At 44.8% G+C, this 72,089-nt stretch overlaps 1 pseudogene across 1 annotated transcript; it reads right to left on the bottom strand.

Moving 5' to 3' along the window:
* Positions 1 to 54,908: 54,908 nt before the first annotated feature.
* On the bottom strand, positions 54,909 to 56,408 carry LOC122449748 (annotated as a pseudogene). Its single transcript, XR_006272014.1, has one exon. The product of XR_006272014.1 is annotated as a lupus La protein homolog (transcript).
* Between the last annotated feature and the right edge of the window lie 15,681 nt (positions 56,409 to 72,089).

Here is a 72,089-nt window from a genome sequence, read left to right as displayed (position 1 = left end):
CCAGGACATCATGCCAGATGAAAAGGTTATGAGACCTCAGTTTCTCAGACTCTCCCAATATTAAGTTTCTATCTCCTTGCAGGCAGACAAACAAGGCATAGGCTGTGGGCGAGTAGGCACCGGTTGGTTGGTTGGTGCATCGATCGCCAGGCTTGTATGTGATGTCCGGGACACTTTACCCTTCCTTCCTGCCATTCACTTGGGTAAACAGGGAAGTAAATGGTGACATTAATCACCTGTTACCCTCCTTCCCCCCTCCTGTCTGAAGGGAGCTGCTCACAGGTTTGGGAGCTCAGCTGTGAGTCGCGTGGGGAGGATGTTGGTCCTCAGGGCTGAATCAATATCTGCCTTGGAGCCAGCTCTTAGGGGCTATTAGTATGTCATTTACAAAATGACTGTATTGACCACAGGAGAAGGTAATTGCCAGAGACAAATGCCCACTTTGACACGTAGCTCTCTCTGAGGCCCTGGAAGGGCTACTGAGCCTCCTGTGTGGGTGTGGAGGTGATGTGTCTGGCTGTGGGGAGGGGCTGGTATACAGCAGTCCGGAACTGGATGGGGGAATGCCAAAAGGTGCCTCTGTGTGTGTGTGTGTGTGTGTGTGTGTGTGTGTGTGTGTGTGAAAGAGAGAGAGATAGATTGGGCTCTGAGCTACTAGGCCACCCCATCTCCAAGTCTTGTGTGGGCATCATATGAGGCTATTAAATATGGACAAGGTCAGGGCTGCTTTGGGATGCTGGCTTTTTGCCTTTGCCTCTTTTTCCTGGGTCCTGGGGATGATGGAGAGGCTTCCTTCCCAGTTCCTTTCTTTATCCATCTCCTCCAGGACCTAAGTAAGATGAAAATGAATGGTCAGTGCCAACCACAAACACCAGGGAATGTGAAACAGGAAGATAACTGATGTCACCGGTGCCAGAGTAGAATCTGGGAGACAATTAGGTCACCAGTTAGGTTGTGGCTGCGTAGTTCATTTTCAACATAAAGTACAAACGGGAGCATATCACAGTGCTGTTCTGCCCCACTTTTTTTTTTTTTCCATTTTACATTAAGTCTTGTGGATTGTTCTCTGTTGGCACATGCAGAGGTCCCTTATTTTTTAATGAGCATATATAACATTTTATTTTATAGATACATTATCATTGATTCAATTAGCTTCTTACTGATGGATATTTAGACCAGCACTTCTCACACTTTAAAGTGCATGTGAACCAATCATCTGGTGGATCATGTGGAAATGCAGATTCTGAATCCACAGGTCTAAGATGGAACCCTAGAGTCTACATATTTGACAAGCTCCTGGGTGGTGCCGATGCTTCTGTTCCATTGACCACCCTTTGCATAGAGAGGACTCAGACAGTATTCAATATTTTGTCATTATAAACAAGAAGCAATAAATATTTTTTTAAAAATTTGTTTATTTAATTATTTATTTTGGACTGCACTGGGTCTTCGTCGCTGTGCGTGGGCTTTCTCTCGTGGCAAGCAGGGGCTACTCTTCACTGAGGTGTGTGGGCTTCTCATTGCAGTGGCTTCTCTTGTTGTGAGAACAGGCTCTAGGGCATGCTGGCTTCAGTAGTTGCAGCTCATGGGGTTGGTTGCCCCATGGCATGTGGGATCATTCCGGACCAGGGATCAAACCCATGCCCCCTTGCATTGGCAGGTGGGTTCTTAACCGCTGGACCACCAGGGAAGTCCTGCAATAAATATTTTCCTAGGTGCCTTTCATAATGTGCAATTCTATCTGTAGGATAAATGGATAGAAATAGAATTTCTGGACCAAACATATGGATGTGGCCTGGTGATTTGTTAGGTTTTGCAAATTGCCCTTCATAGGATGTCAGCTCTGACAGCCTGCAGGAGTTGCCCCTACACCTTTGCCAATAGGAAGTATTATTACACAAATGTGCTTCCATTTCTCTTTCATGTCTTTAGTTTGTATTTTTATCAATTTAGATATTATATTATTAGTGTGTAGATGGTGACTCAGTGGCAAAGAATCTGCCTGCAATGCAGCAGACGCGGGTTCGATCTCTGGGTCAGATGTCCTGGAGGAGGAAATGGCAACCCACTCCAGTATCCTTGCCTGGGACACTCCACGGACAGAGGAGCCTCGTGGGCTACAGTCCCGGGTGTCGCAGAGAGTTCGACATGACCAAGCATGCATGCACCGGCATTCAGGACTGGTAGAACTTTATGGTGAATTGTGCCCTTTTTTGTTTTAGCACTCCGTCCTTCATCCCAACTTCAAATCTGCTTGTGTCTGCTGTGTCTCTGCTCTTGCTCTCCTGTACATTCCTGTGTATTTTTAAGATTTTTCAAGCTTAATTTATCAATTAGTTCATTTGCATATGTGTATTAAAATGTTATATATTATGTATAATCTTCATTTAGAAGCACCGTTTCCTCCACCCTCATTACTTCATGAAATCATTTTGTCAGACTCTTCACATGCATTTTAAAGATTATGGTTCTCTTCTCCATCATTAGAGATAATGTTCTCAGTCATTTATCCCAATTTTCCAGAGCACATCATTTTCTCCTCCTTCTGAAAGTTGACATGCCACAATTTTTGTATCTATGTATGCCAATGTCCCTGACATAGTTATTCTGAGCTATTTGCCCTTTAATAGTCATTTGTTTTATCTGTTTGGCCGTGGGTGTCTATTTATGAATTCTGCAGTGGAGCTATTTACTGTTTTCTTTTCCCCTTTCATTTATGTTTTTTATAAAATCACATTGAAATAGATGCAAATGCATAGATATAGATGTCAAATGTTCTATGAAGCTTACATTTTAAAATATTGAGAGAAAAATTTCTCAGTCCTTTGCATCCACAGCTTCTGCACTCAGACAAGGCAACTGCTTTAAATTCTTTTGACTTTCTTGTCATTTTCTCTATATTTCTAAGTAACACACTTATTACTATTTTTTTAATGTTGTAAAGTTTTAGATTCTATTGACTTCTTATGACAGAAGAGGTGGCTGTAACCCTTTCACTCTGATCATCCCCATTTCCCCCTCAATTCTTTGAATACAGCTACAACACAATTTTTTAACTAAATAAATACAATGTACATAGTATTGTGGTTATATGACTATTATTTAGAGTTGAGGCCTGTGGTGAATCACGTTAAGTTTCCTTTTTGCACAACATTCTATTTCTTTTGCAGTTCCTATTCAGCTTTTTCTCTGTGGTCATTCCTCTGTATGGATCATTAATTTACTCTCAGCTCTCTGAACAGAAGTATAATTCTCATCTTAGCATTCACAACTCCAGTAAGAGACCCTCCTGGAGGCCCTGGCCTCTTGCTTCTCATCCCGACTGGCCCCTCGCTTGGCCCCCTTCACCACCCCTGGGGATTCCCTCTGTGCTCTCTTGTGTTGGGTCCCCTACCTTATGCTTTTCTCCTTTTGGTGGAACCATCTTTTAATAATTTGCAGAGAAAAGATGTGTGGGGGATCAACTTTTGGAGGATTTTCATCTCTGAGAATGTTATTACTCTACCTTATATCTATCCATGGCTGAATGATAGTTTCACTAGAGGCAGAATCCTGGAGTTGATGTAATTTTCCCTTAGAATCTGCAGGGCCTTTGTCTCCTAGCTTCCAGTATTGATGAGAACTGTTTTGATACTGGATCCTTTGGAGGTGACCCCAACTTGCCTGCTTCCCTTCCCACCAGCACATTACCTCTCTGGATGCCTCCCGATCACCTCTTTACTCTGGTGTTCTCAGGTTTCCCCATACTGTGCTTGGAAATCTATTTTGCATTATGTTGGGCTCTTGATTATAGGGCTCTTCAATATGGAAACACCACCTTCAAATCTAGGAAATTAACTTGCACAATGTTACATTTAAAAAATTCCTTCCTTTTGTTGTCTCTTTTCCCTTTCCAAAACTTGTTTCATGATTATTGGACATTTGACCTCCAGGGGGGAAAAAAAAATCCTTAAATATTTTTTCTTTCCTGTTTTTAATCTCTATAACTATTTTTTTCTTCTTTCTTCTAAGGCTTCTATTGATTTTTTTAGTTCATGCTATTTTATGTTTTCTTGTTTCCTCAATTCTTCCCCCACCCCAATATACATTTTTGTGGGGGAGGGCATCCTGTTCTAATTTCCATGGATGCAATATCTTCTTCTTCTTCTTCTTTTTTAATCTCTTTGAGGATATTAACTGTAATATTTGCTCCCTACCTTAATTCATTTTTTGTTTAAAGTTGTTTTTCTATTTGTTTCATGTCTGCATTTCATATTTGGAGACTGTCTGATATGTGTTGACCTTTGACTAACTCTTAATGTTTAAAAGTGAAGCATTACAACGTGACTTGAAAGTTCTGGTACGTGGGCCCGATTGCCTAGAGGTGGGTTTCACTGGGGGCTTACTGAGCAGGGACCATTTGAGCCCCTGAGGACTCTCATCTTCCTGCCGTGACATCCTTTTTTCTCTTGACCAGTTTCCACAGCAGGGAATCTGCCTGTCTCCTGGGAGCTAAGTGGGGAAGAGGATCAGGGAAGCAGGGGTGGGGGGGCGGGGCAGGGGGGTGTCTCATCACTTGTAGATCTTCAGCTGGGCTGTACACAGCGTGGCATCCCCACTTTCAGGGTGCCTGTTCAGAACCTAGACCTCCTTCCTATCTGCCTGTCATGGTGAGGGAAGCTACTGCTGCCTACGCAGACTCGGGGATAGCCCCACTCTTTTCAGCCACAGCCACACGCTGCCGTGAGGGTCCTCCGCACCTCTCCAGTCTGAGCCTCCTGAACTCCATGCCCTAAAGCAATTGCTTTTGTGTCTCCACCTCACTGCCCTCCATGCTGATGGTCTGGACCTGGCTCTTTTTAGTCTGCTAAGTTTCTTCATGCCTCTGCCCAAGAATTCTAAACTTCTCTTTACATCTGCTCTGATCTCCGCCCTTGTTATCTTTGCTGTGGTTTTATGCTCTGTTCTCCTTTATGTGGTTTTCATCTTGCGGCTGTCATTTTTAGCCATTTTAGCCACAACAGAAAAGAAATAGATAAATGTTGGACTGACCCATCCGTTCTTTTGGGTTTTTCCATAAGCTCTTATGGGCCAGCCCAATAGGCTTGTAACTCCATGTTTAGCTGGAACCAGCCTGTCCTCTAATTTCCACTTTTTCTGAATCCTTTTGTTTTAGGTGTGTCTTAGAATAATCACTCCAAATGACAAATCTGCTCTTGTGTGTGTATGTGTTAAATCACTTCAGTCATGTCCAACTCTTTGCAACCCTATGGACTATAGCCCATCCACAGGGCTCTTCTGTCCGTGGGATTCTCCAGGCAAGAATCCTGGAGTGGGTTGCCATGCCTCGCTCCAGGGGATCTTCCCATTCCAGGGATCAAACCTGCATCTCTTACGTCTCCTGCATTGGCCGAGAGTTCTTTACCACTAGCGCCACATGTGAAGCCCTAAACCTGCTCTTACCTCTCTTTAATTTAGAATCAAGGTACCCGATGTTTTCTAGGAGGACAACCCAAGGTCTTTGACATGGCTCGAAGGCCTACCTGCCCTGTCTCCAGCCTTACCTCCCCAGGACCTCACTTTACTAATGTGCTGTTCCCTCTGCCTGCATGCTTGTCCCTCAACTGCCCTTCCCTGGTTAGTGTCCATGGCCCTTCAGTGCCCATCTCAAATCTCCCTTCTTCACAGAAGCCTCTCTTGCTTCTAGCTAGGTCAGGTTCCCTGTTATACCCCCTAGAAGCCCTCTGCACCTAAGTTTAAATGCCCAAGGACTTGCTGGATTTCTGTGCTCTTCACTAAGCTGTAAGCTTATAGCTTTAGTGGTGAGTTTAGCTGTGAGGTGGGGGGTGAGGGTGGGGGAGCAGGTAGCCCTGGGTTCTGTGAGGCCAGGACTTGCCTGTGTCTTTTTCAATATTGTATCCCCTCGGCCAAGCACAGTATTTGCACAGAAAGGCTGCTCAAAGTCCAGCTGTTAATGGATGGATGAATGAATGAGAAGGTACCTGGGCCTTAGAGGTGGCCTGACTCAGATTCTGCTTGTCACAGCTTGAGCACAGGTGCTTGCGTTTTCATGTGTAATGCTAACCACAGGCCTCTGAGGGGGTTACTGTCAGTATCATCTTATAGAGGAAGAAGCTGGGGTTCAGAGAGTGAAAGTAACTTGCCTAATGTCACGCAGCCAAGTGATAGAGCTGAGATGAGCACTCATGTCTATCTGTCCCCAAAGCTGATCAGTTTCTTCACTTTGTGTGCCCCGGATGAGAACATTTGACTCACATTGCCAGGAATCAGAGGAGTGAGTGGGTGAGTCAGCCTGTACTATTGTAACAGCCTCTAAACCTCACAGCTTACAACAGGTAGTGGTGATCCTTATGGATCTGCAGGGTGGCTATGTTTCTTTTAGGCCTGGCTGTGCTTGGCTCTTGCCTGGAAAATCCCATGGACGGAGGAGCCTGGTAGGCTGCAGTCCATGGGGTCGCGAAGAGTCAGACATGACTGAGCGACTTCACTTTCACTTTTCACTTTTATGCATTGGAGAAGGAAATGGCAACCCACTCCAGTGTTCTTGCCTGGAGAATCCCAGGGATGGGGTCGCACAGAGTCGGACACGACTGAAGTGACTTAGCAGCAGCAGCAGTGCTTGGCTCTGGGTGGACGGTCAAGTTTAGGTTGGTTTCCTGCTTCTCCTTCTAGGATTATGCACAAGAAGCCTCCATGCTCTGTGGCATTTTGTTCTCATGGTAGAGAGAAGAAGCTCAAGAGGGCTGCCATAAACGTACAGACCTTCTAGAAACTTTGGACCCGTGTGCCACATCCACTCACACTCCACTGGTCAAAGCAAGTTGGCAAAGCCCAACATCCAAGGTGTGGGAGGTGTCTCCTTCCATGAGGGTGGGGGCTCTAGAGAATGAACATTTGCTGAACAATAGTACAACCTTGCATAGTGATAGATGAAGTGACCTCCACGGACAATGACAACTTTGGAACCTATCTCCTAGGGGCTTCCAGCCCGACAGTGATGCCCTTTGAGAAGATCTTTCACAGCAGCCCACAGGTTAAACATCCACCATATCTAAATGCATCTTGTCCTTGCAGGCACCCAGACCTCACTGGCGAGAAGGGAGGGAATGTTAAAGAGGTAATCTGTTTTGGTTGGTTGGTGCTCATGCAGTTATGAAATATACATGTAAATGTAAGTGACATATTTAAGCCTTTTTCTGACCTGGCCCCTTACCCTCTTCTCCAGGACTGGATGCTTCTGTAAACAGGATCTGGTTTGTCCACTGAGAACTCCAAAGGGGAAAAAGCACGAAATAAAAGCAGTAGAGTTCGGTTAAACACAGGGAAGAACTTCCTGTCTGCCTAGGTCTCAGATTAAAAAGGGAAGTTCCTTTATTAATTTCATAAACATTTTTTAGATACCTTACAATGCTGGACAATTGAAATGCTGGAGGGAAAGGTGGGGGGGCGGGTGATGTAATACTGCACAACCCCTGGTTGGGTTTTCGAGAAGCCTGCTTTCTGTCTGAGCAAATGTTGCAGTTGATGAAGCCCCTACGGGCCTTGCAGGTCAACCCTTCAGACAGCCCCTCTGCCACTTCTGGACAGCCACTCCTGCAGGACATAGGGCTCAGTATCCCTGCTTTCCTCCAGTCCATCCCCAGGACCCCACCATCATGGGCTTAGTGGAGGGGCAGAGCTGGGGATGAGTTCCTGAGCAAGTGCTCATTACTACCTTCACAGGACAGAAAATCAGTTTTGAGAGTAAACCCCTGGGTGGTGAGCAGACAGATAGATGGTCGGTGGCCGCTCTGGAGTTGACATTGTCGGTCCCTGGTTAAGCATCTGTGGGTGGGCCTCCCTAGGGCCCGGAGGAGGCCTGGTCTCCGAGCCCCAGTGCAGAGGCTGGACTCACCGCTCACCCCACTGACGCCCAGCCTGGGGGCTGAGGGGGGGGGGCAGGGGAGAGGGGCTGGCCGACTGTGTGGCTGGCTTAATCACACCAGGGTGTATGGGGGAGCCCGTGTTCCTTCTCGCTGCTTAATCCAAACCATATTAAACATAAGCCTCTCTCGGGGCCTCTGTTAATAATATGTGGCTGATGCTGCTGCATCCAGTGGGGGGATTTGCTCGCCTTTCATTCATTCCTCCTCTGCCTTATCCCTCCTCCCCTGCTCCCGCGCCTGTGGATGGCAGGAGGAGGAAATAGAAAGCTGGTGAATGTGCTTTAAAATGGATGCTTAAAATCAGGATCTGGCTTATGGGGAGCTCTTTCCTGGGTGTCTCTATGACCCTGAACCTGGTGCCTGGGCTTCCCCGGGAGGAAGAGGGGTTTGCGGGCCTGGTGAGAGGTTCTCGGTGTGAGACTGGGAGAATCCAGCGTGCCAGGGCCCCAGGTCTGAGTACAGACATGGCTCTGGAGACGGCGGCCCCGCTCTGCTCTGTCAGTTGTGCTGGTTGAGCTTAGATAGGTCCCATCACCTCTGGACGTGGATTTTCTTTGCTGCACACCGGGTCTGTTCTCAAAGGCAGTAATGAGGATGAGGAGAGAGAAGCGCTGGGAAAGCACTTGGAGAACCGCTAAGCAGGGACTCGGTGTTGGGTGTGCTCATGATCACTATTATGCCAGCCCTGCTCCGCTGGAGATGAAGAGGGTGGGCACTGGGAGGGGAGCCCCCTCCTCCTTTCCACATGGTGCTGGGCTAATGTGGGGCCCTGGGGACAGACTGGAGGTGAGCAGGACACACTGGGCCCCGTGTCCTGCAAGAGCGGCTGTTCAGTGATGACTCCCCACGTGGGTCCAGAGCCCTGGGCTGTCTGTCTGCGGGCCTCTCCAGGCTGACAACATTAGCAAAACCTCCGCGTGGTGCCAGCTCTCTGCGGGGCCCTTGACGAGGTTAATGAGGCTACATCTCTGGGCCGGGAATGCAAATAGGCCTTGCAAGGAGCCGGGTCTGGGCTCTCAGGCCAGGTGAGGACACCTCCTGGTCATGTGTGACCCCAGAGACCGAACTGTCAATTGCCTCTGGCTCAGCCATGCTGGACTGGGCTTCTGAGCCATCTGCCACCTAATGCCCTTGCTCAGATGGAATTTGAGATCTGGCCCCTCCCACTCCTACCCCACGCAAGGGGTCCTTCCTTTCTGGCACCTTCTTTTTTCTGCTCTGGACACAAGGAAGATGTGGATGTCTTGTGACTCCTCCACTTCTTAAACCCCACCCCTCCTCTCAGCATCTCCGAAGTTTTGAATTCTGGGTGAGGAGGACCAGAGAGGTCGGCCAGTCCAGCCCCTGAGCCCCAGGCCTCCCCACGTCATCCGGCTCCTGTTGTCAGCTTGGAAACCGGGTTGAGCTCTTGAGAGGCCGGGTTTGGGAAAAGGAGAAATGCAACGACTCCAGAATAGAAACACCCCATTCAAGTGGGTTAAACTCCAGCCCTGACATTTAATTAGCATCTTTTTCAGCTCCCACACTTGAAGAGTGCCTGTTATTTCTTTTCTATTTTACTCACAGTACACGGTAAGCCAGGAGCATTTTCCTGAGCTCCCGAACCTCTCATCAGAAGTCAATCACGTTGGAAGCATGATAAATCCTCCTGCTTGCCTGCCGCGGATCATGGCTCTGGGAGTCAGGAGCTTCCTAGGAGGGGATGAGGAGACGTCCCCACACAAGCTCCCAGGTTTTAGTCTGTCCACCTCCGGCCCCACACCCTGAACACGTCGCATCTCTGTGTCAGCAGGGGCAGCTAATGAACTCCTAGACCATTTGGCTTTTGGCTTTGACCGCAGAAGGACGGAGCCCAATGCAGCCGTGCCAACCTGGGGCCGGGAGGGCAGTGGTGAAGAGATGGTGTGGGTGCAGCTGGAGGGACGCCCCCAGCCCCGCACACAGACTCTCCCACACATGCCATGACAATAAGGGACGTGAAGGGGGTGGGGTGTAAAACCAGGGCCTGGATAGTCTGGGAGGTCAGAGAGTCAGGTCTAGGCAGAGACTGTGATGAACGATGACGTAGAGAAACTGACCTGTGCTAAAACCCTGAGGCAGAAGGGAGCTGGGAGCTTCTGACGGATGCAACTGAGCGTTTCTCACATCCATTCCTTTCTCTCTTGCCATGGTCCTGCCTCAGGTCTGGTCATAGCATTGGTGGATGCTTTTTTTTTTTTTCTGTTTATATTATTTTAATTTTGTATTTTAACGCGCAAGTATTTGCTTCTTATTGAACCTCTTGTCTCCTTCCCTCAACCCCTTTCACCTCCCATACTGGTTGCCACCACATTAATTTGGGGAAAACATAGCTTTGATCAGGGTGCATGTGCGCTCGGTCGTGTCTGACTCTTTGCAATAGGCTCCTCTGTCCATAGGGTTTTCTCTCAAGAACACTGGAATGTGTTGCTATTTCCTCTTCCAGGGGATCTTCCAGACCCAGGGATTGATCCAGCATCTCTGGCATTGGCAGGTGGATTCTTTACTGCCATGCCACCTGGGAAGCCCAGCTTTAACGATAATACTCACTTGTCCAGAAGCAGCTGGTATCTCCCACCAAACTATGTAAGGCCTGCTCACTCTGGTCCCTACTGCTCCTTCGTTTCCCATCACTTGCCGGCTTGTGGCCTCAGTTCAGCCACGTGGGCGCCTCACTCTCCTGAAAACACACCCTCTGCTCTCCTGCCCCCGTTGGTGCTCTTGCCTGCGGGTGCCCCCTTGCATTTCTGTGAAGGCCGGTAAGCACCCTGCCCAAGCTTCAAGCTCCTTCCCAGGAAGCTGTTTGACACCAGCACCCTGACTTAACCTATGGGTGTGCTCACCTAGGACCCTGGCCCTGCGCAATGGTCATAAGGACATGCCCGAGTGGCCTGGGTGGGAGGCTGGGGGAATCCAGCTGAGGCCCAGTGGCAGGCCTTCCGCAGGGAGGTCTAAGAAGGCTGGCTTATTAATTTTGCCTGAAGATCATCACTCCATCTTGACCTGCCTGCTCTTGCTTTGCTGAGCTGAGTAAGTGCCTAGTGCACATCAAGGTTCCACATTTGCTGCTTTATCCCTGAATGGCCAGAAGGGAGGGGGTACATGTGCAATGTGAAATTCTGGGAAGAACATGGGCTTGGGTTTGGAGATGCCTGAGTTCAAATTCAACTCTGCCATATGTGAGATGTCGACTCTCAGACACGTGATCCAATCTTTCTACTCCCTGGAGACAATAAGACTCCCTTGTAAGTATGTTGTGGGATAAATAAGATCACGTGATGGGCTAGAGGGCTTCCCACGTGGTGCTAGTGGTAAAGAACCTGCCTACCAATGCAGGAGACATAAGAGACGCAGGTTCGATCCATAGAATGGGAAGATCCCCTGGAGAAGGGAATGGCAACCCACTCCAGTATTCTTGCCTGGAGAATTCCATGGACAGAGGAGCCTGGTGGGCTACAGTCCATGGGGTCACAAAGAGTCAGACATGACTGAAGTGACTTACACACAAGCATGCATGATGGACCAGAAGCATAGCAGTTACTCATTTTGGGACCTGCCAAGAGAGTGGTGACATTCCTCTCTGAAATAAGCCTTACGTTGATTATTTTAATCACATTGAGATAGAAGTCAGGGGCCCTAAGAAATAAAGGCCCGGCATTCAAAGTCTTCTTTTCCCCAACTCCCCTACTCTCCTTCTAAGACAATCAAGTAGTATTTTGGCATTGCCTATGCTGTTACTCCTCTGCTGAAGGCAGGGTTATGTCACGTGTGACCCTGGATCCCAGCTCCTCAGCTGCTCTAGCTCACTTACTGAGGGGGTGTGCCCACCCCCCACAGCTGCCCTCCGAGGGTCCACCTTGGGGAGGAGGGACACTTTGTCCCTTCATTTATGCACCTGGGGTAGGACTGTGGGCCCCGGGTAACATCCCTCACTAGGTTTGTAAAATTTCTGAGAAAAGTCTCTTTTTGTTCAGAAATTAGGCTCGCTATTTGATGTTCTGAAGTCAGACAGGCCTGCATGAACATTTTGACCCTACAGTTTATCAACTGTGAAATGCCGGGCAAGTTGGGCTTCCCTGATGGCTCAGATGGTAAAGAATCTGCCTGCAATGCAGGAGACCCAGGATCGATCCCTGGGTCAGGAACATCCCTTGGAGAAGGGAATGTCCACCCCACCCCACAGGGTGCTTCCAACAGAGGGACGAGCCAGTGCAAAGTCTCTGAGCAGGGGTGGCCTTGGGGATCTAGAAGGCAACAAGGAGCCTATAGGGCAGGAGCAGAGGGAGGAATGGGGGAGTCGGGGGAGCACAGGAGACCACAGACCTCCGGAGGTGGGTGCAGACTGTGAGGGGCACTGCAAGCCACTGTAAGGATTTGGCTCTTTGTCCTAGAGGCATGGGCACCATTTGGAGGGTTTGGGCAGAAAGGTGACATGATCTGACTGACATATTCACAGGTGCTCTGCTGAGACTATTCTTTGCAGGAGCATGGGAGGAAACAGTGATGCTTATTAGAAGTATCTAAAATGACTCAAGTGAAAGAGTCTGGAGACTTGGAAGGAGCAGGCAGTGGAACTGGTGAGAGTGGTTGGGTTCTGGATGTATTTTGAAGCTAGAACTCCCCAGGACTTCCCAGCAGGTTTGAAGTTGGGAGTGATTAAGGGAGATTGAGGGGGACACCAAAGTGTTTGGCCAGAGCAATTAAAGAATAGGGTGTGGAAGGCTGTGGGCCTGAAGTAGGTCTATGGGGTGAGATTGTTGTACAGTCGCTTAGTTGTGTCTGACTCTTTGCAACTCCATGGACTGCAGCACGTTAGGCCTTCCTTTCCTTCGCCATCTCCTGGAACTTGCTCAAACTCATGTCCATTGAGTCGGTGATGCCATCATACCATCTCTTCTTCTGTCATCCCCTTCTCCTTCTGCCTTCAATCTTTCCCAGCATCAGGGTCTTTTCTAATGAGTTGGCTCTTTGCATCAGGTGGCCAAAGTATTGGAGTTTCAGCTTCAGCATCAGTCCTTCCAATGAATATTCAGGATTGATTTCCTTTAGGATGGACTGGTTTGATCTCCTTGCAGTCCAAGGGACTATCAAGAGTATTCTCCAACATCACAGTTCAAAAGTGTCAAAAACATGGGAGTTCTGTTTTGGACACACCACCTTTGAGAAGCCTAGTAGACACCCAAGTAGAGATATTAGGAGACCATAGGCAATGGGAGTATGGCGCTCAGAAGAAGGAGTTGAGCTGGAGACATAAATGGGGAGACATGGCATAGAGATGGGATTTAAAGCTGAGAGGGTGAAAGAGATGCCCAAGGGATTCAGTGTGGAGCCCTGGATTCACCAGCCAAAATTTAAGAGTAAATAAGTATTAGAGTTTGGGATTAACAGATACACACTACTGTATTTAAAATAGATGAGCAACAAGGATTTACTGTGTAGCACAGAAAACTATATTCAGTATCTTATAATAACTTACAGTGGAAAAGAATCTGGAAAAATTACACACACACACACACATATATATATATGTAAATCACTTTGCTATACACCTAAAATAATCACAACATTGTAATTCAACTACACTTCAATAACAAAGCAAAAAACTACCAAAAAATGAGTAAATAAGTGTTAAACACTCAAGTAACAGATATCACAATGTTTTATTCTCTATCAAATTTTCTCTTTGTTCTTTTGGATGAATACTATGACCTTCTCTCTTTTCAGATCATCTGTCTATCTACCTGTCTACCTATCTGTCTGTCTGTCTGTCTATCATCTATCTATCTATCCATCTATTATCTCTGAATCTTCTTTCAGAGGTATTCTTTATTTTGTATCTTAAGATTCTAATTTGCTTTAAAACATAGACTTAAATCTCATTTCAAATACATGTATTTGCCTTGTTTACTATCACTCCAGATGAAAAAAAATGTATACTAGCAATCTTTTGAAGTTTGTCTACTTAGACTATAAGACTGGTCTCCCCTGTCCAGCCCCAAACAAACCCTGGAAAAATGCACCGGGGGGGGAATTGTAGGCAGTTTTCATGGATGAAAGAGATCTCATGCAACTGAGGGCCACAGGAATGAGGTCGCGCCTCTGACTTCAAGTGAAGTTAAAATCTTACTTGTCTCATTCTGCATGCAGATCTGCAGTAAATTATAAGGAGCAAAAATAAACTAAAATCAACAATAAGAAGGAAAAAACCATTTAAATTCTGAGTCTGAAATCTTATTTCCACAACAGTTAGTGACTGTGGGAGCCCGCCCCAGTCTCTGGGCTCCTCTTGCGACTCTGCCCTCACTGTCTGTCTCCCTGGGGACACCCTGGAGCGACATCACCTGATTCTTCTGTATGCAAAAAGCTGGGCTTTGGGTAAACTGTGATTAAGGAAGTTACATTCCCTGAAAGGGAACATGTTCCTCAGAAAGGACTGCAGCCTTAACCAGATACTGGGCTGTCAGGAGGTGTCGTGGCTTAGAGTTTAATGAGTAAATGTAAATGTTGGATGCAAATTGAGCTTACTATTAATTCTAGCTTCAAAGAGCAAAGAGCAGAGGAGATAGTTAAACAATCAGGAGGCTGTTTTTCTGAGTAGGCAAGCCTATTACCAGCACATAGACATAATGCGGTAGCTTTTTGATGGCTTCTGCCAAGCCACATGGAAGTAAAAACATAATGGTTTAAAGAGAAAGGAGTTCTTCATGTGGTCTGGGGCAGACCATCAGTATCTTTGCAGTGATCCACAGTCCTCTGGCTGAACCAGGCAGTGAGTGGCCTCAGGTGGGAGCCATGTGAATCCTTGACAGAGAGATCGGGAGGGGCTGCCACTGCTCAGCTCCAACTTGCCTTCAAGAATCCCACCCGGCAGACTGTGTTTGGCTTCCGGAGGTGTCAAATTCTATTAGCAGGAGACAGCAATATTTCCATGCCTGCCCTCCTAATCACCATCCTCCTGCCAGTGGAGTAATTAAAATGCACATGCAAATACATTAGCTACAAACACAGCATCCCTCTTTACATGCAAATGCAATCAATTGATACCAGGATGATTTACTTAATGGCAAAAGAAAAGGAAGTCTCTATAATGTGACTTTTGCGGTGAAAGCTTATGCTCATGTGGTTCACGTGTAAGCTAATATTATGTGGGAGTCTGACAGAACACGCACTTTGTTAAGCTCCTCAGCAAACAATCACTCCCAGGGCGTTTCCCCTAGGAAGCCCACCTGGTTAAAAGTTCTACATCCACTCAGCTCCCTTGCTCCCTCCCCTCAACACGGATGCCCAGGGCAGGCAGGGCTTGGTCCCCGTTTTGCATTCGCTCACGCTGTGCTCTGAGAGTGCTTTCCTTGTAAGCTGGAGGCTAGGAAAGCACTGTATAATTCCTCTAGTCTGTTCATGCTTAGTTGATTGGATGCTCCAAACCAGAAGGATTTCTGAGACCACCTCATAACAGTTCCTCATTTTCTGTTGGGGAGACTGAGACCCTGAATGGACAGATGAGTTGTCCAAAGTGATGCTGATATTGGTTAGTGGTAGAGCAGGACCTAGAGTTACGCTAGCCCTGAGAAAGTGCCCAGAGACCAGAGAGGTGGTCCCTCAGGGATGTTTCATTCCTCCTAGTCATCACTTAACAGTGATCACTATGTCACTATGGACTCCGTGCTGTGAGCCTCTTTCTTGAGAGATGCTTGATCTTGACTCACAGATTAAAGAGTGAAAAAGTGAAAGTGTTAGTTGCTAAGCTGTGTCTTTGTGATCCCATGGACTGTGGCCCGCCAGGCCCCTCTGTCCACAGAATTCTCCAGGCAAGAACACTGGAGTGATGCCATTCCCTTTTCCAGGGGATCTTCCTGATCCAGGGGTCGAACCTGTCTCTTGCACTGCAGGCAGATTCTTTACCGTCTGAGCCACTAGGGAAGCCCGGCTCCGTTGCTATTTGCCAGGTGAGGGCTGGAGAGTTCCAGAACCTAGAAAAGGCATAGCTCCTGCCCTAAGGGATCCTATAACGTAAATTGCTAACCTTTGTTGTTGGTTTATAAGAAGCCTTTCAGGGACTTCCCTCATAGTCCAGCGCTTAAGAATCCGCTGTGCAATGCAGGAGACGCAGGTTCAGTCCCTGGTTGGGAAACTAAAATTCCACATGCCACAGGGCAACTAAGCCTGCGCTGCAGCTAAGACTCAACACAGCAAAATAAATAAGCAAATACTAAAAATAAAGAATCCTTTGACCTCAGAAGAAATTTAGGTCTTTTCTTCACACAGTTGAAATTATGTGAAAGTATATAATGACTGAAGATAAAAATGACAGTACTGAAAATCTAGTACATACCTCTCAAAAACAGCCTGTATACGGGGTAACATTTTTTCTGCCCTAAGCAAAGCTTGCTGTGCTTTTGGATTTGTGTACCCCTCAGTGAGTCTGCTGTCCCCAGATGGGCATGGTTTAGAGTTACTAGGGAAGTGATCTTTTGTCTTGGACTCTGCGGTTCTTGGAATGGAGCCTGCTGTGTGGTTTTTTTCAGAGGCTGAGGCAGGTGGTGACCTTCAAAACTGTCTTCCTTCTGGTAATCCTGAAGCAAGGCGAGACTTGAGTGGACCAGGGACTGGAGAGATTCAGGGAAAGGAGAGGTCTAAAACATCAAGTCGTTTCTCAGAAGGGTGTGGGTCTGAAGCCCAAATCATGAGGAGGCAAGGGACTAATAATAATTATAAGGGCTTCCCTAATAGCTCAACTGGTAAATAATTTGCCTACAATTCAGGAGACCCTGCTTCGACTTCTGGGTTGGGAAGACCCGCTGGAGAAGGGATAGGCTCCCCACTCCAGTATTCTTGGGCTTTCTTGTTGGCTCAGCTGGTAAAGAATCGCCTGCAATGCAAGAGACCTGGGTTCGATCCCTGAGTTGGGAAGATCCCCTGGAGAAGGGAAGGTCTACCCACTCCAGTATTCTGGCCTGCAGAATTCCATGGACTGTCTAGTCCATGGGGTCACAAAGATAATAATTAAAGGCTACCATCTATTACTTAGCTACTAAACTGAAGAAAATGTGCAAAAGGAGATCAGATAGCTACAGATATGGATATGGTTATAGATGTATCTTTCCTACGGAAGACCCAGGGCTCATGTTCACCAGTTCCTGCACTGAGTCATGCTTTAGGAAGCAAAGTCTAGCGGCTCAAAGTAATTAAACAGGAAGTCCAATCTTTACTGTCATCTCTCAAAGAGCATTAATATGATTGAATTCAAGCCTCATAATAAAATCTCTCAAAGTGTCCTTTCTATCTGGAATTCCCTACATCTGCAGCCTAGTGTAGAAGTGCTCACTTGCCAAATACTCTAGAATGTTTCCCGATACTTAAGTGTCCTTGCTGCTGTTTTCCTCCTCTCTTACCTGCCTGGGAAAGATCCCAGGCAGATCTAATCATGAGCTTTAGATTCTCCTCTGCTGGGTGGTTACTCTGGCTGCTGCTGGACTCATGTGTATTCAGTCGGCTGCAGACCAGAAGAGCGCCTGTGCTTCCAGGGGATGTTGCTAGGTCAAGTGGGAAGTGTGGGACTAGGCTCTATTTCTTCAGCAACCCATAGGGTTAGCCTAGGCTGGTTCAGATGGCAGTGAGATGGGGAGGGTGAAAGAGGTCTAGAATTAGAACTAATACCATGCAGCTTCTATCATTTTCTGTTGGTTAGCTCAGATTCCACTTCTGGATGGGAATAGCTACAGAGTCATACTACAATAAGGCTCAAGGAAGGGTGGAGAAGCCTGGCAGTTTCTGTAGTCTGCCATATCGGACTGATAAGGACTTGCTCCTGAACCAAACTTTTTTTTTTTTTTTTCACTTTTTTCTTTTGCTGTGAACCTGGGCCCCAGGGATGAAAGCATAGGGTCTTAACCACTAGACCACCAGGGACTACCCTCCTGAACCAAACTATAGGCAGTCTCTTTGGAGCCCTCTTTTCAATTCTTCCCTGTCCTTGGCTCCGTTCTTGACCTGAGCCCAGTTTTAGCAAGAATCCTCCTACCTGAGTTTTTAACCCTTGATATTCAGTCAAGTTCCTCATTCCCCCACCCTTGGTAACTAACCAAGTTGCTCTCAGTAATATTCCATCTTCTCCCTCACCCTGTTGATTGGCAATCAATCTCCAGTAGCCCCTATTGTATTCAGGGTTGAATTCCATCTTTCTCTATCGCAGTAGTCTTGAATGAAGTCTTCCCTGCAATGTTTGAGATTTGTCCAGTACAATTCCCCTTTAGCAGGACCACTGAGCTCCTGAGTGTGCTCTTCAGCTCCCCCACAGACACTCTGATTGACCTGAACTCACTCCAGGTATTACTAGTGCTTTGGAGGTTAAAGTTTCCCTCTGGGGAAAACAGACGAAGGCAATTTGGTGTATGGAGCATCCTGAATAACTTGTGTTGAAACCCCAGAGATTGACTTGTGATCTCAAACAAAAAGGTTGTTCCCTTGACTTTTCTTTGGCTGAAGTGTCTCCTCTTAAAAATGAGCATAGTAACATCTACTTGGCAGGGTTGTGAAGCTTAAATAAAATAGCTGTGAAGCTTCTCACTCCCAAGCAGTCAGTCAATTTGGTTTTCTTATCCTACGGACAAATCTCAGTGATTAAGATTAACCAGGACAAAGACCAGTCTGAATGAACAAAAACTCTAACTGTATAATTCCCCTCTCAAAAGTAGTTGTATTTTTTCAACCACAGAGTAACCACACGAAATATTCCCTGCAAGAGGGTGCTCCTTATAGGTAGGTCTGCAAGAATAAATAGCATCACAGCAGTTGGTTGTAAATGGAGATTCTAATTGGTTTCTCCTGTTTTTGATCTTGTGTGCATCTTATTGTCTATTTCAACTACACACAATAGGCTTTTTAACACATTTAATGAAAATGGGAATATTGGTGCAATTTGTTTCCCAGGGGTAATAATAATAACTGAAATAACACCAGCTGCCATTCACTGAGGGCTTACTAGATTCCTAGTTCTTTACATAGATTTCCTCATTTAATGCTCAACTCATAATGTTCAACTCAAGAGATAAGAATTATCCACCTTTAACTTGGGCTCAAAAAGGTGAAGTGACCTTCTAAGGTCTGTAAATGAAGCCTCATGGAGCTGGATGCTAATCCAGGCACCTATCTGACTTTAGACACCTTTCCTGGGTGGTTTTAGGGACCCTATCGGTGGGACTCTTATCTGAACTCAGAGGGGCTAACTGGGGGCCCCAAATGAATGAGACTCATGGTCATAGCTAGAGATGGTTAAGGGCCTGCTCTCAAGAGCCTCTTGGTGCACAGAAGCGATGTGGATCTTGCCATCAAGGGAGGGCATCAGCAGAAGGGAAGGGTCCCTAGACCTGCCCTCTGGGGTCTTTGTGGCTTTGTCAAGGCACCTGTTACTGCGAGTCCCTGGACGCCTTCTCCACCAGCCCTGGTGCTTCTTGCTTCTGATTCAGCTTTCTCCCTTTGGTCCAGTTAATGCCTCTAAACTGAGAAAGATTTCCGATAAACTGGGTCTGACATTTTGAAAGTCTGAGGTTGGTAATTGGGCTTTTGTTCTGCCAGACTCAGGCTGTGCTAATTTCTCCTCAGCTTGATTAGTTCTGCTTAATTCCTAGGCTCCTCCAGATCCGTGGGTCCACCAAAATTTTGTATCTGAGGTCACTTTAGGGCAGGCGGGTCCCTGTCAGAAACCAGATCCTTCCAGATAAGGCTGCTTCTGGGGTGCTGCCCATGAGTTGGTGGGAGGAAGTGGGGGAATTCTCAAACCTAAAGTTTCCTGCTTGAGGTCCTTGGACTTTCTGAGGGGCATGTGGATGGGTTTGGGAAAGTTCTTGAATCCCTTAAAATTGTGCACAAAATCTTCCTGATAAACTTCTGGGTGAAGAGGGTTTGAAATTTTCATTGGATTCTCAGTAAGGCTAAGAACCCCAAGGACCTCAAGAATCGCTAGTTTGAAAACAGCGATTAGAAAATTAGGAACAGTTTGAAGCAACAGGAATGTCGATTTTGGAGAAGAACAAGAGTATCTTTAGTAACTCTGAAGTTTTGCTTTTGTAAAAGTGTAGTCACTCAGTCATGTCTGACTCTTTGTGACCCCATGGACTGTAGCCTGCCGAGCTCCTCTGTCCATGGACCTCTCTAGGCAAGAATATTGGAGTGGGTAGCCATTCCCTTCTCCAGGGAATCTTCCCAACCCAGGGATCAAACCCGGGTCTCCTGCATTGCAGGCAGATTCTTTACCATCTGAGCCACCAGGGAGTTTTTGTAGTAAAACTATTTCTTAACAATACCTTTCCTTGAGACATGCAGCATGCCATGTGCTACATTCACTCAGCCATTACAACAGCCCTTTACAGTAGATGCACATTTTCATTTTACAGATAAGGAAATGGGTACCCAGAGAGGTTAGGGCATTGGTCTAAGGCATGCAGCTAAGTAAGGATGGTGACATCAAAATTTGAACATGATTTTGTTTACTTCCAGCAGACAAGTAAGATGTGCAGTAGGAGAAGCTAGCTAGAAGTGAGCGCAAACTTTCTCCACATGGTTGACTCTATGCTGAGATAGTAATGAAGAAGTTCTAAAATTTTACTACTCCTAGAGATTTTAAACTACTTCTTTATTTTTTTAAAAATTTTATTTTATATTGGAGTATAGCAATTTCTTAGGCTCCAAAATCACTGCAGACGGTGACTGCAGCCATGAAATTAAAAGACGCTTGCTCCTTGGAAGAAAAAGCTATGGCAAACCTAGACAGCATATTAAAAAGCAGAGACATAACTTCACCAACAAAGGTCTGTCTAATCAAAGCTATGGTTTTTCCAGTAGTCATGTATGGTTGTGAAAGTTGGACCATAAAGAAAGTTGAGTGCTGAAGAGTTGATGCTTTTGAACTGTGGTGTTGGAGAAGACTCTTGAGAGTCCCTTGGACTACAAGGAGATTAAACCAGTCCATCTTGAAGGAGATTAGTCCTGAATATTCATTGGAAAGACTGATGCTGAAGTTGAAGCTCCAATACTTTGGCCATGCAGAGAACTGACTCACTGGAAAAGATCCTGGTGCTGGGCAAGATTGACAGCAGGAGGAGAAGGGGATGAAAGAGGATGAGATGGTTGGATGGCATCACCGACTCAATGGACATGAATTTGAGCAAGCTCTGGGAGTTGGTGATGGACAGGGAAGCCTGGCGTGCTGCAGTCCATGGAGTCACTAAGAGTTGGACACAACTGAGCAACTGAACTGAACTGAACTGACAGTTGATTCCCAGGTAGCATTAGTGGTAAAGAACCTGCATGCCAATCTAGGACATGTAAGACATGTGGGTTCGATCCCTGCTAAGTAATTATATTCATATGTTTTATTTTATTTTTCTCACATGACCATTTCATTATGATCCCATTACTTGGTTGCTTTATTATTTAGATTTTTTTTAACATTTTAGTTAATGTTATTGAACAAACAGTGCATGCACAGGGCATAACAAAAAAACAAACAGACATCACTGATTGCTGAAACTCTCCAATGACCTCAACCAGCTTTTTAAAAAAATTTTTATATCTTTGGAATTCCTGAGCATCTTCCATTTTTTATTTAATTTTTATTTTGTATTAGAATATAGTTGATTTATAATGCTGTGTTAGTTTCAAGTGTACAGCAAAGTGATTCCATTTTTCATATACATATTTCCATTCCTTTGAGATTCTTTTCGTATATCACATCATATGATGTTGCTTATACGGTGAGTCCAAAAAATGATACAAATGAACTTATTTACAAAACAGAAATACTCACAGACTTAGAAAACCAAGTTTATGGTTACCAGGGAGAAGGGGTGAAAGGAAGGGATAGGTTGGGAGTTTGGGATTGACATGTACACAGTACTATATTTAAAATAAATAACAAACAAGGACCTACTGTGTAGCACATGGAACTCAGCTCAATACTATGTAATAACCCAAATGGGAAAAGAATTTGGAATAGAACGGATACTTGTATGGGTATAACTGAATCACTTTGCAATACACCTGGAACACATATATGTTTCAACTATGTGCATGTGCATGCTCAGTCACTTCAGTCGTGTCTAACTCCATGCAACCCTACAGACTGTGGCCTGCCAGGCTCCTCTGTCCATGGGATTCTCCAGGGAAGAATACTGGAGTGGGGTGCATGCTCTCCTCCAGGGGAAGGCCAGAGGGCAGGAAGGGTGCCAAAAGGAAGGAAGCCCCCCTTTCCTCCACCAGAATTGTGCAAGTGCCTGACCGCCTCCCTCTGGTCTCCCCTCACTGCCCCCCAGAAGCCCCACTCTCCTCCCTGCCTGTGCCTGCATGGTGGGCGGTCTTCTCCAAGGTCTCTGTCTGCAGTGGTGGTTCACAGCAGTCCAGGAACAGAGTGACTATTTAAACCTCTTTTCCCTCTAAAAGGGACAGCTGGAGCTCAGGGTGCACATGGAGGAGCGTGTGCTGGGGGCTCTGGTGGGCGTGCGCACGTCAGATGCATGAAACCATTCCCACCACATTTCGCTTTCACGCCTACTGGACCACTGGTTGGAGACAGGAAGCGTAAGGAACACTTGTGTTGGAATTGAAAAAGATAACGAGAATGATTTGACCCATGATCGTCTTGATCAAATCAGCAAGCTGCATTTAGTGAATCAAAATTCTGAGATAGCACTTTGAGGCTTCTCTGGTACTTCAAAAACCAATATTAAAAAGAAAAAAAAAAAACATTTCATTTTGGCTTTCATTTGTTGGGAATAAATATTATTCATGAAGATTTTGTTTGCAGAGAGATGCTTGAAAGTAACAGCCTGAAACCTTCTCTCCTATCGTGTTTAGGAACAAAATGTGAAAGAATTTTTTAAAAACCTTGTTTAATGTTTAAGGTGCGAAATGTGGCAATTTCAAGCATCAGGTCATCAAAGCAGTTTTTGATGTTGTAATACCTTGTTAAAATTTAATCTGCCTTTTAATACAAGTTTGGGCCCCAAATCGAGTGTGTGAGACTGAGATGCTTTAAATTTCTGAGGTGACTCCTAAGTCATCTTACTGTGTAATGGCCGAGAAACATTACTGTGAGAGGAAGAGTCCAGCCTTTGGAGCCAGGTACGACTGGCTTGCAGATCCTTCTGGGCTCCTCCAAGGGCAAGCTACTCAGGTGTTAGCCTCAGTTTTCTCAACTAGAATAACAGGGCTGAGAAGATTAAATAAGTGTATATATAAAGTGGGTGCTTAATAGATGTGATCTTTTCATGGGTGGCTCAACTGTCTTCCTTGACAACCAATTTAATTGTCTCTCCTTTTACCTATTTCTGTACCTAAACTGCCTCTTCATACATTATCTTGTTTAGCTTACTGCTATCTGACCTGATCTCTTTCATTTATTTGTCTTACTGTCTGCTGTCCGTATTGGCTTGTGAGGTCTGGGAGAGCAGGGATTTCTTCTGTTTTCTTTATCTTTGCCTTTCCTGTATTTAAAAAAAGCCTGATGTGCAATAAAGGATTCCCAGGTGGCTCAGTGATGAAGAATCTGCCTGCTAATGCAGGAGAGGCAGGAGACGCCGGTTTGATCCTTGGGTCAAGAAGATCCCCTGGAGGAGGAAATGGAGGCTCATTCTGGTATTCTTGCCTGTAAAATCCTATGGACGGAGGAACCTGGCTGGCTACAGTCCATGGGGGTCAAAAAGAGTTGGACATGACTGAGTACATATGCATGATGTGTGATACAAGCTTAATAGACATTTGTTAAGACTTTATTCCCTCTTTCATAACTGGCTGTGACCATCACTTTATCTTTTCATATCTTACTTTCTTCATTTGTCACAGGAGCACACTGGTCTAGAGAGCAGTTGGCAAACTACAGCTTGTGGGCCAATCTGGCCCTCCACCCATTTTGTCAATAAAGTTTTATTGGAACACAGCTATGCCCACTTGTTTACATATTGTCTGTGACTGTGTTGGGGCTACATCAGCAGATCTGAGTGGTTGCAGAGATGGTATAGCTCACAAGTCTAAAACAGTTATTATCTGACCCTTCATAGAAAAGTGTGCATATTGCTGGTCTCTTTGAACTCTGAGATCTTTATACTCCTGATGTTCTTAATCTTCTGGGAAACACCCACACAACGTTCACTGCTCTGTAATAACAAGTAGCCAATTGATTTTCTCGAATTTCTTTGAAGTTTCATAGTAGGCCATGAATTGGCTATGGTTAGGGAGTTTATACAATGGTTTATTCATTTCCCCATGACTTGCCAGCCTTCTCTCCCAAAGGATTTAAGCCCTAAAGGGTATAATTGCTGTCACCCACCTTGAGATTTGCTGGAACTTTTCCTTGACATCAGCTCTAGGAGGGGACTGCACTTGAAGCATGCTTGGCTTTGGAATTGATGAATGTTTCCAGCTGGTATTGCTCTAGCTTCAATGTCACAAAACATCAGCTGAGAACTGGAGGTGGAGGAGGGCGGCAGGTTCCTTATTTCTCCAAGGAGTCTCTTCCCTTTTTAAGCTCCCTGCCCACACAATTCCACAAAGGACTGTGTTTCAGAAGTGAGGCAACGTGGCATAATTGAGAGAACATAGAGTTTGGCTCCCGAGAGAATTTGGTTCACGTTCCATACCTGCCACTTACTAGTTCCATGACTTTGGATGAGTAACATAATCTTTCTGCACCTCAATTTTCTCATCTGTGAAGGGGAGTTATTGATTACCACCTCATAAAGGGGAGTGAATAACAGTGGCCCTTTAATACATATTATTTAAATACCTGTTATATACCAGGTATTATTCTAGGTCTTGGGAAAACAGTAGTAAACAAAAAATAGAAACAAAAAAAAAAAGAAAAAAATCTCTTTTCTTATGGATCTTATGTCCTATGGGGGGATAGACAAGTAAATATTTAATGTAGTGATGAATGCAATGAAGAAAAATCAAGCATGGTAAAGGAATAGAGAGTGATGGAAAGTGACATTTTATTTAATAGAATGGTCAGGGACATCCTCCTTAGGGAGATGACAACTGGATAAGCCCTGGAGGAAGTGAGGGAGAGAGACAAGGGGATATCTGGGAGAACAATATACTGAGTCAAAGCTGCCTCTTGTGCAAAGTCCAGGAAGCAAGGTCTGCCTGGTGTTTGAGCAGAGCAGGTGGGCCAGGATGGCTGGAGCTGAGATGGGGTGGTGGTCCTCAGACTTGAGGTTGAGGGAGCAGGAAGGGCATGAGTCATTTAGGGCCCCGGGGCCACGAAGGGGCTCAGGATTCTATTCTACAGGAAGTGGGAAGTCAAAGGAGGGTTTTGAGTGGGGATGTGACATGCCGTGACTTACGTTATAAAAGAATTCTGGCTATTGTAATGGAGCACAGACTGTGAACTATTGTTTAAAGTCTTGTTATCATTTGCTGTCCACAATATACACTGAATACCCGTACGGTACATGTGTGCCTGCTTATCACTCCAGTCGTGTCCGACTCTTTGTGACCCCATGGATTGTAGCCCGCCAGGCTCCTCTGTCCATGGGGATTCTACAGGCAAGAATACTAGAGCGGGCTGCCATGCCCTCCTCCAGGGCATCTCCCCCACCCAGGGATCGATCTCACTTCTTCTGCATTGCAGGCAGAAACTTTGCTGACTGAACCACCAAGGAAGCTCACCTACTATGGTTCCAGGGCCTATTTAGAGGGAATTACCTACAGCTGTGGCGCGATGAAGTGAGGTTAGTCGGGCAAACAGGCTGATTTGCTGGAGGGTGACAGGACAGCTGCTTCCTGCTGGAGAAGTGCTTCACACCCAGCAGGTCCGGGTGAGGACACCTTGATCTCTGGCCAGCGCTCTGTCTTCCAGCTGATGAGGCTATCCAGTCGTCCCTCTCGGTCAGTCTTCAGAGGCAATTAGAGCCACGTGGGCTGGGTTGAACTATTTGCCATGTTTGAGATTGGCTCATAAAAATGAGAGATGATTACAAGTGCTTTAGAAAGACCAAACATCATTAAGCCTCCCAGACCTGCTCCCTGGAAAGCTTTCCGCCTGGGCCACTTAGCTGAGCCACCTGGCGGCCCAGAGTGGCGTCGGTAGCACCTTGGTGGGGAGGAGAGTTCTCACGGCAGGGACTGAGGGGGTGATGGAGCAGTGTTGGGATTGAAAATCGGGACCCAGAGTGTGGACCAGCTGCCCTGAGTTTGCAGTTATGCCAGTCCCCAAGGGTGAGCAGGGCTTGGTGAGGCGAGCCCGGCTTGCTGGCCACAAGCTCACTCTGAGTGACTGGCCTGTGGGGTCAGCTCTGTCAGCCCAGGTCCCTGAGGAGTCACCCCACCACCACCCCACCCCAGAGGATTCCCCGCTCAGCCTCCCACCTCCCTATCATAAGTGTCATTTCTACATCTGACTTTGGGGCCCCGGGCCTGCAGATGGGGAAGCTGCCCTGTTTGCTGCCCTGTTTCTGCCCATGAGATCAGGTGGGGATTCCAGTAGGGTGACACATCATTCTGGTTTTTCTGGGGTTGAGGGGTTTCCCTGGATGTGGGACTTTCTGTTCTAAAACTGGGAAAGTGAAAAAAAAGTGAAAGTGTTAACTGTGCAGTGCTGTCAGACTCTTTGCCACCCCATGGACTGTAGCCTGCCAGGCTCTTCTCTCCATGGAATTCTCCAGGGAAGAATACTGGACTGGGTAGCCATTCCCTTCTCCAGGGAATATTCCTGACCCTGAGATTGAACCCAGGTCTCCTGCATTGCAGGTGGACTCTTTACTGAGTCACCAGGGAAGCCCCAACAAAAATGGGTAAGTCCCAGGCTAACCAGAACTAGATGGTCACCCTAGAGGGCTGTCTAAACTATGGGTTCATTGAGAGCAGGGGCTGTGTTTTTTTTGGGGAGGGGGGCGCTGTGTTTTGTTGTTGGTTTGCTAACTGTTTTATTGAGATATGATTATATGCCATCAACTGGCCTATACTCTTCAGTGATTTTTAGTACATTTACAGTTGTGCCACTATCATCATAATCCATTTCAGAACATTGTCATCACCCTCAAAAGTAACCCCATGTCCATTAGCAGTCATTCCCAATTTCTGCCCCTAAATCTTACTCACACCCTCTGGCCCCAGCCTTGGACCAAGTTAATCTATTTCATCTCTATAGATTTGTCTATCCTGGGCATTTCTTAAAAATGGAACCGTATAATATGTGACCTTTTGTGTCTGGCTTCTTTCACTTAGCATAATGTTTTCAAAAGCATCACTGATGCTTTTGAACTGTGGTGTTGGAGAAGACTCTTGAGAGTTCCTTGGACTGCAAGGAGATCAAACCAGTCAATCCTAAAGGAAATCAGCTCTGAATATTCATTGAAAGGACTGGTGCTGAAGCTGAAACTCCAATACTTTGGCCACCACATGATGCAAAGAGCTGACTCATTGGAAAAGACCCTGATGCTGGGAAAGATTGAAGGCGGGAGGAGAAGGAGACAACAGAGGATGAGATGGTTGGATGGCATCACTGACTCGATGGACATGAGTTTGAGTAGGCTCTGGGAGATGGTGATGGACAGGGAAGCCTGGCATGCTGCAGTCCATAGGGTCACAAAAAGTCAGACATGACTGAGCAACTGAACTGAACTGAACTGCATGCTTTCAAGGTCCGTTCATGTTGTAACGTGTCAATACTTCATTCCTTTTTATTACTGAATAATATTCCATTGTATGGAGATGCCACATCTATTCATCTATCCATCAGCTGTTGGACATTTGGGTTGTTTCTACTTCTTGGTTATTAGAAATAGTGCTGAGATGATTCTTCAAGTATGAGTGTTTGTGTGGACATCTGTTTTAATTTTTCCTGTGTGGATATCTGAGAGTGGGACTGCTGGGTCATATGGTAACTCTATTTAATCATGTGAGGAACTGTCAGATGTTTTCTAAAGCAGCAGCTCCATTTTACATTCTTACAGCAGCGTGTGAAGGTTCAGATTTGTCTACACTGTCACCAGCTCTTGTGTTGTTCTGTCCTTTTATTATAGCCATCCTAGTGGGTGTGAGGAGTCTTTCATGGTGTTTTGGTTTGCATTTTCCTGATGGTTAATAATTGGGAACTGTGTTTTATTCTCTCCTATATCTAAGCACCTGGCACATTGATTGGGACAAAATTGGTGCTGAATATGTGATAACTAAATTCTAAGTCCAAGAATGAATCCCACCAGACTCCCACATCTAAAGGATGCTGTACTATATGGCCAGAGTGAGTGGATCTTAGGTGGGTTTAAGAAAGCTCCTAACGCGTATATAAGGAAGTCAAGACAGATGAAGGGGCCTTCCTCCCTGCTACTGGATATGGTCTTGTCGTCCAAAGACCGTGTGCTTTGCTGCCAGAGAGATGTGTGTTTAAGACTCCTGTGGAGGCCTCAGTCCTCACTGTGCTGGGACAGCAGCAAAATAGTGGGTTTTGAGACTAGAGACTCAGCAAAGGGACGGCTCATGGAGGAGCGTGTGGGACACCCTCCATTTAGATTTTTATCCTGATGACCCGTGTGAACCACTGTAGTCCTATAAGCAGGGCAGTGATGGGGATAGGTTTGTGTTTTAGGAAGAGCCCCTCGGTAGCAGCATAGAGAACAGATTACACCCAGAGCCAGCATACCTCGTGGAAGAGTGTTGTAAGAAGACAGGTTACATGTGATGGAGGCTGGACAGAGGCAGTGAGAGGAGGGGCTCAAGGGTGATGGGGAGTTAGACACTTGGGCCAAGTGACTCATAATACTCTGAGGTCACAGATGCCTCTGCAAATATGATGAAACCCGAAGACCTTTCCCCTGGAAGTAAAGTGCACAGGATTCAGTGTGCAGTCTTTGAGGTGGCCAGAGAACTGCTTAGAGCCAAGATGTCCTCATCTCATCTTGCTAGGGGTGGGCAGCAGGTCACTTTCTCGCTCCAAGCTTTGCTTTTCCACTCTGTAAGTAAGGAGGCCATGCCAGATAATCTAACAACTTTTTCCTGTCCTGAGGACCTCTGCTGGAATAGGAAATGGCAACCCACTCCAGTATTCTTGCCTGGAAAATTCCATGGACAGAGGAGCCTGACGGGTGCGTGGGGCTGCAAAGAGTTGGACACGACTGAGCGCAGCATGCCACGGAGAAGGTCTGCTTCCTAACAGGCCTCAGGAGTATTCCCTGTAGGGGTCAGGTTTGGAGGTCTCCCACCCAGGGCGGGACCCAGGGAAGTGAATCAGTGTGTAAGTGTCAGTAAGTGAGTCGGTAAGCTTGACGGTGTCAGAAACTGACTGTTAGGAGCTGCTTTCTTTTTATTGCATATTTATAAAGAAAAAAGGCATAAAAATGTATTTCCTACCTTATAAATAATGCATCTGTCAGAAGTGGCCTGGAGAATTATTGCCTGTTGTCTGGCTTCATGTGTGTTTATAACTTTCTCAAGGGCTTGAATTATTTCAGAACTCAAAGTCAAGCATTTGGCTGGAAAATTTGGTTTGATTTATAGTCATCATGTTCCTCTAAAAGTAACTGTTCTCAGCATGCTGCCATTATCCCTGCTGCTGGGATGGTGGGAATTTCTTTAGTGTTCTGAAGCTTCTCCTCTGCGGGGCTGGGGTGGGGGCAAAGTGTCAGGGGGACACGGATCCTCTGGGTTCCAGCTCCTGTTTGAGACTAGCCAGGGTGACCTAAAGTGCTTCAGGCAGAGCAGTTTACCTTTTGGAAGTTTCACTCACTGAAAAATGTAGCTGTGGAATAGATTTTTAGAATGTCTTTAACACCAACATTTTATAATATAGGGGGGGCTTTGCTGCAGCTTGTGTTTGTTACTTACAGGCAATGATTCTTCAAACTGATCATCACTCCAAGCTAAGCTGGCTGGATAATAATCAACTGCTGCTGCTGCTGTTTATTCGCTAAGTTGTGTCCAACTCTTCTGCGACCCCATGGACTGTAGCCCGCCAGTCTCCTCTGTCCATGGGATTTCCCCGGCAAGAATACTGGAGTGGGTTGCCATTTCCTTCTCCAGGGGATCTTCCTGACCTAGAGATCAAACTCAAGTGGATTTGATCCACTTGGAAGGTGGATTCTTTACTACTGAGCCACCTGGGAAGCCCTAAGAGCTAATTAAAAATACAAATTCCAGGCTTTCAGGAGCAGAGATTCTAATTTATGGTGTCTGGGATGGGTAGGACATATGTATCTTTAAAAAATCTCATTTACTAATTTTAAAAATCTGTTAAAAAATATATTTTTGCTTCCACGCTTTTGTTGTTCAGTTGCTCAGTCATGTCTGACTCTTTGTGACCCCATGGACTGCAGCATGCCAGGCTTCCCTGTGCTTCACTATCTCCCAGAGTTTTTTTCAAACTCATGTCCATTGAGTTGATAATGCCATCCAACCATCTCATCCTCTGTGCCCATTTCTCTTCCTATCCTCAATCTTCCCCAGCATCAGGGTTTTTCCAATGTGTCAGCTCTTTGCATCAGTTGGTCAAAGTATTGTAGCTTTAGCTTCAGCATCAGTCCTTTCAGTGAACACCCAGGACTGATCTCCTTTAGGATGGACTGTTTGGATCTCCTTGCAGGTGAACATGACTGTATTTCAATTCAATTTAATAAGACTTTATGAAGTATCTAATATGTGTGAGGTGTTTTGCCACCAACGATTAAACAGAAATAATTTCTGCGTTGATTCACAGTCTGGTTGTGAAGGAAAACAGGTAAAAATGAATCTCTAGTGTGAGAGATGCCATAATAAACATATGTAACAGATGCAGAGGAGGGAATGATTAAAGCGGGCTGGAAATGAGAAGACAGGAGACAGGGCTGGTGAGTTGACAAATCCAGGTTTAGAAAGAGGATGCTGCTTGGTTACAGAACTTGTTCTCTGTGTTTCAAATCCTGGTTCTGGATGACAGCTGGTGTCCCCTTCAAATAATGACCCAAGCACTACAGTCATTCTAACAAAAATCAGAGATGATACAAGAATTGGCTGGTGTAACTTCACATCATTTTGGAAATTCTTGCTGATTTATTATGTACGAACTAGAACTAGGTAATATAAATGTGGGAAGGAGGGCATAAACTTGTTATTATATGTTGATGATCTGCTTGTGTATTAGAACACTCAAAAGAATAACCTGAAAAACTATGGAAAGTAACATGACAATTTAATAGCTGAAAACACAATACAAAATACAAAAATCTCTAGTGTCAGAAAGCAGATCAGTGGTTGCCTCGGAATGTGGCGGAAAGCTTGGGGTGGGGGTGGGGGGGTGGGATGGAGGGGTTGGGGGGGTGATATTTCTCTAACCATCTAAAACAAGAATTATTCTCTGTTCTGCAACTTTTTATCTCTGTGTGAATGGACTCCTAAAGATCGGAATCCTAAGAATGGGCTCTCCTGTATATTTCAGGCTACAGGGAACATTGTTTACAAAAGGTGCAGAGCCAGCATGACTAAGCACAGGCAACTATAGCACAAGGAACAGATCTAATAACAAGTCAGATTTGTTCTTCCCTATTACATTTACATAAAGAAAAGTCCAAAACTTTACTGAAGGTCAAAAAGAAGACTGGAATGAATGGAGAGGTATATATGCTATGTTCCTGGTGGAAAGACTGCCCCAAAGGAGTCATTCTTCTTAAACTGCCATGCAAATTTGTAACAATGTCAATCAAAAGGGCTTCCCTGGTAGCTCTGCTGGTAAAGAATCTGCCTGCAATGCAGGAGACCTGGATTTGATTCCCGGGTTAGGGAGGTCAATCAAAAGAACAGACTTGTTTTCCTATCTGGAGGGTGGGGGGCTGGGGGGTGGTAAGGAGCAGAGGACTTGAGCAAATGTGGCAGCTGTGTGCACTACCAGCTCTCTTGTTTCCTGGGTCCAATGCTTTGATATCCAAGGCCTTGCTGGCCCAGGAGAGACTGCCTTTTGTAGGGTTAGCCAGTTCCTAGAGCTTTCCCAGGAGTGTGTCTTTCAAATGCAAACCAACTAACCACCTCCCCTTGGCCTGTCCCCTCCACTATTGGGTTCTCACTTTTCAGGCCTCTCTCTCCCTTCCATAATCACCCCAGGGCCGCGGCCAGGCACCAGACAACTGTCTGGGACGGCCGAAGTCCCAGAGCCTACTGAAATTATTCAAACTAGCCAATCAGAAACCTGCTTACTTGCCTCACCTGATCCCTGCACACGCGCGCACACACATCCGCACACACCCCGCCCCTGACCAAGAGATCACAGTAAAAGCTCTTGCCCTTAGTTTCCCCAATTCTCTCTGCTTCCTGACTGATGGCCAATGCTTCCCCCTATGTGGCCTCCCTTTGTCTTGGGCTCTCTGAATATAACAAAATATCTTAAAAAATTTTTTTAATTGGAGGATAATGACAACATTGTGATGGCCTCTGCCATGCATCAACATGAATCAGTCATGGGTATACATATGTGCCCTCCCTCGTAAGCCTCCCTCCTACCTCCCTCCCCGTTCCACCCCTCCAGGCCGTCCCAGAACACCAGCTTTGGGTTCCTTGTGTCGGACAGCAGGGCTTCCCTCGTTTTAGAGAACCTGCCTGCAATGTGGGAGCACTGGGTTCTCTCCCTGGGTCGGGAAGACAGCAAATTCCCACTGGCTGCTACTGAAAAGATCAGTAGCAGTTGTTTCCTGATCTTGGACTTAACAGTACCTAAACAATAACCAAATATAGCATAAAACTCTGTGGTGGGCAGAATTCTAAAGATGGCTCCCTCAAGGTCCCTGTCCAGATTATTCAATCAGACGCTAACTTAGCTACTGCTGTGAAAGGACTTTGCAGACACAAATAAAGTCCTGAGTTGGTTGGCCTCTAGACACAGACATTATTTGAGGGGCCTGATGCAATCAGGGAAGACCTTTAAAAAGGGATAGTTTTCTCTAGCAAGTGGCAGGAGAGGAAGTCGTGGGGAGACAGGCTCCCGCTGGCTTTGAGGAAGAAGCAGGAAGCTGTTAAACTGCAAGATATTGTGGCGGGCACGTGCCAGCAAACCAGGAAAGAGACCCTAGCCTCCTAAAAACTGCAGCTCCACTGACACTATGATCTCAGCCCCTGAGACCTGAGCAGAGGATTCAGGTTAGCTGTACCCTAGCCTCCTTATCCACAACAACAATAAATGTGTGTTGTTTTACAGCAGCTGAATTTGTGATGACTTGTTGTGGCAGCAAAAAATGATGGTTAGGAGGATGCCTCCTACAGCCAGACTGGGTTCAAATATCCATTCTGGCACCTCCCAGCTACGTGAGCTTGACGAAATTACTTAGCCTAAGTTCCTTCATCTGGAAAGTAGGAGTTAAGTATACAACCTGCCTCATAGTTTAGTTGAAAGTTAATTGTGTGAGTTAATGTATGGAAAGTGCTTAGAATACATCTGGTACAGAGTAAATGCTCTGTAACTGTTAGTCATTTTTATGCCTCTAGATTTAGATGGGAAAGTAATCAGTTGAAAATAACCAAAGTGAAAGTGGAAGTGTCAGTTGCTCAGTTATGTCCGACTCTTTGAGACCCCATGGACTGTAGCCTGACAGGCTCTTCTGTCCATGGAATTCTCCAGGGAAAAATACTGGAGTGGGTTGCCATTCCCTTCCCCAGGGGGTCTTCCTGACCCAGGTATTAAACCCAGGTCTCCTGCATTGCAGGCAGACTCTTTACTGTCTGAGCCACCAGGGAAGAAAATAACCAAGGAGAAGTAGAAAAGAAGATGAATGAGAGGGTTGACTCTGTCAGATGTTTTCATTAGTAAAAAGCAAACTTATGAAGCTAGGATAATTAAATCAATATGATAATGATTCAAGAGAATAGACTTGATAACCAAATACACACATGCACACACATGTATTCATTCATTTAAGAAGTATTTATCAAATGGGTGCTATTCTATACAATGGGGATATGACAATAAAAGAAAACCCAAACATAACATAAAGTTCTTGTTCTTAGGGATTTTTAGTCTAATAGATGGAGCCAGACAATAAACAAGTATATAACGTTATGGTGGGGGATGAACATTACATAAAGAACCAGTTAGAATGAGGCCTGGGGAGAGATGGACTGTTGTTCTAGATAGAATGGTGGGAGGCAGGAGGGCTTTTTAATACGCGAATAAGGAGTCATGCAAATCACAGGGGAGGAGTGTCCAGGTAGAAGGAGAAGGAACAAGGGCTGAAGCTGTGGCAGGCAGAGGTGACCTGTGCAAGGTTGATATGTTTGCAGCAGAACAAAGGAAGGAAGCCAGTGGCTAAAATGAGACTTGCCTGAGTTTTTAGCCAGAGTTGCCAGATAAAATATAAGACACCGTTTATATTTTAATTTCAGAGACACAATGAATAATTATTTTTTTTAGTGTGTGTCCCATGAAGTACTTGGGAAATACTTATGCTACAAATTTATTTACCTGTCTTCAAAATTCAATTTTAACTGGGTGTCCTGAATTTTTGTTTGCTAAATTTGGCAACCTTATCTGAGGAAGATGGTTATGAAATAATATTACATTTAAAAATCACTGTTATAGACTGAATATTTGCATGCCTCCCCCCAGTTCATATGTTAAAATCCTAACCTCTCAGTGTGATGGATTTAGGAGGTGGGGCCTTTGGAAGGTGATTAGGTCATGAGGGTGGCGCTCTCATGAATGTGATTAGTGTCCTTATAAAAGAGACTTTAGAGAGCTCCCTTACCTCTTCTGCCATGTAAGGACACAGTGAGATGACCAGGAAGTGAGCGCTCACCAAACACCAAATCTGTGGTGCCTTGATCTTGGACGTTCCAGCCTCCAAACTGTGAGAAATAAATGTTTGTTTTTTTAGGCACTCTTGTATTTTGTCGTATAAGCTTAAATGGATGAAGACAATCATGATACAAAATTAGGTTTGTCCAATTTGTTCAAATCAGTATTCTAAACACCTAGAAGAATGCCCTTGGTAGATACTGAATGATTGTTGAATTATTGAATTAATTCTACATGTGTTACTTTTAAATCAGGACATCTTCAATTCAGCCGCGGGGAGAAGTTGCTGTAAGTAAGTCCACAATCTATGGGGCTTGGAAGGGAGAGAGGAGAGAGTTTCCAGGAGGACCTCTGGGTGCTGACTGCCATGTCTGTACCAGCAGGAAGAGGCTGGGTGCTTATCTGAGGCTTCCATACGGTGGGTGCAGGTTCTGTGAGGTTTGGCTTGGATGGTGTGATTCTGAGACCACGAGGTGTGAGTGACCATAGAGACAGGACTGGATGACTGTGGACCCTGTGAGATGAATAAGGGCCTCTAAAACTGGGTAGGTCTGGGGTTTGCAGGAGTCTGCTTCAGGCTGCAAGTGGCCTGCCTAGGGACCTACAGTGTCTTGAAGACAGTCTGAGTCACTTGCATCCCCTGCATGCCCCTGGGTTAAGTATTTAGGGGAAATGGGGCATTTTAATTCTTTCAAAAGCATCATAATGGATTCTGGATTAGTCCCTAAAAAGCATTTGCCTTGAATGGACTGACCCCCTCATGGCCTGCAATCTTATTATCGCCAGAGATTTGGAATGTACTATTAGCAAGCATAACACTTCAATAATGCATCTTCCTGTTGGCAACCACAGCTTCCAGAGTTCCAAACCTCAATGCCTGTGTTTGGCTCATGTTAGAAAACAAACAAAAGTGCCTGAAGCAACAGTGGGAGAGCGGGAGTGAAACCCTCACTGATACCCTTTTCTGTGGCTTTGCCGGAGCAGAGCCCTGGACAGTTACTGATCAGCCTGACAGTGTAGGTGGGCCTTTGTGTTCTGTTTATGAGGCCGTCTTTTGCTCTAGGCTACTCCTCATTCATCCTCAAACCCCCAGGCCGGTCCACTGCCCAGAATTTAGTGGACCGGGGCCACACAGGTTTGTCATCTCAGCTGAACGCTGCAGGCAGTCCTGCCAACTGACAAGCAGAAACCACGCCCAAACACCTCTCCTTAGAAAACAAACTCCTCTCCTTAGAAAACAAACTCCTCTGCCCCACAGAGCAAATGGCACCAGCATGGGGCGTCCTGAAGGCCCTGTCCCCAGCCTGGGTCTTTAGGGGTAAACCTAGGAGAAGCTCCAGGCAGTGACAGGGCCCCAGAGTCCCTGAGTGTCTAAGGCATCCTTCGTGGCAAGAGGGTCTGGCTGGTGGCTCAGATGGAAGCGTCCCTTTCTTCCATATAGGGGTTGATTTCAGCATCCCAGAGACAAGCTTTTTCTGCAAAGAAGAGGGACTGAAGTCAGCTTTAGGGTCTCCCAGCTCAGAGATCCTCATTTTGATCTAGCCCTTTCTGCTTTAGTGATGGGTTCCTACCCAGGAAAACTACATGGTGGGGCGTGGGGGGTGGTGGGGATTCAGACCTGGAGGGCTGGAGGAGGTCTGTAATGGGAAAGCCCTCAGCCACCACTTTCATCCCCCCGGGGCCACCCCTCACGGATAAATCTGGGCACTGTCTCACGTATGTGTTCATTCAGCAGATGCTTATGAAGCATGCGTTTTCCAAGAACTCAGCTAGGCTCTGGGGCACAGAAAAGAAGTGAGGTTCTCCAGGGGCTCCCTTTGCTGACTGAGCCTGCCAGCTACTTGGCCTTCAGCTTGCATCCCAGCCCCTCCCTTCATTCACCAGGTGCTAACCACGCTCACCTCCAGCTCTCTCCAGCAAGTTTCGGTCTATCTCAGGCCTTTTGTGTGTGCTGTGCTATCTAGGACTTCGCAAGATGGATTCCTTCTCTTCATCCTGCCCTAAGACACCTCATTACCTCCTTGGAGAGGTGCCCACAGACACACGTGTATGCCCTTAGTATTCCGCATTCACTTTCTAGCATTTGTTCAGCACTGTGCTGCTTGCTCCCCTCCCTCTGAAAGTTAGTTCCATCAGAGCAGAGGCCCTTTAGGCTCTACTTGCGGTTTCTACCTGGAACGTGGAGCAGGACATGGCAAACGGCAGGTGCTGGGGAGGAACGCGTTGGCTGGCTGGGCGTTCATTACCTCACCTGGCCTCTAGGGGCGCTCTGCTCAGCCAGAGGGATAAGTATTTTAATACAGCCTTGCAATGTGGGAGACATGGGTTTGAACCCTGGGTCGGGAAGATCTGGAGAAGGTGACCCACTCCAGGATTCTTGCCTGGAGTATTCCATGGACAGAGGAGTCTGATGGGCTGCCATCCATGGGGCTGCAAAGAGTAAGACACGACTGAGTGACTAATATTTTCACTTTGGCCCATACAGGCTGATGTGTTTGGAAAGAAAAATTATGAAGGAAAGACAGAAAGCTCAGTTCATTTCAAAAGCTGACTGGTTAACTAAATGTGTATCCTAAGGTGACCTAAAGCCTCATGGGCGTCTTGACTGCCACTGATACTGGTTGATCCTGCTTTCATTGGACATCGGGCAGCTGTGCCTCCTCACTGCCGGATTCGGAGGGACTTTCAGGCCTGCTGCCCAGCCTCCTCTCGGGATGAGTGTTCTCCATGCGCTTCCTGGCCCTAAGTTGCCACGTGTATCCCTCTGCAGCTGTCCTGGCCTCTGGGGTCGACGTGAGCGTTTGCTGTGGCGCAGTCACTTTACAGAAATGGTCTTGGGCTCCGGCCACGCTGCACTGAACAGCAGGCATCTCCACTGCATATTCCGCAGGAAAACCTCTCACTTTGGTCCTTCTAGTCTCCCTCTTTGTAGCATGATCACTAATTGACTTACGGATGGTTTTCCTTCGTCTCACTGGATGCAGCCTGACTTTGTCTCTACCTCTTCTAAACCAGGGCCTGCCCCAGCTGCACCTGGGGCCTCATGGCCTTGAAATGAAAGATGTCCACTCCCTATGTGGAATCTTGGGATGTTTGTTATAGAACTTCTGAGTTTTGTTGTTCTCAGTCTACAAAGTAGAAGTGATAAGACATGGCTCATAAAATTTTGTGAGGTCCAAAGAGATAATAAATGTACAGACATTGCAAAAAGTGGAGGAAAGTTAGAGATGATTATCCTTGTGACCATCACTAGGTCTTTAGCCCCATTACCTGCTGAGCTCCTGATTGGCTGGTAGGGGTTTCAAGACTCCCTGAAAAATGGGTGAGTTTCTGCCCATTCTTAGGGGGAGGGCACTCCCAGGTGCCCCCCAGGCAGGCAGTGTGGTGAAAGGCAAGGACATTAGACTGGGAGTCAGGACCTGGTATGAGCCTGGCTCTGGGTGACTGTAACCAACTATCCCCCATGTGATCAAGCATTTCCTCTTCAGATCTGCTGTGTGGGGTTTTGCAGCCTGTGTTCTGAGAACTACAGGAAGCTGGAGAGCTGCTTTCAAGGACTGAGGAGGGGGATGTCGAGCCTTGCAGAGTGAGTGAGGGCTGCAGGCAGTGCTTGCCCTGACCTGTAGGTGGTTTTTTAGAGATGAGAGGATCATTTGGATTCATAAAACCAATTTCGAGTGATCTCTGAAGCTGAATCCCTATTGACAGTAAGATCTACATGAGTTTTCCAAGCTCCTGAGAAAGCAGAAGGGGTTCTTTGCTTTGGTTATGTTTGAGACATGGAACAACAGACTGGTTCAAAGTTGGGAAAGGAGTGTGTCTAGGCTGTATATTGTCAACCTGTTTATTTAACTTCAATGCAGAGTACAGCATGTGAAATGCTGGGCTGGATGAACCACAAGTTGGAATCAAGATTGCCAGGAGAAATATCAATAACCTCAGATATGCAGATACCACTCTAATGGCAGAAAATGAAGAGGAAGTAAAGAACCTCTTAATGAGGGTGAAAGAGGAGAGTGAGAAAGCTGGTGTGAAACTCAACATTCGAAAAAAGAAGATGATGGCATTCTGTCCCATCACTTCACGGCAAATAGAAGGAGGGAAAGTGGAAACAGTGCCAGATTTCATTTTCTGGGGCTCCAAAATCACAGCAGCCAAGAATTAAAAGATGCTTGTTCCTTGGAAGGAAAGCGATGACAAACCTAGACAGTGTATTAAAAAGCAGAGACATGACTTCAGAGAAAGGTCCATATAGTCAAAGCTATGGTTTTTCTGTAGTCATGTATGGATGTGTTAGGTAGTTAGAATAGGGAAAAAGAATCCAAAATGGCGGTGGCTAAAAGACCTGGAAGGGGAAGCCTGTGAAAATAGAACAAAGGAAGGTCCGAGGACCGGAGTGAGAACCTCAGGTAAAACCACCAACACTCCTGGCCGGCCCAATTTACATAAGACAGGCCCAGGGACAGAGAAACATATAAAAAGAAGAGCCAAAGCCCTCTTCCCTTTTTTTGCTCTCTCTCTCTCCCCCGCGCGATGGAGCGATCTTCTTTTTGCGTCTTTGGATCGACGTGCCCTCATGCCTTGAAGATGGATTTTCCTGCTATTATCTAAATAAATAGAGCTGTAACACTGATTTATTTAAGAGCTATAACACGGTCCGTTCGAGACCTGAGAGCTATAACACGGTCTGTCCTCAGAGCTGTGACCCCCTAAGGGGCTTTAATGTCCGTCACTCCAAATTTTTGTTGTGACGAGACAAAGAACCGAGGAACATACACTCGCATGACAGATGTGAGTGTTGGACTGTAAGGCTGAGCACTGAAGAACTGATTCTTTTGAACTGTGGTGCTGGAAAAGATTCTTGAGAGAGTCCCTTGAACTGCAAGGAGATCAAACCAATCAATCTTAAAGGAAATGAATCCTGAATATTCGTTAGAAGGACTGATGCTGAAGCTGAAACTCTAATACTTTAGCCACCTGATGGGAAGAACTGATCATTAGAAAAGACCCTGATGCTGGGAAAGATTGAGGGCAGGAGGAGAAGGGGACGACAAAGGATGAGATGGTTGAATGGCATCACCGACTCAGTGGACATGAGTTTGAGCAAACTCTGGGAGATGGTGAAGGACAGGGAAGCCTGGTGTGTTGCAGTCTGTGGGGTCGCAAAGAGTCAGACACGTACAACAACAAACGATCAAGTCAGTGGGTCCCACAGCCCTGGCACACAGACACCTAAGGAATGTCCCTCAGGCACAAGAGAGAGAGAGAGGCTGGGCTGCTTTGCTGGGGATGGTCCAGGCGGCCCTATGCCTCTCCGCCGTCACAAGCCATGAGAACATGTCTCTGTCTGGGTCCTCAGGAAGCAGAGTGTAAACGACAGAGTTTAACCTCATTTAATGCCAGGTGCTGCAGGTGCCCTGTTGGGGCACTTTGGGGAAAGCATCTAACCTCTGAGCCCCACTCTCTTCCTCCTCCTGTGAACCAGAGATAAGTATTATGGTGTGATGATCTCTGCCTTGCCGGGATGCGGTGCAGTCAGTGAGACTGAGAAAGTGACTTCCTCACTTGGAAGATGCGTGACTACTGATAAAACTCCTGGAGGAAGGGCATCCATGTTATTTCAGGAGAAGGGACCTGAAACTGACTGACTGAGTTATTATCTATTTCCATGCTTCACCTCCAGTTAGCAAGCATTTACTATCTTCTACTCTTGGTGATGCAAAAATGAATTGAACATGGCTTCTGCCCATAGAACTCACAGTGTAAGTCCCCACTCTCTCCCCTTGGATACTGCCACCATTCATATGAACGACTCTGAGCCTGTCAGCATTCTGCTTGCTTTCCAGTCTCCTGGAGGTGCTACGTGTTTTACTTCACTTAAGTCTCATAGTGACACCCGCTGCAGTTGATATTTAAGCATGGCTTTGCAGGTGTGGCACAGAGGCTCTGAGATGTTTCCAGTGAGGTGGAGCCCTCGTGAGTGTGAGAAAGGGGCAGCGCTCCTCCAGAGAACCTGGAGGACTTCAAGGAGGATGTGACACCTGCCTGGATTTTCATGGACAAGCTGAAGGTCACTGCATGGACAAGATGGCAAGAGGATTGCAGGCAAAGGGGAAAAGTTCGGTCAAAAGCTTAGAGATGGGAATCAGCTGCCCATGTAATGCAAAGAGCAGGCAGTTACGGCGGCAGTTTAGGAAAGTCAGGAAGGCCCTTGTGTACCAGGCTGAGGAACTGGGACTTCATCCTGGGGCGGTGCTGTGGGTATGTGTGCGCGCACGTGTGTGTGGTGGTGTTTACACTGCACAGAATCGTTGCTAGGTTGTAGATCTGATCGCTGCTCTGATGAGAGGCAGATGATGTGGATGGAGATGGGGCTGGTGGTGGACAGACCAGTTGAGAGGTTCTCACAACCGCCCAGTATCTTAGCTAATGTTTACTGAATACTCTTCCCACGCCAGGCACAGCGCTCAGCGCTTGCAGAGATTATCTCAGAAATCTTAAAACAGCCCCTGAGATGGTACAGTGACTTTCCCCAGCATTACCTAAATGGGCCCCTGAGATGGTACAGTGATTCTCCCCAGCATTACCTAAATGGAGACTGAAATTTTGAAAGGCTCAATAATTTGCCTGAGATCACACAGCTACCTGCATAAACTGGGACGTAAACATAGCTCTCTCTGTTCAGATTCCAAATTCTTGGCCAATATGACCTACTGTGAACCTACGTTTGGGCAGAGACAGTGGGATGGACAGTAGAGGAAAAGTGTAAGGAACATTCAGGAGGCAAAGCCATTGAATCTGACGAGTGGATGGATGTGGGGAATGAGTGAGAGGGAGAGTCCTCTGGCCCAGATGACTCTGGAGTCTGAAGAATAAAAAGAATTTATGGAAACAGTGTTGCCTTTTTGACCCCAGATTCAGTTGGCGTGGGTGTAGTTGGACCTGACTCTGCTCCCCAACACATGAGCTGCCTCTTCCTGTTTTGTTTATAAACTGATCAGCAACCCGTCTATGCAGTCCTCCTACTGATAAGAAACCTGTTGACCAAGATGAGCGCCCTGCCTGAGGACTCCAGGGCCTCCTCACCAGATTGGTTATGGAAACAGCTAATCTAATCTCTTTGGTATGGTCAACCCATGCATCACTAAGCCCCTGACTGCATTACTGTCCAAGCCACATTTCTCCACTTGGGACCTTGACCCCTAAGGCTTTGCACTTTGGCTATTCATTTATCAACTCTATCAGAAAAGGAAATAAAGTATGTCAGGTGTGATGAGTTCTTGATGGACCCACATTGGGGATCACAGCATCTCTGCCTGAGGGTTCAAAAGCCACCTGTTTAATAAGCAGTTCTGGAGTTGCACCTGGAAGACACCCCAAGTGTGCTGTCTATCCCTTTGAGAAAATCAAGGCATTTGTTAGTCTTTCAACACTTGTCAGCCACATCCAGCAAATTCTAACTTAGCACTTGCTATGTCCCAGGTATGCCTTTTGTTTCCTTTTCCATTTATGGGATTCTCTGAGGATTCACAGCAGCAAGTCAGCACTCTGCATGTTATCCTCAGACGATGGCTTGTAACTCTTCTGGGGCAAGAAGCTTGACCTCATTTTAACAATCGATGTGCTACTGGATGCATCAGTTCTCCTCTAGTGTCCATTCTAGATGTGCTAATCTGAGGACCATTGTCCTCGACAGGAAGATGGAAGCTGAAGAGTGATGCTTGGGATTAATTTTAAACCATTAGTCATAGGAGGATAGGAGGACACTGATAACTAGTACTTTTTGAGAGCTTTCCCCTATGCTAGGGTTTAAAAAAATTTTTTTTAATATATCATTCTATGTAATCCTCACAACAAACCCACAGTGTCAGAACTATTATTTCCATCTTACGGTTAGGAAACTGAAGTTCTGAGAGGTTAGGAAAGTCGCCCAAGGTCATCCAGCCAGTACTTAAGAGAAGGATGTAGCCCTTCCCTGCTCTCATTGCTCTGACTGTATCCAGGGAAGCCTTTGTGTTGTGGATTCCTCAGCTGCTTCTGGCTTCAGCCTTGCTGGCATGATACTCAAAAGTCTTTATCACTCCTTTGTATTCATCCTGTGCAACCGTGTTTCTCCCATATTAGAGTCATTTGCAATTGTATTGTCAGAATTTCGTTTTTGAAAGTCATCCCTCCAGAGCTGTCTTTCTCAAGAGTGTAAGGTCATGAGATCAGCCGATCTTGTCCTCCGAAGGTTTTGCAATCTGCTTTCATAAAGACTAAAGTATATGTCAGACCATGCCCAGCTTTATTCTCTGTGAATAGCATGACCTTTGAGATGACCTGGATACTGTTTCTCAGGATTTCTCTCCCTGTTCCTTCTCCAAGCCTTTCACCCTTGTTGGAGCAGAATTAAGTGCAAAATAGATGTCTTGCCCTGTCCTCAACCTCTGCTTTGTGAGAAATTAAATTGCCAAGGCAGAATAAGAAGGTATTGAATGTTCCCTGTTTTTACCTGTGGTGATAGTTCCTGTAATGAAACATAGTTGTAAATAGAATTGATTAGGTAACTCAGACTGGGAAATGATATTTCTGTGGGGCTTTTCAAAATAGAAATTTGATTTGTCTGTATGTCAGCTTATAGCAATTTACCTGAGTTTCTATCTGTACTTACGTAATATGAACACGTGACTCTAAGAAGAGCTATATTGGAGTACATGTTCTATTTTAGGGAAAACAATATTAAGTGACTTTCTATGAAGTAGGCAGTATAGAGGGGTGGTTAAGAGCATTAACTTTTGGAGACAAACAGATTTCAGTGTTTTCTCAGCACTTCATTAGCTCTGAGACTCAGTGGATTCCTAATATTTTTAATCTTTAATTGTCTTATCTGTAAAGTGATGATGAAACAGGGTCTCTATCAATCTCTCAAGGGTGTGTGAAGACTAAAGGAGATAATGTACATAAATGCTTAGCACAATGCTGACACAATAAACTATACAATTCACTTAGGTATCATTGTTATGCATACTCACACCTGTTCTTATGGGACTTTGTTTTGGTTTGTGTCAGTGGGTGTGAATCTTAATGTGACCCTCTGAGTATATGCTTCTGGAATATTTTAGTCTTATTACTACTAATTAACATTTACAGACACATTACAGTGTGCCCTAGAGACAGGGAGACCTTAAGAGTGAGGAGACTAGAATCTGAAGTCCTTTTACATATATAGTATATTCCTTTTGATCGCCTCACTCTCCAAGGGACTCTCAAGAGTTTTCTCCAGCACCACAGTTCAAAAGCATCAATTCTTTACCACTCAGCCTTTATGATTCAACTCTCACATCCATACATGACTACTAGAAAAACCACAGCTTTGACTTATATGGACCGTTGTTGGCAAAGTGATGTCTCTGCTTTCTAATATGCTGTCTAAGTGTTTCATAACTTTTTTCTAGGAGCAAGCATCTTTCACTTTCATGGTTGCAGTCACTGTCTGCAGCGATTCTGGAGCCCAAGAAAATAAAACTGGAATCCTTCTGAGCCCAGGGTCAGAAGACCCGGGGAGCATTTAGTTGGAGAGGAGAGTTGGTCTCTGAAATGCAGGGGCCAGAACTTCAAAGAGCCTCAGCAGGGAGGGGAAGTTGAGATGTGTGTGTTTTCTGCAAAGGGCAGAAGGAAAAATCTATAGCTAAAGGCGGTGTTGGATTCTACTAGAGGCTGGTGGAGCTCCGAGAGCCAAGCTGGCTGTGGGGTGGGACGCCTTCGCCGGCGGCAGTGCTCATACTGGGGCCGGCCAGCTGTCCTCATTCAGCCTCTTTCCCCAGACAAGAGGCCAGACTTAGGCTCTCCTGCCCGTACTTGTGAGAAAGAGTGCAGACTGCATGTGTGTGCTTCCCCAGCTGAAACTCCAACTTTGATTTCCAGGCAGCACAACACTTGTTTTCAGAGGAAAAAAAAAAAAAAAAAACACCCAGCCAGCTCAGAGGTGACGAGGGTGACAGGGCTACAATTATCACCTGCTCCTCAGCACCTAGCCTATTGTGAGAAAGGAGCTGACAGCTCTGAACTCTCTTTGTGTGGGGAGCTGAAGCCCCCAACCTCTGCTCAGAACATTTGACACAGACAGACAGCTGTGGGACTGGTGTGGGGGTTCGTGGGGGTGGTGGGGGCGGTCACCGCCTCCCCTTCTCTTAATGAGGCGGGAGAGGGCTGAACAGTCCTCCATTTGATTCCATTTTTGGACGTATTTTGTTTTTTTTATATAATACTCAACTAGCCTTTGCTTAAGAGTTTCCTCTGGGTGCTGGACTTTACGGAAAAAAAACAAAAGGAAGGAAACCAATGGGTATTGATTTGAAAGCTCACTGGTAAAGAATCCATTTGCCAAGGCAGGAGATGCAAGAGATGCAGGTTCGATCTCTGGATAAGGAAGATCTTCTGGAAAAGGGAATGGCTGCCCACTCCAGTATTCTTGCCTGGAGAATCCCATGGATAGAGGAGCCTGGCGGGCTACAGTCCATGGGGTCACAAAGAGCGGGACATGATTGAGCAGCTGAACGTGAGCAGGAGCCCGACCTTTATCAGGGGGCAGGGTGGAGGAGGGACCTGCAGAGGGCGCCAGAGGGATTCAGTGTTAAGAGAAGTCCTTCCTGCCACAAGACCCTGCTGAAAAACTGATGATGCTTCTTATTTAACAGGTGACCTTGCGTAACTTATTTAACTTCTTAGAGCCTCAGCTTTCTTATCTGTAAAACGGAGGTAGGTATATCTACCCTGTGTGTGAAAGTCGTTCAGTTGTGTCCAACTCTTTGCGACCCCATGGAAGGTAGCCCGCCAGGCTTCTCTGTCCATGGGATTCTCCAGGCAAGATTACTGGAGTGGGTAGCAGTTCCCTTCTTCAGGGGATCTTCCTGACCCAGGAATCTAACTGGATTCTGCTGCATTGAGGTGCATTTTTTACCAGCTGAGCTACCAGGGAAGCCCATCTACCATGCCAGGTTGTTATGAAGACTGTGTGTGCGCTCAGCCTCTCAGTCACCTCAGACTCTTTGCAACCCTATGGACAGTAGACCACCAGGCTCCTCTGTCCATGGGATTTTCCAGGCAAGAATACTGGAGTGGGTTACCATTTCCTTCTCCAGGAGACCTTCCTGATCCAGAGATCAAACCCGCATCTCTTGCATCTCCTGCACTGGCAAGTCTTCACTACCAGTGCTGCCTGGTCATCTGAATACTTGTTAGAAATGTAAAATATTAGCCCTCTCCCCTCCCCAGAGCTGCTGAATTAGAGCCTGCATTTTAACAAGATCCCCAGGTGATATGAACATGCATTAAAGTCTGAGAGTCATGCAATTAGTCCACATATGGGCTCTCATCTCTGCCCAGTTACTTTATGGTAAGGACAACTCTAAGTATTACTTGTAGCTACTCAGCACCAGGGGTATAGGCATGATCTAATCGTATCCTTACGTCTTCTCTCCAAGGCATCGTGTTCCCCATACATGATGGAGCAAACTGAGGATTGAGGAAGTTTGAAACTAGCTCACCATTCTGGAGCTAGTAAGAAGGCTGAGTGCCAGTGAGACTTGGAGAGAGAGGGAATTCCAGGCAGAGAAACAGCCCATAGAGAGGCATGGAGATGGGAGAAAGCATCACTGTCATCACTGTTAAGAAATCTTATGTGCATGGCACTGGGCTGGATGTTCATTCATTTCTTCATCTGTTCACTACTGAACATAAGAGGCCACGAGGATGAGGGATGGGAGGTCATCTAGGGCATTCCAGCCCCTATCCACGTTCCAGCTGAATGCAGCCTCATGAGTGAACTCAGCTTCTTTGTGCATGATATCATTTAAATGGTTTACTATAATAAACACATTTACTTGTGTAGAATATAATATAAATGGTAAATCATTATTCTGGTCACCACCCACTGAATGAGGAGGTTGATGCCAAAATGTAGTTATGATTTGATGGCAGTCTGAACTGAGTCAGAGCCTGATGGAAGGAGGAAGAAGGGAGATGCAGAGAGCCACTTAAGGAGTCATAAATGTGAGATTTGGTGCAGTGAGGGCTGAAGACAAGGAGCTGTAAATAATACCATCTCCTCAAAGTGCTTACCCCCACCCCTCCCTCCAATTCATTCATCTATCTCCAGAGGGTGCAGAAAGTCTAGCACTGACCAACGGAATTGCTTTGTAGGCTGGGTGTCTGAAAGGACATGACTCTGAAAGCAGGAACCGCTCAGAAGGGACAGAGCTGATCTATATTAATACACTGTCCACCTCACGGGCAACCCACAAGTAGACATGCAGTGTGTGTATCGGAGGGAGGAACATCTGGGGCTTCTGCGTATCCTTACTAGAACTACCTGGGTTCAGTCCTGGCTTGAGTGCTGGGTATTTTCTAGTTCTGTGATTTTTAGATAAGTCACCTAAACTCTGTGCCTTAGTTTCCTCACCTATGGAAAGTAGGCTACTATATAGGGTTATTGCAAGAATCACATGGAATCATGCTTGTAAAATCTTAGAAGCATGCTGGGAAGTAGAAAGCAATTGATAAATGGAAGCTAAAATAATTATTAAAGCAGTTTTTTTCAGCTTCAGAACATTCTGGACACTGCAACCAGAGACCCGGCTGCCCAGCCCTGCCCACCAGTGAGGCAGTACCAGCTCTAGGAGCACCGTGGCTTTGATTCCACTCATCAGCGGTCTGATACTGACTCTGAGACACCTGGTTCCTGTAGCCAGAGACCCCAGGATCTGGCTCTACCCGCCAGTGGCCAGCACTAGCCCTAGGACCTGGCTTCACCCACCAGCAGGTGGGCACTAACCCCAGGACCACCACAGCACCACACCCTGACTTGTCAGGACCCAGCCAATACACTAGCAGGCTGGCACAAGCCCCAGGACTCCTGGGTCCTAGACCTACCACCAGCCCAGGTTAACACCAGCTTTGAAGTGTGCTGAACCCCTCAGCCAGCCACCCCCGGGATTCAGCCCCACCCACCTTTAGACCAGTACTAGCTTTGGGACACCCCAGAAGCTGCAGCAAGCTGTGTCAGGAACTGGCCCCATCCACCAGCAGGCTGACACTAGCTCTGGAAACTTTGGACCACAGCCACCCACCCCAGACCCTGGCTCTGCCCATCTGTGAGCTAGAACTAGTCCTGGGACCACTTGGGATTCCACATCCAGCTGCCTTGTGAACTGACCCTTTCAACCAGTGGTTGCAGCCTGTGCCCAAGGCAGGGCCTCACATCTAACCAGACTGCCCACAGTAGTCAGACCACCAAAGTAGACCACCACACAACCCACACAGGGAGCACCTGTAGAGCGTATAGCTCCCGTGACAGGAGGGAAGTTTGCTGCTGGGATGCATAGGATGTCTCCTACAATAGGCCACTTCTCCACGATCAGGAAATGTAACCAACCTACCAAATACACAGAAATAAAAAGTGCAAATTAGGTGACAGAAGAACATGTTCCAAATGAAGGAATAAGATGAACACCCCAGAAGAACTGAGTGAAAGTGGAGACAGGCAATCTACCTGATAAAGAGTTCAAGGTCATGATCATAAAGATGATCAAAGACCTCAAGAAAGAACTGATGGACAGAGTGAGAAATGAGAAGTTTCTAACAAGGAGTTAGAAAACATAAAGAAGACCAAACATAGATGAAGAATACAATAAATGAAATGAAAAAAGACACTATAAGGAATCAACAGCAGATTAGATGACTCAGAGGAATAAATCAGCCAGCTGAAGATAGAGTAGTGGAAATCACTGAAGCTAAATAGAAAAAAAAAAAAAAAGAATAAGAAGTAAGGACAGACCTCTGAGACATCAAGTATACTAACGTTCACATTATAGGAGTCTCAGGAGCAGAAGGGAGAAAAGCGGGCAGAAAACATATTTGAAGACGAAGAGCTGAAAACATCCCTAAACTGAAAAAAGAGACAGATATCCAGGTATAGGAAGCATACAGAGTTCCAAATAGGATCAATCCAAAAAGGACCACACCAAGACACATTGTAATTAAAACAGTAAAAATTAAAGATAAAGACAGGATATTAAAAATAGCAAAGGAAAAGCAACATTACAATACAAGGAAACTTGCATTAGGCTATCAGCTGACTTTTCAGTGAAAACTTTGCAGGACAAATGGGAATGGTGTGATACATTTAAAGAGATGAAAGGGAAAAACCTACAGCTGAAAAAAAAAAAAAACAATCTGGAGACAAATGCAAACAAAAGCACAATGATCCACAATCTGTATGACACAGCAAAAGCAGTTCTAAGAGGGAAGTTTATAATGATACAAACCTACCTCAGGAAAGAAGAAAAAATATCAAACGAACAACATAACCTTACACCTGAAGGAACTTGAGAGAGAACAAACAAAATCCAAAGTTAATAGAAGGAAAGAAGTCATAAAGATTAGAGCAGAAATAAATGATACAGAGATCAAGATACAGTAGAAAAGATCAAGGAAACTAACAGGTTCTTTGAAAAGATAAACAAGTGATAAAATTTCAGCAACCTTCAGGCTCATCAAGGTAAAAACAGAGGGGGCCCAAATCAATAAAATCAGAAATGAAAACAGAGAAGTTACAACAGGCACCACAGAAATACAAAGGGTCATAAAAGGTTACTATAAACAACTATACACTAATAAAATGGATAGCCTAGAAGAAACAAACTCCTAGATATGTACAATATCCCATGACCGAACCAGAAAGAAATAGAAAATATGAATAGCCCAAATACTAGTAATGAAATTTAATCATTAATTAAGAAAAACTCCCCCCAAATAAAGGTTTAAGATTAGATGACTTTACAGGTGAATTCTACCAAACATTTAGAAAAGAGTTAACTATCCTTCACGAACTACTTCACAAAATTTAAGAGGAAGGAATGCCGTTGAACTCATTCTATGGGGCGAATCTCATCCTGATACCAAAACCAGACAAAGTTATCACAAGAAAGTAAAGTTCAGGCCAATATCACCAATGAACATAGATGCAAAAATCCTCAATGAAATATTGGCAAGCCAAATTAAACAATATATTAATAGGATCATATATCATGACCAAGTGGGATTTATCTTAGGGATGCAAAGATGGCTCCGTATCCACAAATCAATATGATATACCACATTATAAACTGAAGAATAAAAATCATATGATCATTACAATAGATGTAGATAAAGCTTTTGGTTTTCATTTATGGTAAAAACTCTCTTCAAAATCAGTATAGAGGGAGCATACTTCAATACAATAAAGATCATATGTGACACACCCTATTAAAATAATGGCATTTTTCACAGAACTAGAACAAATAATTCTAAAATTTGTATGAAAACACAAGAGACTCCAAATAGCCAAAACAGTTTTGAGAAAGAACAGAGCAGGAGTTATTATGATCCTGGACTTCAGATAATGCTACAAAGCTACAGCCATCAAAACAGTATGGAACTGCCACAAATAAAGACACCTAGATTACTGGAACAGAAAAGATGGTTCAGAAATAAACCTGCACACTTACGGTCAATTAATCTATGCAAAGTGAGCAAAATTCACAATAGAGAAAAGATAGTCTCTTCAGTTAAGTGGTGGTGGGAAAAACTGGACAGCTGCATGTAAAATAAAGAAACTAGAACATTTGCTCATACCATATGCAAAAAGATTGGATTAAAGACCTAAACATAATACTGGAAACCATAAAACTCCTAGAAGAAAACATAAGGAGAATGCTCCTTGACATAAAATGTAGCAATAATTTTTTGGGATTTGTCTCCTAAGGCAAAGGAAACAAAAGCAAAAATAAACAAGGGGACCTAATTAAACTTAAAAGCTTTTGACTAGCAAAGGAAACTATTGACAAAACCAAAATACAACCTACTGAATAGGAAAAAGTATTTGCAAATGATATGAACAATAAGGGGTTAATATCCAAAACATATAAAGAGCTCATACAACTGAATATTTAAAAAAACAAACAATCCAATTAAAAATGTGCTGAAGACCCTTATAGACATTTTTCTAAAGAAGATATATAGATGGCCAACAAGCAAATGAAGAGATGCTCAGTGAATCATCAATCATTGCTAATCATAATGTAAATCAAAATTAGAATGAGATACCCTACACCTGTCAGAATGGCTATTATTAAAAGATCTACAAATAACAAATGCTGGTGGAAGTTGTGGAGAAAAGAGAACTCTAGTGCACTATTGGTGGGAATGTAAATTTTTGCAGCCTCTGTGAAAAAAAAAACAACAGTATGAAGCTTCCTCAAAAAATTGAAAGGAGAACTAGCATATGATCCAGCCATTCCACTCCTGGGTAAAAATCTGAAGACAGTGGAAACACTAATTTGAAAAGAAACACTCCCAGTGTTCATTGCAGCATTATTTACAATAGCCAAGCTATGAAAGCAATCTAAGTGTCCATCAACAGATAGATGGATAAAGAAGATGTGGTAAATGTCAGAAAGTGAAGAGGAACTAAAGAGCCTCTTAATGAAAGTGAAAAAGGAGAGTGAAAAAGCTGGCTTAAAACTCAACATTCAAAAATGAAAATCAGGGCATTCAATTCTGTCACTTCATGGCAAATGAAAGGGAAAGTGAACATCGCTCAGTCACGTCCGACTCTTTGCGACCCAATGGACTATACAGTCCATGGAATTCTCCAGGTCAGAATACTGGAGTGGGTAGCCTTTCTCTTCTTCAGGGTATCTTCCCAACCCAGGGATCAAACCCAGGTCTCCCACATTGCAGGAGGATTCTTTACCAACTGAGCTATGAGGTAAGCCCTCATGGCAAATAGATGGGGAAAATGTGAAAGCAGTGTCAGATTTCATTTTCTTGGGTTTTGGAACAGCTATGAAATTAAAAGACGCTTGCTCCTTGGGAGGATAACTATGCCAAACCTAGACAGAGTATTAAAAAGCAGAGACATCACTTTGCCGACAAAGATCCGTATAGTTAAAGCTATGGTTTTTCCAGTAGTCAGGTATGGAGGCGGTGGTGGTGTTCAGTCGCTCAGCCGTGTCAGACTCCTTCTGACCCCATGGCCTGCAGCATGCCAAGCTCCTCTGTCCATGGCATTTCCCAGGCAAGGACACTAGAGTGGGTTGCCATTTCCTTCTCCAGAGGATCTTCATGACCCAGTGACTGAATCCGTGTCTCCTGCATTGGCAGGTGGATTCTTTACCACCGAACCACCAGGGAAGCCCTACGATTATGGGAGATCTTCAGAATCATTCAGAATTCAAAAAGTACAAGATTATACGCGAGTGAAAACTTACCACTGTCCCCTAGACATTCAGGTCTTCTTCCTGATAGTGACAAATGTTACTAGCTTCTTAGGCATTCTTTTAAGATAGAGCTTAAAGGTTCCACATGTCCAATATGTATATATATATATTCCCCTTTTTCCTTTTTCTTTTTACAACATAAGTGGTAGTATACTTTATAACATTCTATTGCAACCCCTTGCACTTTCGACCACAATTTCTCATAAGTACTTTCTTTAACTAGTGAACTACTGTCTAACCTTTTGCAGTTACAGTGATGATGGGAAGAACAGACGACTTTATTTCACTCATGCTGGAATCTGGCCAAGTAAACATTTTTGGAAGTAGAATTTCTGGATCAAGAGTGTTCATGCATTTTTAATTTCACTAGATATTGCTAAATTACATAGATGTTATACCAGTTTACACCTCCATCAACAATATATGAGCACAAAGAGTGTATTGGGATAATATTTTATCATGCATTGTTGGAGGGAGTGTAAATTGGTGTCACCTCTATGGGGAGTAATTTAGCAATATCTAGCATTTTGATAATTGCCAATTTAATAGGTGACAAATGATATCTCAGCATAATTTTATTTTGTAGATCTCATCATCTGTGGAGTTAATTATTTTTCCCCTATACTTAAAACCCATTTGCATTTTCTATTCAATAAACTGTTCCAAATGCTTCATGCCTTTTTTTATTGTTCTGTTAGATTCTTTTTCTTATTGATTTGTGAACACTTTATATGTTAAAGAAATTGTGATATGACTTGCAGATATTTTCTGCTTTTGGTTTGTCTTTTAATCTTACATATGGTTGCTTTTGCTATGCAGGTCTTTAAACACGTTTATGTTGACAATCTTTTTGGTGTTTCTTTAGTGGCCTTTGAGGTTTGGATCATATTTAGGTCATTTATACTCCAAGGTGATAAAAAAAGTGTTCTCCCATGTTTTCTTCTGATGTTACTATGATATCAGTTTTGTATTTGAAACTGTTATTCAACATTTGGAATTTCTTCCTGTGGAGGTGTTATATGAATAAAAATTAATTTCTTTGGGGGGTTTTCTTCCTATCTTCCCAGAATTAATTTTTGTTTAAAGAATCCATTTATCCCTTCTGATTTCATATGGTTTCTTTATAATGTACTAATTTCACAGGTTATTTGGATTTATTTCTGTTTTTTTTCTTCTTCTGTGCCAATGATCTGTTAGTCTATTCATATGTCATATCACAATGTTTTAACTTTTGTAGCATTATAATATACTTGAATATACTTTTATATTTTAATATACTTAAATGTATAGTTTACATTAATTATATTCATAGATAGAGGAGAATTTATATCTTCGTAATGTTAAGCGTCGTCAAGACCATTATATGCCTTTTCATTTGTTCAAATCTTTTTTTGTATTCTTAGTTTTCTTCACATCAATCTTGCACATTTACCATTAATTTTCATTGCTTAGTATTTCATCTTTATTTGTATGTGTATTTTTTGCTGTTGCAAATGGAATCTGTCTTCTAGTATGCCTTCAAATTGTCATTTGTTGTTTGCTTATGTGAAGCTCTTAAGTTCTATATACTAATTCTGCATCTAGCCAGGGCACTGAAATCTCTCACTGCTTATAATAGTTTGAGGGCAGGAGGAGAAAGGGATGACAGAGGATAAGATTGTTGATGGCATCACCGACTCAATGGACATGGGTTTGGGTGGACTCTGGGAGTTGGTGAGACAGGGAGGGCTGGCGTTCATGGGGTTGCAAAGAGACTGAGTGACCGAACTGAACTATAATAGTTTATTTGGTGTTTTTTCCTCCTTGTTGTATTTTTAGGGTTTCCCAGATGAAAATACTGAAAAAATTTCCTCCTCCTTTTCAATATTTATAACTCCAATTTCTTTCTGTGTCTAACTGCATTGGCTAGTACTCTAGCACAGCTTACTACCAATGATAGTGAACATTTTTTTCTGAATTCCTACCATTACTGAAAATGCTTCTGATGTTTCCTCTTTAAACTCTGGGGTTCAGAGAGATATATCTTATCATGTTGAGGGAGTTGTCATTAAAACCTCTTAATTAAGAGAGTCTAATGAATGAATGTGACTATGGTATGATTCAATTTATATGAAAATTCCTAAAGAGACAAAAAAGTAATACACGGTTTAAAAAAAAAAAAGTGAGGACAAGGTTTCCCTTGGAGGAGAGATTACTGACGGAGAAAGCAGATTGAGGGAGTTCTCTGGAGGGCTGGAAACGTCCCATATTAGGATCAGGATGATGACTGAAAAGTGAGTGTTGGTTGCTCAGTCATGTTTGACTCTCTGTGACATTATGGACCATAGCCCGCCAGGTTCTTCTGTCCATGGAATTCTCCAGGCAAGGATACTGGAGTGGGGTGCCATTTCCTACTCCTACTTCCTGACCCAGGGATCGAACCTGTGTCTCTCATGTCTCCTGCTTTGACAGGCAGTTCTTGACCACTAGTGCCACCTGGGAAGCCCCCACATATACAGTAAAGAGCACAATTTGCTAAGTATACAACTCAATAATGGTTTGCGTGCACACACACACACACACACACACACACACACACACACACATATAAAATCATCACCCAGTATTCTTGATTGGAAAATTTCGTGGGCAGAGGAGCCTGGCTGGCTATTGGCCATGGGGCTGCAAAGAGTGGGACACAACTGAGCATCTGAGCACTACTACATATAAATTAAAGCGAAAAGAGAGATTATTGAATTCTATCATATGCTTTTTTAGCATCTGTGCAGATAATCATATCACTTTTCTTTTTCTATCTGTTAATTCAGTAAATGTGTTAATGAATTTCTTAATATTGACTCTTCCTTGCATTACTGGGAAAAATCTCACCCAGTGTTAGTGTCTCACTTTATTTAGAATTTTTGCTAATAATGTTTTTTTTTTTTTTGTGCAGTATACATTTTATTACTTTGTACTAATACATTCATATTACAAAGGCAACTTAATGGAAGAATGTTTCTTTTGATATTTGAATAATCCAAAAGAACACAAACAGAACTGCACATTAAAAAAGCTCATTTCGATAACAAAAGACAAGTTCAACAACAACAACAAAAATTCTTCCTCTCTTACAGGTAGACATCGAAGTGGATCTAATTCGGTTTTCTTTTTAACAGCCTCCAAAGACAAAAGCAGCTTAAAATCTAATTAAAATGAATAAAAAATTTGTTTATTAAACTACTGGTCTCTGGCACGATTTTCTGTTTTCTGTTGTTTTGATGGAGGTTCTTCTTCATCTCTTTCTTCTCGTGCTCTTTTTACTGCTCCAGATGCACCATTTTCATCACATTCATCATCCTATCAAATTAGTTTTCTTGCCTTGAAACTGTACTTTTCCTTTAGCAGACCCAGCCTGGGTAGCTGTATTTCCCTTTCCTTTTCCTTTAAATCTGCGACCTTTTGACTTCCATTTGTTTAGAGATTCCTGTTGATCTTTTATTATTTTTTTCAGTGCTTCTTTTTCCACATCTCCTTCTAATACTTCCCAGGTGACTTCTTTGTTCCTTAGTTGTAGGTTACCATTATTGGCCTCTTTTGCTTTATCCGTGCTTCCTTAGCTTTTTCTTTAAATAGAATTATTCCCTCTTTGGCTCCTCTAACAAAGTGTATCCATTTTTTTTCACCATGATTTGAGAAAAGAGTGTGCAAGTCTTCTCTGCACATCTGATCATCTAAGTCTCCTGAAAATTTCAGCAAGCAGCCAATCTTTTCTTCTAAAGATTTCATTTCAGCACTTTCTGCTAGCTTTTGTTTTTCTTCTTGTTCTTGTTTAGCTCTTAATTTAGCTTCCATTTTATTTTGCTTTCTTTCTTTATTTTTTTTGGTGAAGTAATCTTCCCTGAAAAGTATTAGCAGGTCTGTGTCTTTGTACTTCTGGCCGGGGTCTCGACAAACTTTTTAGCTGATTCAATACTATCAAATACAGCAAATACTGAACCCTTAAATGCTTCGTGTAACGTTCTTCTCATCTGAATGTTTAGTGCTTGACCTTTATCGTCCAACCATTCTTTTATGTCATCAAAAGCTGCATCAGTTGGGAAGCCTTTAATATAAACAGATCTGTTTTTTACATGATTTTTATACTCATCAGTCACTTCAGGGAGGGGTTTGCTTGGAGGTCTTCTAACTTTAGTTTTATCTTCACTTATTTCCATGAGTTCTGCCTTTGATTTATGTAGGACCTCTACTATTACATTAAAGTCTGTCGTTAAACGGTTTAACCTATTAAACTTTATCATTATCTCCAAAGGTACCCAGCCTTCATCCAGTTTGATCTGTTCCTTTAAAAATTTGTCCCGTGGCAAATGGAAGTCTCCAAAATAATACTCAATTTGACGACAGATTTTGGCCTCCAGAGTAGCCATTTTCATTATCACCATTTTCAGCCATTCTGGCTATCTTTCAGTTCCTGGCCCCACAGCCATGCGCCACACGGTCACCAGCAGCGTCTGCACTCCTCTGAGTCGCCAGCTTGCCCACCCCACGTAAAGAAGATCGCTAATAATGCTTATAAGAGTGTTAGTTTATTGTTAGGTTTTGGAATTAATTTTATGCTTCCTTTATTCAAAAGAATTTGAAAAATTATTTTCATCTATGCTCTAAAAAATTTTCAGGGCTATTCAGTTCAGTTCAGTCACTCAGTTGTGTCCGACTCTTTGCGACCCCATGAACCACAGCACACCAGGCCTCCCTGTCCATCACCAACTCCAGGAGTTTACTCAAACTCATGTCTATCGAGTTGGCGATGCCATCCAACCATTGCATCCTCTGTCGTCCCCTTCTCCCCCTGCCCTCAATCTTTCCCAGCATCAGGATCTTTTCAAATGAGTCAGCTCTTCACATCAAGTGGCCAAAGAATTGGAGTTTCAGCTTCAGCATCAGTCCTTCCAATGAACACCCAGGACTGATCTCCTTTAGGATGGACTCGTTGGATCTCCCTGCAGTCTAAGGACTCTCAAGAGTCTTCTCCAACACCACAGTTCAAAAACATCAACTCTTCAGCACTCAACTTTCTTTATAGTCCAACTCTCACATCCATACATGACCACTGGAAAGCCCAGAGCCTTGACTAGATGGACCTTTGTTGACAAAGTAATGTCTCTGCTTTTTAATATGCTGTCTAGGTTGGTCATAACTTTCCTTCCAAGGAGTAAGCGTCTTTTAATTTCATGGCTGCAATCACCATCTGCAGTAATTTTGGAACCCAGAAAAATAAAGTCAGCCACTGTTTCTGCTGTTTCCCCATCTATTTCCCATGAATTGATGGGACCAGATGCCATGATCTTAGTTTTCTGAATGTTGAGCTTTTAAGCCAACTTTTTCACTCTCCTCTTTCACTTTCATCAAGAGGCTCTTTAGTTCTTCTTCACTTTCTGCCATAAGGGTGGTGTCATCTGCATATCTGAGGTTATTGATACTTCTCCTGGCAATCTTGATTCCAGTTTGTGCTTCTTCCAGCCCAGTGTTTCTCATGATGTACTCTGCATATAAGTTAAATAAGCAGGGTGACAATATACAGCCTTGACATACTCTTTTTCCTATTTGGAACCAGTCTGTTGTTCCATGTCCAGTTCTAACTGTTGCTTCCTGACGTGCATACAGGTTTCTCAAGAGGCAGGTCAGGTGGTCTGGCATTCCCATCTCTTTAAGAATTTTCCACAGTTTATTGTGATCCACATAGTCAAAGGCTTTGGCATAGTCAATGTTATAGCCATGCTTTCCGGGAAACAGACTCACTCAGAAGGACAATGCAGATAGTGGAGTGCAGTTTATTACGCCGGCGGGCCCAAGGCAGAGTCTCCTCTTAGCCAAGGACCCCGTCCAGCATTTGTGAAAATCTTTTATACCCCATGCGTACGTGTCTAAACCCACCTCCTATCCCATGTGTACGTGTCTAAACCCACCACCTGCCCCATGTGTACGTGTCTTAACCCACCACTTGCCCCATGTGTACGTGTCTTAAACAGTCAATAGTCAATAAGCCCGCAGTTACATTCCAACCAGTTAATAATCTATAAGCCTGTGATTACATCTTGACAGATACAAAAAAAAGTTTATGACCTGTCCGGAGACAGGTGTGATTACGGTATGCTTCCTCTTAGGCAATGAGTAGCCTGGATGTGATCTTCAGGATTCCTCTGTCTGGAGGGGGTCTTATCCTTCCATTGTCGTCCTCACAAGCACTAAGCAGAGAGTTCAGAGTCCACTGGAGAGGCAGTTGAGCACAGCCAGCACGGACAGGCCTGAGATGAAGTTCAGGCCCTATGAATTCCTTCTTCATCAATAAAGCAGAAATAGATGTTTTTCTGGAACTCTCTTGCTTTTTCAATGATCCAGTGGATGTTGGCAATTTGATCTCTGGTTCCTCTGCGTTTTCTAAAACCAGCTTGAACAAATGGAAGTTCATGGTTCACGTATTGCAGAAGCCTGGCTTGGAGAATTTTAAGCATCACTTTACTAGCGTGTGAGTGAGTGCAATTGTGTGGTAGTTTGAGCATTCTTTGGCATTGCCTTTCTTTGGGATTAGAATGAAAACTGACCTTTTCCAGTCCTGTGGCCACTGCTGAGTTTTCCATATTTACTGGCATATTGAGTGCAGCATTTTCACAGCATCACCTTTTATGATTTGAAATAGCTCAACTGGAATTCTATCACCTCTACTAGCTTTGTTCGTTGTGATGCTTCCTAAGGCCCACTTGACTTCACATTCCAGGATGTCTGGCTCTAGGTGAGTGATCATACCATCGTGATTATCTGGATCATGAAGATCTTTTTTGTACAGTTCTTCTGTGTATTCTTGCCACCTCTTCTTAATATCTTCTGCTTCTGTTGGGTCCATACCATTTCTGTCCTTTATTCAGCCCATCTTTGCATGAAATGTTCCCTTGGTATCTCTAATTTTCTTGAAGAGATCTCTGGTCTTTCCCATTCTATTGTTTTCCTTTTCACTGATTTCTTTGCACTGATCACTGAGGAAGACTTTCTTATCTCTCCTTGCTATTCTTTGGAACTCTGCATTCAAATGGGAATATCTTCCCTTTTCTCCTTTGCTTTTCACTTCTCTTTTTTCACAGCTATTTGCAAGGCCTCCTCAGACAGCCATTTTGGTTTTTTGCATTTCTTTTTCTTGGGGATGGTCTTGATTCCTGTCTCCTGTACAATGTCACGAACCTCCATCCATAGTTCATCAGGCACTCTGTCAGATCCAGTCCCTTAAATCTATTTCTCACTTCCACTGTATAATCATAAGGGATTTGATTTAGGTCATACCTGAATGGTCTAGTGGTTTTCTCCACTTTCTTCAATTTCAGCCTGAATTTGGCAATAAGGAGTTCATGATCTGAGCCACAGTCAGCTCCCAGTCTTGTTTTTGCTGACTGTATAGAGCTTCTCCATCTTTGGCTGCAAGGAATATAATCAATCTGATTTCAGTGTTGACCATCTGGTGATGTCCATGTGTAGAGTCTTCTCCTGTGTTGTTGGAAGAGGGTGTTTGCTATGACCAGTGTGGTCTCTTGGCAAAACTCTTAGCCTTTGACCTGCTTCATTCTGTACTCAGGGCTATTAGAAACCACTATTTTCTTTTTCTTCTTTTAAAAATAGGTATAGAAAATTATCTTATAAACATTTCTCATTTGGTAGTTTCATGGGGAGAAAATTTGCCAACATTTTCTATTTATTCTTTTGTAATTTTTCTGTTTAGGCTTTCTATCTTTTATTGTCAGTTTAGAAAATTATACAATGTATGCAATTATTCATTTTCTTAAATTTTCAGATGTATTTATGTAGAGTTAAGTGTTTTAATTTCCTCTATATCTGTGGTTCTCCCCCTCCTTATGCCTTATTTAGTAGTTTTGCTTTGTCTTTCTTTCATTAATTAGATTACTTATTTATTTTCCTAAAAGTCAGCTCCTAGATTTATACAAACATTTTCCTTTTCAAATTAATATATTTATTTCTGCCTCCAGCTATTACGTCTTTCCTTATGCTTTCCAAAGGGTTGTTTTATTACTTTTATGGCTTCTAGAACTGAATTTTAACCCATTTATTTTATAGACTCTTGATTATTATTACTATTTACTGAAATAAATTTCTCTCTTGATATTACTTTAGCTGCATTTTGTAGAATTTTTATATATTGTCTCAATTATATTCTAGCTTTTCTACCACATTTATTTGTATACATTTTTTGACCTAAGAATTGTTTTAGAAAGTCTTTAAATGTTTTCCCCAGTGTACGAATTTTTTGTGTTTGGTTTTATTATATATTTCTAATTTTAGTGCAGTATGACCAGAGAATAAATTTTATACTAAAAAGTACTTTAAGTACATTTCAGATGAAGACATTTTGAGGATACAGAGTTGGAAATATATAAGCTAAATGTACTTATTGAGCTATGTTATTTTGGTATTCTATAAGCTTAATCTTTATCCACTTGACCTGTGATCATAGCTAAATTAAAACCATTTACTACTGATAAATTTTCATCTGTTTATCCTCATGTTTCCTTTTATTTTTGTTTTGTAAATATTGATAATATGAGATTAATATTATCCATAGGTAGTCATAACTTTAATTTCACTGTGAGTTTATCAGTTAGCATTATAAAGTATTATTCTTTGTCTTGCTGAGTACTTTCATACAAATTCAACTTTTCTGATATTAGATGATGACCCGTTCTGTTTTCCTGTGCAAGTTCCTGGTATACCATTATCTACCCGTTTGTTTTCAAACTTTTAAACCTCTTTGTTTTAAGTGGCTTTTATGTGCAGAAGAGTACGTTGTGCTTTTTGATACAATCTGATATATCTTTCTTTTAATAAGTGAGTTTAGTTCATTACATGGATTTATATGATGTATATGTTTGATCTTTCTTCTGTCATTTTATAGTCAAGGCTATGGTCTTTCCAGCAGTCATGTACGAATGTGAGAGTTGGATCATAAAGAAGGCTGAGCGCTGAAGAATGGATACTTTCCAACTGTGGTGCTGGAGAAGACTCTTGAGAGTTCCTTGAACAGCAAGGAGATGAAACCAGTCAACCCTAAAGGAAATCAACCCTGAAAATTCATTGGAAAGACTGATGCTGAAGCTCCATACTTTGGCCACCTGATGCGAAGAGCCGACTCATTGGAAAAGATTCTGATGCTAGGAAAGATAGAAGGCAGAAGGAGAAGAGGGTGACAGAGGATGAGACAGTTGGATGGCATCGCTGATTCAGTGGGCATGAACTTGGGCAAACTCCTGGAGATGGTGAGGGAGAGGGAGGCCTGGTGTGCTGCAGTCTGTGGGGTCACAAAGAGTCAGACACGACTTGGCGACTAAACCACAACAACAAACACGTTTGGCCTACATTCTGTCATTGCTTTATCATGTTTTCTGGTATTTTATTTAAGAAACTTCATCTTTGTGAACCGTTTTCCTCCTTTTTCTTGTGTGTGTAATTTGGAAGATTTGTGTTTTTCTGGCAGTTACCTTCATAACCATAACTTTATATAACGTGTTTAATCCTCTATTTCTTTAGACAGTCTGTTAATTATATAATGCATTCAATTCTCTATTTCCTTAGATAATAGGTAGTAATTTCTTTCATATCTTTGTTCAGTGCTTTTGCTTCACTGAGATAATTGCCTCATTACTTTCTTTTTACAAAATCATAGTGAAATATTTAGTCACAATTTGTTCAGCTCTGTGAAAACTGTTTCATGTTGCCTCTTTTTCGTCTGCTATTTGTTTTCACTGTTTCTTTCCTCCTTTGTTCTTGCTTTTTGTGCATAGACCTTGTTTTGGTTCCTTTTCAAATACTTTTGATGGAGGAGAGTTTTTCCGTGAAGGAGCTCTTTCTGGTTGGTTTGTGTGGGGCGGGGTGGGTGGGTGTGTTCTAGGTAATCAGAATTTCTTATTAGTACTCAGAGTTTTGTATGAGAGGCTGGAGCTTTAATTCCCTCTAGCCAGAGAGGACAGGCAGTTGTCGTGTGAATCACAGGGGAAAGCCTCTCTCCCCCCAACTGTCACAGAGATGATGGACCGTTTCTCATGACTACAGCTCGTTTGTGTGACACCTGGTCTCGCCCCACCTTCTCTGCTTCATGGAACTGGGACCCTGGACTCTCCTGACTCCACCCCATGTACTCCATTCCTGTTTTTGAAATTTTGAGTTTTACAGCTTGAGGAGGGCTGGCTTCTCGCCTTTCAGAAACATACTTTGAAAGTTCCTTCTGAGCTCTGCTTCGAGGACTTCCTCTCCCAGCTTCTTCCACCTGGATCTTCACTGTGGATGACGCTTTCTTCTTCCTATGGTTCTAAGACTCAGGTCTCTCCTACTTTGCAGAGATGGTGTTTGTGCTCCAGCCTGCCATTTGCCTTGTGGCTTAGAGGTGATTTCTTGGAGAAGAAAGGGATGCCAGTGTTAAGTCACACTAGTCACGCTGGTAGCTGACTGTCCTAGCTAACATTATCATGACAACTCTGTTGCTGGGGAGTGGGTCACAGTAAGGGGTGGCCCTGCCAGACGTCGAGAAGGTCTGCTTTTTCAGGCTTAGAGGAGACCAGGTGTGGATGAAAATGGTCTTACTGATAAGTGGGACCCCAGCTTCTGACAACCAGCCATAGGGGCAGGAGCTGAGGAAGTAAATTCAGTTTTGCCTCCTGAGGACCCAGAATCCCTCCGCATGGAAGGGGCACCATGACCGTCAACATGTTCAGTGGACAGAGGAGCAAAAGCATTCATCTTGCATGTACAGATGGTGCAACCAGGGGCTAGAGGGTGAAAAACATCACCGCAAATGAGTCTTCCAGTTTCCAGCCAGGAGCTTGCTCATTTTGAACTTCCTGCTTCACAAATCATCCTGAGAGCGTTGCTCTTTGAGAAAAAGAACACTTTCAGGGCCCAGAAGGCTCTCTGCACTCTCAACATCAGGGCCTGGCATATCTGGCCCCTGGATGTGACTTCTTCCTCCAACCCCATTTCCAGGCCGTGACAGGCACAGTCCTCTTACGCATCTCTCAGAGGTCAGCCCTCCTCGACTCTTTCCATTTCTCTTGCTTTGGTCTAATTAGGTTAACTTGGCCTTGAACTCCCTTTGTATCTCTCACTTGACCCATTGTTTGGAAAAATCCCATGCTTGTCCTTTGCCTTCACTCTTTCCTTTGCTTAAAGCTCTCTTTCCTTCCATTTTCCATTGTTTATTCCTTCATCTTCCTTAGGTCTTTGCTCAAAAGTTATCTGCTCAGAGAGGCTGTCCTTGTCTTCCCTGAATAAAATAGCACCCCTAATTACCTTCTAACCAATTTGCTTCATTCATAGAAAAATTATTTTATAGATGCTTTATTTGTTACTTGTTTATCTTCCTCATTGGAACATAAGCTTCGTGAAAGCAAGGATGTTATTTGTTATATGTGGCACGATGTTCTCAGAAACTAAAAAAGAGATGGTACACAATAAACATGACAGAAACATTTTAGGGGGCTTCCCCGATGGCTCAGGGGTTAAAGAATCTGCCTGAGATGCAGGAGACACAGGAGACCCAGGTTCAATCCCTGGGTTGGGAAGAGCCCCTGGTGGAGGAAAATGGAAACCCACTCCAGTATTCTTGCTGGAGAATTCCATGGACAGAGGAGCCTGGTACTCACTGGGGGAGCTGGGAAACAGTGGCATCCAATCCCGCAAGAACTCTGGGAATTCACCAACAGAAAGGAGAATTCTGATGGAAGGGGCTCACTGGAGTTGGGAATGTTTTGCATTATTCGCCCCTCATAGGAAATTGCTTCTCCTCCTGGTCCTTTCACTAGCCCTTGTTGTTGTTCTGTAGTCACTAAGTCGTGTCCGACTCTTTGCGACCCCTTGGACTGCAGCACACCAGGCTCCCCTGTCCTTCACTATCTCCCGGAGCGTGCTCAAAGTTCGTGTCCAATGATTCAGTGATCACCATCACTGCATCATTGACTCACTCACCCTTAGCTTCCCCCCGAAGAAACCACTGCTCTGAAGCCACATTCTGAGAGCGTTTCTACAGAGGATCCATCTGGTACGACCTAGCCACGATCTTCCATAGGAGCCTGCGGTGCTCAAAACCGGATTGTTCAAGCTCGAATAATTAATTGTGATGTTTATCCATGTTCACATGGAAGAACATGAAATTGCTCAATATGCCAAGCAAGCAATTTGCCAAAAGAGGAAGAGGCACCCTGAGGTTGGGGGAGCCAGGTCCCATCCACGACACCCTGGCCTGTCCACCCACTGGAGCTGGTGGCATAGGACAGGCGCTATGCCTGTCCTATGGACAGGGAGACTGGCTCTGAAGTTTCCAACCACGGGACTGGGAACAGCTGTTGTGTTTGCTGGGACTTGGAGTGTGTGCTGCACACAGCTGGGGACAAACAAGTAGTAAACACTGCAAATGATTTATTGCATCAAAAAAAGCATGCATTATAATGGATCTTCAGTTATAGTTTATGACTTAATTGCATTTTGGTAGCCTTCCTGGAGGAAGAGAAAGAGCTGGGGGTTATACTCACATGAGTGCCTTAGAAGTCTCTATAGAAAGGACTGAAAATTGCTGAGCTGGTCCAAACTTCTTATCAGTGATGGAATCTCTTCTGTACATCCTTGACATATTATCTGGCCTCTGTTTGAAAACTGCCAGCATGGCCCTTACAACCTCACACGGCAGCTTGATGAGACAGAAAGCTTTTATTGCTATTGAACTGCCTGTGGTTTCCACCCATCGCCCTAGTTTTCCCTCTTAGAGAGAGAGAAAGGATCTCTGCTGCAAGCGGCCTAAAGCAGATGCTGTGCTAATACCGCCTCGGTTGCCATCATCATTTCTTTGTGACACCAGCTCCTGCTGGCAGGACTACTAGAAGCCACTTGCCTGCATGACCGAGACAAATACCTCGGAATTAGTATCTTCTCAAAGGCAGCCCTTCACTGATGAGTGATGCAAGGAGGGGTCCCTTGTCCCTTGGCTGAGCTAACCCCGAGGAATGTTCATTGCTCTGTTTTTCCAGAGTTTTCCTGCAGGATTCGGCTCCAGTCACCTATTTGGAAGCTGGCTAATTTACGCAAGCTTTATTGGCTTCCTGGTGGCTCAGATGGTAAAGAATTTGCCCACAATATGGAGACCTGGGTTTGATCTCTAGGTTGGGAAGATCCCCTGCAGAAGGGAAGGCTACTCTCTCCAGTATTCTTGTCTGGAGAACTCCATGGGTGTAAGAGCCTGGCCGGCTAGAGTTCATGGTGTTGCAAAGAGTTGGACTCAAATGAGCAGCTAACACTTTTACTCCCCACCCCTCTGCGTTTCTTGTACCTTTTAATAAACTTTCACGGTTGAATCTTTAGCTCAGAGACTGCTTCTGGGGGATCCCAAACCAACCTAACCACAGAAGTACAAGGCCATTTTGGAGAAAATTGTATGAAAACAAACAAACAGAGAGATGTAATGTATTCATTACCCTGAAGACTTAGCACTATAAGGTGACCCTTTGTCCCCAATTAATCTTTACATCTGATGAATTTGACTCAGACTCCCAGGAGGAGATTTCAGAAATTTGATGAAATGATCCCAAAATTCACACAGTAGAATCAAGGGCGCAAATAACTAAAACAATTTTTAGAAAGAAGAACAAAGAAGGGGACCTCACTTGGCCATCTATCAGGATGAATTTAAAGCTGCAGAAATAAAACCAGCATGGCACTGGCCAGGAATGAACAAGTTGATCATGAGGAGGATGGGCTTCCCAGGTGGTTCAGATTGTAAAGAATCTGCCTGCAAAGTGGGAGACCTGGGTTCAATCCCTGGGTCAGGAAGATTCCCTGGAGAAGGGAATGGCTATGTACTCCAGTATTCTTACCTGGAGAATTTCATGGACAGACAGATCTGGTGGGCTACAGTCCAAGGGGTTGCAAAGAGTTGGACACGACGGAAGCTACTTAACACTTTCACTTTAAAGATGGTAGCCAAAGCTAAGTTAAATGTGGGCGTGAAGTAGGTGGTGGCAGCAGTCGGGAGAGTCGGGGGGCGGAACTTGGGAGGGGTGACTGGCTATTGTTCTACAGAGACCAGAATAAAGGAAAAGGGTTTGAACTCCAGGAGGGGTGCGGTTTAGATAAAAGGGAGAGGGTCAGATCCCAGACCAGATGGGTAAAGCAAACAGTGGCATATCTCACTGGATAATTGGGAACGCCTATTTTGAGGACACCAGAGTTTGTCCATTTTTCTGTGTTCTGCGTGCCATTTCCTGGTTTGATAAACACATACCACAGGCTTCCTGGGACAGGTGATTGCTGTATCAGCCAAGTCCCGAGCTCTTTGACATGACACTCCCCACTTAGTGCTGCTGTGAGCTTGCAAAGAAAGGCTTGCACAGCAGGGTAATGGGAAACTCTCTGGACAGTGATGTGTCATTATTCTGGGAAAGTGGCAGGCAGCGTGGCTGTGAAGAACAGGTGCTCATTTCCCTGGCCCTCACTGAGCACCACTGAGATTCCTGCCACTAGTTTCTGGTCACTTCCAGATACTGACCTCCAGACCAGGACACAGAGCTGACACATCACTCGTGCAGACGGGGACCCCCACCAAGAGACATACTGTACCACACTGGCCTGAGAACACGTCTGTCCTCACAGGCCTGAGCGTGACCCTCCCAGACTTCCCGAGAGGCCATCTGGGTGAGATTTGGTTTCTCATCACTAAGTTCCATGGGAAGGACGCTTCCTGGTGCAGGGAGCTGGTGTGGGTGTGGGAGACGCTATGTCTTCTACTCCTCCCCCAAACACCACGCAAACACATGCTCTGTGACACGGTTAGTTTTATGTGTCAGCTCAGCTAGGCCATGGGGTGCCCAAGATATTTAGTCAAATGTTATTCTGGGTGTTTTTGTGAAGGTGGTTTTGGATGAGATTAATATTTAATCTGTGGACTCTGAATAAGGCAGATTGCTCTCCCTAATGTGGGTGGGCCTCATCCAATCAGTTGAAGGCTTGAAGAGAGGGGAAAAAAAGTCAGCCTCCCTTGAGCAAGAGATTTCTACTGTAGATAGCCTTTGGATTTCATCTGCAACACTAGTTTTTCTTGTTCTATAGTAGATGGCCTTTGGATTCAAATTATAGCATCAGCTGTCTGAGGTCTCCAATCTGCCAGATTCTGGCAAACTACAGATTCTGGATTTGCCAGCTCCATAACTGCATGAGCCTATGACCCAAAGCCTTATAATAAGTCTCTTTATTGTACACACACACACACACACACACATATGTATGTATAGGATATGCATGTGTGCTAAGTCGCTTCAGTTGTGTCTGACTCTTTGCGACCCTATGGACCATAGCCTGCCAGGATCCTCTGTCCATAGGATTCTCCAGGCAAGAACACTGGAGTGGATTGCCATGTCCTCCTCCAGGCGATCTTCCCGACCCAGAGATCAAACCCATGTCTCTTACGTCTCTTGCATTGGCAGGCGGGCTCTTTACCACTAGCGCCACCTGGGAAGCCCATACATGTGTATATACATTCTATATATAATATCATAGTCACATCCCATTGGCTCCTTTTCTCTAGAAAACTCTGACTAGCACTTGTGCATGCACATGCATGTGTGTGCACAGACACACACACACACACACGAGTTGAATTTGCCTCTGAGGCAGTAGTTTAGAATGTGGTTTGGCAACACAACTGTCTCTCTCTCTGCCCATTCCCTGCCTGTTTCTCTGCCTCACACCCATCCACACAGCCCCTGCAGAGCCCAAGGATAGATAAGGATGGATGTAGGAACTCTAGATCCACCATCTCAAGAGCAGACAGGAGACCCTGGGGCTGACCCTGGGAGATCCATCTAGAAGAGCTCGGCCCCCACTCTGTTCCTGTAATTTCTTCAGCCTTACCCAAACTTTCTGGAAAGTTCCCGGAGGGCACTGCAGAATTACCTCTCCTGCCTGGGGGACAATAAGGCCTCAATAAGCTCCCATTTCTCTAGCCATTTCTCTTCTCTGCTGTCTCCCTCCCTCTTTCTCCCTCCCCCCCACTTCATTTCCAATCCCCATACACCTGGGTGATGCAATCACTGCTATTCACTAAAGCTCAGGAACAGACCCGAGTCTCAGTGTCAGGGAGGAGCCAGACCAGGAGTCAGAAAGAAGGGCCCCAGGCTCAGATCACTGTTCTGTTCAGTGACCTTGTACCCGTCACCCTTTCCCTCGTCTGTGAGAGGAGGAGGGTGGGTAAGATGGTCTCTAAGGCTGGGCTTTGGGCAGGGGGGCACTCTGTCCTGTCCCAGCTGGGGTGTTGTGGAGAGAATGGCGGTGTGCCTGGCACTGGTGGGGGCCCAGTGAAGTTTTGTTGAAGGTCCCTGATGATGGAGTGACAAAAAACCTAGATTTGAGGTCACTGGTGTGATTTTCACCAAACCCTAGGCTTCCTTTAAGTCACAGTTTCAGCAGAGATCAGCATGTCTGAAATGACCATCCCGGGAGGCCACACCTGGGAAAGGAATGTTCCCCCTCAAGGTCATCTAATTTCCTACATAGGGCACAATCCTAAAAAAACTTAACACATTCAGGGACATATTCTCTCAAGAATTTTCTGACATTTCCTGAGCGTCAGGCATTGTACTAGCCTCATAGCCACCACACGTCCTCATCTCAGCAATTCTATGCAGGACGTTTTGTAATCAGTGTTCAAAGATGTGGAAGGTGAGACTCAGGTGGTGAAGTGACCCTTCCAGAGTCTTAGAGCTAGAAAGTGCCTGACCTGGGATCTGAACACTCACTCACTCACTCATTTATTCACTCACAATTCCTCCATGCCCTGTGCTGACGTGGGTGTGCAGCGGGGAGTCAGGACTGCAGGGCTCCTGAGTCCTCGGAGCTTGGGTCTCAGAATCCCGCCCAGAGCTGTTCCACCCTCCCTTGTCACATGGGCTCTAGGACACCCTAGCCCCAACACTGATTCTAGGTCTTCTGACGGTTCTTGGTCTGGGGTGGCTGCCCTCTACCCAGGCCAGCGGGGCCTTAGCAGCCCTTTGGGGTCAGATTCGGGGAACCAAGCGTGTCATTAGTCCATGTGGTATGATTCCCATTGGTCATCCTGCCTTCAAACATTTGTCCAGCTGCTGGACACACCAATTCCAGAAGTCAAGGGTGGGTAGCATCCTGGCATCATTGTCCCTGAGGAGCTGGAGCCCAGAACAGGCACGGTGGAAGGAGACAAGAGAGAAGGCAGGAGGCAGCCACGGGTGCTGGGTACCCTGCGGTGAGACAGAGCAGATGTGACCCTGTGACACCCTGTCTTGATCCTTCCAGTGGCTCCTCTTGTGGGAAAGTTAAAGAACCAGCCCCTTACATGGCTCACAAGGGTCCCCAGATAATTCCTCCAGTCCAGGAAAACCCCAGACTAGGTTAGGAGCCCATGCTTTGGGTGAGTGTATCCCAGCAGAATTTATTCTTCAGTATCTGATTGTGCACCTGTCCCCAACAGTCACCAGATTTCAAGGTCCTCCCAGGCACAGACCTCCAGTCCTTAATGTAGGGGCCTGGCACACACAGACGGTATTTAAGAAATAGTTGCTGAGTGAATGAATGAATCCAAAGTTGAGCAAACATTTCTCAGGGGGCTGAGTGTGAGCCCGGGAGGCTGGGCTCAAAGTCATGGGCACCTTCCTCCTGCCACCTCTTCCATATGGTCCCTGAGCACAGATTCCTTCTTCTTTCCAGAGTCCATAATAAATGCAGCACCCTCAGTAATAAACATGCACCTCGCGGCCCCCAATCTTTCTCATTAGAGGCTGAGGCAGATTGCTCGTCTTCTCTTCCTGGTGCTAATGAATGAATCATGCTGCCCAGCAGATGGCCCTGTGCCGCCCTGGGGTGAAAGCGCTCCCATCCTCTCAGGATCTTAAGCTAGCGGCCAACACAGCCCTGCCTGACACTGAAGGGACACAGGCCCAGAGTTGGTGTCTTTGGGTGGAAGGTGGTCCGGGTAGCATCCAGACCTAACGGGCTTCAGGATAAAGCCACAACTTCAGCCTGACACTCAAGGCCCCCCACAGCCTTAGTCTCCACCTGCCAAGTTGGACATTTTGCTCTCTAAACGCATCCCTGCAGAACACCCCTTCCTCCTCCAGGAGCTATTCACGAAGTTCCCTGTTATTGATACCTCTTCCTTATATGTCTCTCTGAAGTTCATTCATTGCAAAAAAAGCCTATGAAAGTGACACCTCTTCTATGAAGCCCTCCTTGATCAGCTCAGTGCAGAATTCTAGGTCGTCCTTATGCACTTGGCATACTATGTCTTCTAGCCTCAGCTCTGTCACTAACTGTGTATCACTTTCCCTACCTGTATCTCAGATTCCTTGTCTTTGGAGGAAAGACAATCTCTCCAGAGACTTTCTGTAAAGTTTAAATGACCTTCATTCATTGACCATTTACAAACATTTATTCTGTATTTAGTTCAAAACATGCAGGACTGGGTACAGAGGACAAAAATGTGAATAAAATATAGCTTCATCCTCAAGTAGCTTGTAATTCAGTGTAAAATAAGGTAATAATATCAACAACAATAACCACATTTATGCTTTCCAGGACACATTGGACTAAATGCTTTATATAAAGACAAATATAAAGATCATAATATCAAGTACTAAAATGCTTTGAATTGAAGTTGCAAGAAAGTTGAAGATGATCTAGTTATCATGACTCATTTTTAGAAGTCTGTCTTTCTTAGTTTCCTATTTAGACTGTAAGCTCCGTGAATCAGGACAGGACTCAGGTTTCTTTATGGTTTCCGTGGTGCCATCAGCAAAGTGTGTCTCCATCCCTGACTGCCTGCTGGCTGGTTACTGTCCTTCCAGAACCAGAAGACCAGAGGACATGCCACCCAGGCAGAGGTAAAGACCGTTGAAGCCCAGTCCTCAGGGCCTTAGAGAGGTTGTTCTGTCCAGTTCTGCCCTCCACCAGGCCTGGCGGGTGAGGAGCAGTTGCCCTTCCTTGAAAGGCTTCAGAGTAGATATGTTTGCTTCTCCCAGGAGGTCCTGAGTTCTGTCTTGTTCATTATTCTTTGACAATTCTTCTCTTGATCTTACGTTCCTCTCCCAGATCTTCTCTTCTCAGCATCCCTCGACTGCCAGAACAGTCATGCCCTCACGGCCTCTGTCCTCACTTGCCCCCCACCAGGCAGCGCTTCCTCTTTCCCAACTCAACAGGTGCCCGATGCCGTCAGCCACTCCAGGTCCCACCTGGCGGGACACACACCCACGCTAGGCTGGTGGGAAGGACTGAGCATCAGAAGGCCGGGATGGGGTCTGCCTCTGGAACCGGCCAGTTCTGCCTCAGGAGCCATGAAGAGCCTCTCCTGTCCTTGCTTACTTAGGGTCACCGGGAGAATCACGTGGTATCTGTGTTTGTGGCCTTTACCACCTGGATCATGTGAGACAGAGTTGACAGGTCGTGATTACCAGCGTTTTAAAGAGAAACATGTAGGTTTCGTGTTTTAAAGTGGTTTTACTAAACACACTGATGGAAGTTCAGAGCAAGTTCAGACCTTTCCTCCTCTCTGGGGAGAAAAATAATACAGGGACACCAGGATTGCTCAGGCTGAAACAGGGGACGCCATACAGGTAAGTGCAAATCTTTGGTCACCTGTCTCCCGTCACCATCACCCCGGGGTAGGGGGAGGCACTGGGGGAGAGTGGGGATGGGAGGTGAACCCCTGTTGCCCTGGGCAGGAAGTGGGGCAGATGGGGAGATGGCTGCAGGGTCCAGCTGGGTGCACGATTCTCCTTGGGGTCGAGCCAGTCTCTCGGCCACTTCACAAAAGGTCATCGCACCTGCGTGGAGAATTTTCCAGCTTTTAATGAAGCCACAAAGGCAGTGCGTCGGTAAAGTTCAGCCTCTAATCCCCAATTAAGGTGCTGGGCCTTAGCCGCATCCGGCATCTGGTTGCTGATGGTGACGGTAATTGTGTTTCTCGCCGTCTTGCTCACAATCCCCGGTACAGTTTCCAGTGGGAGGGGGTCCTATCCTCCGGCTCCTGAAGACCAGAGACGTCTGGTCTCAAGGTGGTCTCAAGGTGATGTC

This window comes from Cervus canadensis, chromosome 11, assembly GCF_019320065.1.
Source record: "Cervus canadensis isolate Bull #8, Minnesota chromosome 11, ASM1932006v1, whole genome shotgun sequence".
NCBI classification, from domain to species: Eukaryota; Metazoa; Chordata; class Mammalia; order Artiodactyla; family Cervidae; genus Cervus; species Cervus canadensis.
Note: the sequence above shows the minus strand (reverse complement) of the source record. Positions and strands in the feature narration are given on the sequence as shown.